The sequence below is a fragment of the Paramisgurnus dabryanus genome, chromosome 6 (assembly GCF_030506205.2).
Source record: "Paramisgurnus dabryanus chromosome 6, PD_genome_1.1, whole genome shotgun sequence".
In the NCBI taxonomy this organism is placed as follows: domain Eukaryota; kingdom Metazoa; phylum Chordata; class Actinopteri; order Cypriniformes; family Cobitidae; genus Paramisgurnus; species Paramisgurnus dabryanus.
In genome coordinates this window covers 20,531,515-20,603,603 of record NC_133342.1, presented here as the reverse complement: position 1 = coordinate 20,603,603, position 72,089 = coordinate 20,531,515, and the positions used below count along the sequence as shown (strand labels likewise).

The 72,089-nt window shown below is 37.3% G+C and overlaps 3 protein-coding genes across 7 annotated transcripts; all 3 read right to left on the bottom strand.

Moving 5' to 3' along the window:
- Positions 1-14,025: 14,025 nt before the first annotated feature.
- Positions 14,026-29,091, bottom strand: wls (Wnt ligand secretion mediator). 2 transcript variants are annotated; one of them, XM_065275996.2, is made up of 12 exons: positions 28,826-29,091; positions 26,264-26,533; positions 22,473-22,594; positions 22,205-22,366; positions 20,403-20,539; positions 18,721-18,889; positions 17,859-17,956; positions 17,683-17,746; positions 17,409-17,492; positions 16,889-16,972; positions 16,557-16,710; positions 14,026-14,961 (listed from the first exon to the last, which is right to left on the bottom strand). In XM_065275996.2, the coding sequence occupies exons 1-12, from the start codon at positions 28,929-28,931 to the stop codon at positions 14,849-14,851; spliced, it is 1,563 nt and encodes a 520-aa protein (XP_065132068.1). In that variant the 5' UTR covers positions 28,932-29,091; the 3' UTR covers positions 14,026-14,848. The 2 variants fall into 2 exon arrangements, with proteins under 2 accessions (XP_065132068.1, XP_065132067.1); XM_065275995.2 differs by having other exon boundaries at positions 17,349-17,492; positions 28,826-29,090.
- Positions 29,092-31,181: 2,090 nt separating this feature from the next.
- Positions 31,182-47,782, bottom strand: scinlb (scinderin like b). Of its 2 annotated transcripts, none has more exons than XM_065275992.1 (17): positions 47,690-47,782; positions 42,250-42,435; positions 39,322-39,476; positions 38,578-38,739; positions 38,348-38,497; positions 36,339-36,428; positions 35,897-36,029; positions 35,429-35,517; positions 34,990-35,205; positions 34,101-34,234; positions 33,510-33,600; positions 33,086-33,256; positions 32,830-33,004; positions 32,630-32,745; positions 32,392-32,469; positions 32,232-32,292; positions 31,182-31,822 (listed from the first exon to the last, which is right to left on the bottom strand). In XM_065275992.1, exons 2-17 carry the CDS (start codon positions 42,428-42,430, stop codon positions 31,662-31,664), a joined length of 2,163 nt encoding a protein of 720 aa, XP_065132064.1. In that variant the 5' UTR covers positions 42,431-42,435; positions 47,690-47,782; the 3' UTR covers positions 31,182-31,661. The 2 variants fall into 2 exon arrangements, with proteins under 2 accessions (XP_065132064.1, XP_065132063.1); XM_065275991.1 differs by lacking the exon at positions 47,690-47,782 and adding an exon at positions 43,874-44,028.
- Positions 47,783-47,823: 41 nt separating this feature from the next.
- Positions 47,824-70,923, bottom strand: ccdc18 (coiled-coil domain containing 18). Of its 3 annotated transcripts, none has more exons than XM_065275987.1 (28): positions 70,677-70,923; positions 70,416-70,537; positions 70,118-70,265; positions 69,814-69,963; positions 69,549-69,658; positions 68,494-68,622; positions 67,615-67,711; positions 67,376-67,497; positions 66,917-67,205; positions 66,365-66,452; positions 64,939-65,156; positions 64,164-64,274; positions 63,934-64,065; positions 63,718-63,852; positions 62,006-62,083; positions 61,736-61,852; positions 61,452-61,619; positions 58,197-58,339; positions 57,639-57,802; positions 57,191-57,404; positions 54,242-54,341; positions 54,048-54,164; positions 53,897-53,965; positions 51,208-51,348; positions 50,508-50,645; positions 50,187-50,399; positions 48,787-49,270; positions 47,824-47,959 (listed from the first exon to the last, which is right to left on the bottom strand). In XM_065275987.1, the coding sequence occupies exons 2-28, from the start codon at positions 70,514-70,516 to the stop codon at positions 47,952-47,954; spliced, it is 3,984 nt and encodes a 1,327-aa protein (XP_065132059.1). In that variant the 5' UTR covers positions 70,517-70,537; positions 70,677-70,923; the 3' UTR covers positions 47,824-47,951. The 3 variants fall into 3 exon arrangements, with proteins under 3 accessions (XP_065132059.1, XP_065132060.1, XP_065132062.1); XM_065275988.1 differs by having other exon boundaries at positions 57,648-57,802; XM_065275990.1 differs by lacking the exons at positions 70,118-70,265; positions 70,677-70,923 and having other exon boundaries at positions 70,416-70,534.
- Between the last annotated feature and the right edge of the window lie 1,166 nt (positions 70,924-72,089).

Genomic DNA, 72,089 nt, shown 5'->3' with positions numbered 1-72,089 from the left:
AGAACTAGAGAGCCAGCTTAAGTTCCACATTTATAAAGCAATGTTAAGAACGTCTGAACTTCCCAATTCTCATACTTTGCAGGCTTTAGGATTTCACAGAAATTCTGTGTAGCTGCCTTCCATGAGCACAGTTAGAAGAATTCCACAAACGAACGTCTCCGGATTCTTTTGTGTGTCACATGAACTGTTGTGTCACCAGAGGATCAAAGATCCCTTCCATGAATTCATCAGCACATGACAACACCCTTATGATAAATCCCACTGCTAGGGGTCAACACTGGCCCCATAACACGGAATAAAGCCTAGAGGATAGTACTTTATCATATTTAGGCTTAAAGCCACCTGCATTTGGAAAAACACTATGTGAAGGGATTTCATACATTTATTAAGACTCGCTGTGCTTTATTTGTAAATGGTGAGAAAAGACTAAAATCTTTTCAATATGTACTTGCTAGCATTTGCTAATGTGGTTGTCATTTATGCATTTGGCAGACAGTTCTATCGAACGTGACTTACAGTGCATTCAAGCTGTAAATTTAGAAGTATGTGTTTCTTGGGAATTGAACCCACAACCTTTTCTGCTGCGAACGCAATGCTTTACCAGTGGATCTACATGAACACAACCAATTTTATTTCAAGTGGCACAAAGGTCAAAGTTTTTATTTGATGTAGAGTCAAGCAAGTTTAAAATAGCCTTAGGAAAGACTACTAATTATTGGCTCTATGGATCTGTGCCCAATAAAAGCAGCATGCATGGCAAGGTAAGGCAGTGATCCTGTGACTTGCTCATGGAAATACACTGCTTAATATTACACGCCATACAAAACATATGATTAAAAGAAACACCACCGTTTTTCAATATTGTACTATGTTCTTACCTCAACTTAGATGTATTAATACATACCCATCTTTTTTTCAATGCATACAATTAATTTTTATACAGCGCATCATGATTGTGTTAGCATTTAGCCTAGCCCCATTCATTTCTTAGGATCCCTTCCAAACAGGGATGAATTTAGAAGCCACCAAACACTTCCATGTTATCCCTATTTAAAGACTGTTGACATGAGTAAGTATGGTGGCACAAAACAAAACGTGGTGATTTTTTTTAAGCGGATAAAAATGAGAACTATATTGTAAGGTGGAAAAGCAGTTTGCAGCACTTCGACCTCTGCGTGCAGTAACATCATCACTCCTGACTACTCCCCCTCTCGCTCAAACTTCCGTCAATATTACTGCGCCCGTGTGAATGTACCATAAGTCTTCCACCATACAATCCTTTTTTATCAGATTAAAAAAACGCTCATGTAACTACTCATGTCAACCAGGGCTTGACATTAACTTTTTAATGTCCTTCGGACAAGTACATTTATGTTTCACTTGTCCATGCACAAAAGTCACTTGTCCGGGTAAAGATTTATAATATAATTTATTTTTTGTGTTTTGCTAATCAGTGGCGGAGCCAGGGATTTTTCATAGGGGTGGCCAGGCAGGGGCCAGCAGTTACTCTGGGGTGGCACACAAAATCTCTATCATCCAACCTTAAAATACCTTAAGTATTATAGGTGTGTTAATCACAATGATGTATAACATACAATTGCCACAATAATTTAATTTTAATTAAAATGAATTGAGATTTACATACAATTTATAGTCATTATTCAACCTCGTGTTTTTTTTAACCATTTAATCAAATAAAACTTTTCAAATTTACTCTGAAACCAGAATTTATATCTCCAATTGCTGAAAAAACTATAGAGACCAGAAACTCACGTGAATTTTGTAGGCCACTGAAATGTATTTTAAGATTAATTTGACTGCTTCTTGCTACTCTTTCTGAAGAAGGATGCTATATCTGCTGCCCACATTTCAATGATTGTCTGACATTAAAACACTAAAGCAAAACATTAAAACATTACCATGTTTTAAAAAACTTATTAGGGTAAATGCATCTAGATTATCTGTTTTATATAAAATCAATCTTAATCCCAGCATTTACGCTGTAATGTTTGTGTGGGAGTTTTGAATATACAGTGATGAACTATGTCAGATTCAAATCGGCTGTTGCGTGGCGCACACACACATAGGCGCGCTGGAAGAGAGTTTTCCATTGTAAAAAAGATTCTTTAACAAGATTTTAAGCCCATTATGTGTTTTTACCGAACTTTAGAAGAGAAAAAATATGGACTTAAATCGGCTTTTTTGACACACAGTGATGAAAACGCGGTTGAAGTGCCTGTCATTTACTCACGCCGGAGCCTGAAGAAGTGTGTGTGTGTGTTGCGCTCTCTGTTCAATATTCCACTTGGTGTTTGCGCTGCGCATTCTGTCGTTAACGGCACATAACGTAAAGTAACATGCAATTTTATTTTGTTTGAAATTGAACTTGTCCGGTCGGACAACTAATTTTCTTTTACACTTGTCCTGCAAAAATCCACTTGTCTCGTACAAATCATACCTGTTTGGATCCTAAGGAATATATAAAATAAATGAATAAATGAAAATGCATTGAAAAAAGATAGGGATGTATTAATTCGTCTAAGTTGAGGTAAGAACATAATAAAATATTGAAAAACTGTGGTGTTTCCTTTTAAGAGCTTTGTGTGATATCAGAAAATAAAATAGACTTGGTGTATAGAGGCAAAGAGCTGTCACTCATTAGAATTATGGATGTAAACGTTTTACGGATATGGCAGATGATACAAATGTAGTGGTTTGTTGTTTAGTTCTCAAAGAACTTGATCTGCCTGCCAAAAGAGATCATTTGGTAAGTGTCAGATATCTGTGATGGGTCATTTTCCCATTCACATGATTCGGGCATGAAACTATCTGATCTGACGTTGGAGACGCTACTGCAACAAGGTAATTGCAATTTTATGCTTGAAAAGAAAGAAAACTGACCTATGGCATACTTTTAGTCACAGGTAAGAAGAAAAAAATCAAGACCAAAAGTCGATGCATGTGACTGGGAGGAGCTACACTTAAAAAAATTCAAGGACCTTCAAAGGGTGAATGAAAAGAGAAAGCAATGATTCTTAAGTGAAACTATATGGGGTGAAATGCAGTACCCAATATTGACAAGTAGGGGTGGGACAAAAAATCGATTCTTAGATGAATCGCGATTCAGATGTGGGCCGATTCTGAATCGATTCACAAATGTCAAGAATCGATTCTTAAATGTTAATTTTCAAAATAATAACATGACGTTATCAGAACCAAAAGGCGGAACTCAACTGGGGGAGTGGTGCTGCACACAGACAACTTAAAGGGATAGTTCACCCAAAAATGAAAATTGTGTCATCATTTACTTACTTACTCTCATGTTGTTACAAACTCATATAAATTTCTATGTAACCAAACCGTTCGTGGACCCCATTCACTTCCATTGTAGGAAAAAAAAGAATACAATAGAAGTAAATGGGGTCCACGAATGCTTTGGTTACAAACATTTCTTAAAATATCTTCCTTTGTGTTTTTCAGAACAACAAAATTTATAAAGGTTTGTAACCACATGAGGGCGACTAAATGATGACAGAATTTTCATTTTTTGGTGAACTATCCCTTTAAGAGAGCGCGCACTGCACGAGCACATAGCGGAGCTTACAAGAGCAGAGGAGAAAGAAATAAAATCTAGAACAGCCCTGTTTGACTTATTCTAAACTGCAAGAAAACAAAATAAACTTAGGGATAGTCTTTCTCTGCCTTTTCTCTGTTCAGTGAGCAACAGGTAGAAACAGCACATTTAATTGAATGCCTCTTCTGACTGTAGTAATAGCATTTCCCTAAGCCATCCGCTGACTGTTTAGATATAACATGAATATACTTCTGTAAAAATAATATGCACATAGTTTGTTATTCAGTCGCTGGGTGCGCTGCATTATATAAATACAGTAATACTGCCAATCACTGTGTATAATGATGATGCTAGACGCTTAACGTTAGTCAGTTCGTGGAAGTTAATGACAGTAAACATGTAGAATTAATATGTCACGTTTAATTACAATTTTTACTGGTTTTAATGTCTTACAATAGAAACAGGACATACATTTATATAAGAATGACATTATTTATCCCTTAGTTGCATAAAGTACAGTATATGACAGTTCAGAGACTAGTAGCAAAATTGCAAACATTAACCTGGCTTTGAGAGCAAATGTGACGTAATGACTTCACAGATATGCAAATTAGTATGTCAAGAATCGATTCTGAATCGAATCGGGACCCTAAGAATCGATTCATGAGGGTCCAAGGCGATTCCCACCCCAACTGACAAGACAATATTAAACAGCATATGCTCCCTGGGAAATCACACATGACTTTTTCTTATGTCATTTTCTATTTAGTTTTCAAGATAACTTTTCTTGCAACTATGCGATAGAGGGCAAAAGGTCCTAAAAAAAAACATTTGTGGATAGTGAGACAAGACTAAAATGTTAAAAGGGTACTTTGCTAATGTGTTCATTGTGGATTTTAACATGTCTTAGTCTATACAAAAAAATATGCAGCTTAGACAGGAAGAGACAAAGCAGGAAGAGAAAGTGAGATGATCATCTGGACACAGAGAGCACTTGTATAGCTCTGTGCCGCCTGCACATATATATATATATAAGGAATAGTTTTTTTCCTAAGTAAAAATGCTGTTTTTAATTATTATAATGCCATTCCAATCACCATAAGTCAACATTCTTTTTACAAGAATCATCATCCAGATCCATTCAATCAGAGATCGTATATCAAGCTCCAAAAAGGAAACGATAAACTAACATAAAACAGTTACAAAAGTGTCTCAAAACACCAGACAGCAGTATTCGTAGACTGATCATAACAAGACTAAGTTATAACACACAAATTATATGGATATGATTATTTGGATCCTTACCAATTATAAGAAATAAAGAGCTTCATAGAGATTCTTCATTTTCTCCCTTTTTCCAGATAAAATAACAGCATTCAGGTTTGGAATGACATCAGACTGAATACAGTGAGAATCACAAAATTATCATCTTGGGGAAACAACTCCTTTACTGAAAAACTGTACCTTTGCATCATTTTGACGTAGACTATATATACTTGTGGGTAGGTTTTCTGATACCATCCAAACACATTTCCACCTTAAATTATACAAATCTGTCTGAATACTAAGCTTTTTAAGATATTGAACTTCAAAGTTTTGGCATTCTGTTCGACTTTAAAGATAGACCCTTTTTGTTTTCCAAAAGAAAGTCCCAAAATGTACACAATTTAAAAAATATCACATTTTGTAAATAAGTTGTCACTGACAACTTTGTCAGATAACTCAATTTTGACAAAATTGTCAGATAGAACCTTAAAAGTGACGATGTGTCAAAAATGATCAGTCTAATTTTTAAATCAATGCTCCACCAAGGGAGGGGAAGAGGAGGCTACTAGAAAGGGTATAACAGACTGCAAACAGTATGGCATCAGAGTAACTTAGTGATGGATGGACAGCAGAAGGCACTGCCCACAAAACAAAACCCCAGGAAGCTCCTTGGGGAACCTCGATTAGGGCAAAAATAAGAGTTTAATACATTATAAAGATGCTTGGGCTCTGACTTTCATAACCCGTATTGAGTCTGGATTATCCGCGTACAAGTTAATAGACACTTAAAATCAAGTTATGTATTTACCAGCTGCTGGTGTATCGTCACCTGAAAACCATGTTTATGCCATTTTATAATATAAGGCTAATATAATAAAATTAAAATACGTGAATTTCATAAGTGCAATTTGCAAAGGGTGCATACCAAGTATTGTTTGTAGATTTGGAAGTTTAGCAGATTTATCTCGCTCAATCTTTCGAACGACCTGTGATCTGCTTCACAACTCGACATAAACTCCTCCTTAAACGGTTACGAGGCGACAACTTTATATTTTCTACACAAATCTGCATCAAAGACACAAAAATAAACGGTACACCCACCCCACTGACGTCACGTATGTCTTCGGGGCGCATGCGCAGAGTGACGCATGGTATGTCTTTAATATTCATGTTTTTTAACGACGTGTGACATGCATAAAACAATTATACGGAATTACAGAGCAAACTCAGCATTATCGGTTGTAATTTAAAATTACTTTTTTTAAAACGTGTGTGTACAAAGCAAACTCTATTTTGTATACTGGAACAGTGAACATTAATGACACCTTGTATATATTTTAATCTTCCCTCTGTCATATGGTTCTTTTATGGGTTTTATATTTTTGGGCATATTTGTTGCTTTCAAAAAAAAGTTAGACATTTATGGTAAAGTAATTTCTAGTTAAATCAACTATGTACAGTATGTTTTCAGTCTCCGCATCCTCTATTTTGGAAGACACATCAAAATCTCAATGATAACACAATGTTGCTTCGTTTTATAAACAGGACACATAAAACAATACATATACAGGGTATAATTATACACCGCGTTCCAAATTATTATGCACATGCCATTTTGGTTTATTTTTCCAATACTTTTTTCCAGTAAGTTTTCAAATTGTATTTCACCCTCAACAGTTATATGACAGTGTGGATGCTGTTACATTTAAATTAAATAAAAATGTCAAAAGACATTTTAATACTTTGAAAAATATGCTGTTCCATAATATAGAGCAAGTTGTGGTCCTCATACAGTATGGGTATAAAAAAAATGTGCATTATCGTAAAAAAAGAAAATTATTTTGTATAACAATTTATATTTGGTGGACCAAAACAGAAATCATTGAACTATTATAATTATTCATGAGTGATTCACAATACAGAAAGATTTGACTATAAGGCTTTTTAAAATATATTTTTAGGAAAATATTTAAAAAAGGCATCATTAAAAAACACAGGTAAGAAGCAAACATGTTTTTAAACCGGCTGGTGTCTCTGGAATCCCAAGATCCTCTCGATACAGGATCCTTCAGTGCATAAAGCTGTGTTTTTTCCCCTCCCCAAACCACAACTTGCAAAAATTAGACATTTGATGTGAGCTAAGAATACACAAAGACTATTTAAACACAGTTTTATTTAATGTCATGCAAAAATACACTGAATAATGTAGATGAATGTCATTCTGGATTATTGGTTAATAGCAACTATGTTGAGACAAGACTGTAGCATTAGGGAGAGGTGGCAGAGTAATGATTTTGACTGGAATATTGGGAAAATGGTAGGTCCCTTTATAGTCCCTGAGGGGGTCAAATGGGCATCAAGAACATATGTAGAGTTCCTAAAATATTGTTTTCACTTTGAGATAGAAGGAATTTTGTCTTCTGAAATAAATTTACTTTCATGGAGAATAATACACCATCCACACCCGTCGCTATGGGCGGGCCATAGGGGGCCGGGCCCGCCCTCAAAGACGCTTGTGCCCCCCCCAGTATTTAAAAAAATACTGTAATTTTAAATGATCATAGTTGCTAATTTTGTGTTGCATTAATGTTGTATTCTTTATGATTAAAACATTAAAAATATAAAAAACAATGGTGTGATTTTGTTTGATTGATGGGAATCTAGCTACACTGCAACAGCCTATCACGAGGCTACGTACGACACGTATGTGACGTAGCCTACGTCAGTGTAGCCGCTCAACAGTTAGCGCACTTTTTTCAAACTAGATGAGTTTTCGCTTAGCTATACTGCTTTAAGATGGATATTATCCGCAAATGGTTAAAAAGCCCACCAACAGTCTCTAAAATTGAAACGACATCGACGCCTGATGTTGGAGAAGGAGACCCTGGACGACAGCCTGAGCCTGATGCCAGCTCCGTGGAGCCTGACCCCGGGACTAAAAGACTACTACATTCAGAAGATATGGACTTGTTCACTGCGGTGATTCAGCTTGCTTTTGAAAAGGACCTCACTCACAAGTTTAATTCCGAGTGGACACTTTATTAATGAGGAGGTTCTGCTCGGAGAAACGCCGCCTGCCGCTATACTGACAGGAGGGAAGGGAGAGACGACGACAGCGCTGCCTCTACTCAAGTACCGTAGGTTAAAAGTCTGCGTGCGTGCGTGCGTGTGTGTGAATGTGTGTGTGCGCACGTGTCTCATGGCAATGCATATCCCTCTGTTGACTGCTTTAAAATGCAATGTTTGAGAGATGCCTCTAGATTTATGGATATTCATAAAATTGCTTCTATATGTACTGTGGTGTATTATATTGCTGGTATTATATTGCTGATGGTTATGTTTAACGTGATGATTACGTGCTGCGCGAATAGAGTATATATTATTATAAGTATACGTACTGTAGGCTAATAATAAGTGTGCCCTCCCATGCATTTCATATGCCCCCCTTAAGACTGAGGTCTGGCGACGGGTCTGACACCATCCCATAATGCAGAAAGCATCACTATTTTAATTATTATGGGCATAAAATAAGAAAGAAATCAAGGTGTGACCCCATCATCATCTGACCAAAGTCCTATTTAAGAGCCTGTTTAGCATCATAATATGAAAGATCTGTGAGGTAAACTGCACTATAATTCGAAACATCAACTTAGGGATGCAATACTAGCATCAAGTACTATCAAGTGAAATAAAGACAAAACCTATACTTGTATACTTACAAGTCTAATGAATAGGAGAATCAAAGTCATGTCAAATATATGCTCATATATTATTATGTAACTTGTGTAAATCTTTTTTTCATGGTTTTGGATAATTATGATCCATTATATCATTATAAATTTGGATAAAGTGCATTCTGCATAATAATTTGGAAAATAACATTTTGCATATTTTTTCAAAGTATTAAAGTATGTTTTCATCAAGTTCTATAGCCAATTTCTATTGCCTAGTTGCATTTCATCCATCCTTTATTAATAACTATATCTATTCTGTCTGAAATTCTCCTCCATCATTTGAAAAAAGGCAGTGGAGCAACAGCCTTCAAACTCCTTTTCAGAATAAAATCCTTAGGACACCCCTTCTGCGATCTAGTCCTGGACCTGGCCTGTAGACCCGTTCGCAATTTGGTGTTGGGGGAATTTCTCACTTGAACTGAGCTAGTGGGTCCCTAGACATGAAAAATCACTGAGGTGTTCATCCGCCATAGTGCCACGAATTACATAATAGTCAAGTCAAATATGTCCGCCATCGGATGATGATGAAAATCTAACTTCTTTGTTTCTGATTGTTAATACACATGTAATACCACTAATATGACTAATAATGGTATGTAGAATAAATTTCTTCCAATGAAATGATCATATCGGGTGATTCTGACCTTGAAAGGGCATGGTCAAGGTCGTTTTCCTATTCTGAAGAATCTCAAAAGACATGTGAACTACATGTCTGCCCTTATACTGTGTATTTGTACAACACTAGACAGAGTTCACAGAAAATAAGAAGACATGGTATCTTGAACAAAGCAACGTGCTAAAGTTCAGACATCCTGAGCTATACCGGCGCTTCTCTATAGGCCATTGGGTTGTGCAGGATCGCCCTGGCTGGTTCTGTGCTGTGAGAGGGACATGTCATGAAGGTCAAGCAGACCATTCAGCGAGTGTCAAAGGGTCCTGTACGTCACTATATAGTAGGAGCCACACACAATACAAATGCTGTAGCAGAGTTCGAGCTCTTGTTCCATGAGATTGGGATGATCACTGATATCCTCAACTATCTCACCAACAACCACACTTTGAAACAGACAAAATGCCATCTCCAGTATGCACTGAGCACTACTCACTGCCTTACATTCAACCAAAATGTTTCAAAGCTGCTGGACTTTGTACAAGAGCGGCAGAATCCATATTCTGTGACAGTCAATGTGCCTGTTCCACTGCAAAATCTGCTTACCAAGCAGGCTGTTGACCAAGGTGTCCCTCTTCGAGAATCTGGCAGATACTTTCTCATACGTGCTTTCAGCATCTCCCCTGTTTAATGGTTGCCTTCCAGCTCATTTTAAGTTAAAACTTGTCAGTGAGATTGAGCTTCGATTTGATCCCACCCAATGGAGTTCTGAGTCTACTTATCCCACTCATGTTGTGGTAGACTTCATGTCGAAGATGCGGCAGATGCCTCTAGCTCAATTCTCTACTTTAGGTGCTGTCATCAATACCATCATCAGCTCAACATCATCCCTCTGCCAAGAGCCAGAGTTCATCCATCTTGTACTAGATTCCTACATCGAGATGTCCCTAAAAGAGGGGGAAAGTATGTGGGTACAGACTCAACCACATGCATCAACATCATTGGCATGAACAGACACACACCCATCCCTCAGCAACTTGACAAGTTTTGGGCTTCTGAGGAGAATAAGCGGAATCTCCAACTGTTAGCTCGGGATATGGTGTGCAATCGAGCCAGTGCCAATGCTACTGTCATTGTCAGCTCTATTGTCATTGATCATGGGGTGTTACCAGCAAAGGCAGCTGGTGGCGAAGAGATCCCAGACCTTAGGAACTGGATTGAGGAGGCTGATGCCAGGTTGTTGGTGCATGTTGAGTGGGCTGTTCGTGTGAAGCAGTGAAAGAGAGTTGTCATAGTCTCCAGTGACACAGACACATTTGCATTGCTTCTCCACTACAGCACTATAGGCAGCAGTATGGCACTGGTGAGAGGCGCCATCAAGCAGTCTCGTGTCTTGGAGCGTCACTGTCAAAGACAGTGATTAAACCAGATATCCTGACTGAAGATGACTGTATGAGCAAGGTGGGGACTAAACATGCTGCTATGATATCTGACCCAGTCCAATACTTAGCCAACATTGGAGAGGCAGACACCTTAACAGAGCAAGATGCAGCATTGGCTGAGAAGTACTTTGTGTGTGTCTGGGCCAGGGTCATGTCAACAACAACAGCTAAGAGATTTGATGACTTCAGAGTAGAAATCTGCACCAGTGGAAGTACTGGAGTTGATGCTCTCCCTCCCACAAGTAGTGGGATCAGATGCCACATCCGAATGGCTTTTCTGGTTCATACAAAATGCCACTTGCTTGCAACAGCCATGGAACCCAAAGCAAGACTAGAGCCTACGGAACATGGATGGAAGGAGCACTTTGGCAAACTCCTGCCATTAAAATGTCTGAAGCCCTTTTCACAAATTCTGCTCACAGTATGTAAGTGTGCAAGCAAGTGTGACTATCACCGATGTGGCTTTCATGCTGCTGGAGATTCATGCACCGTATCCTGCCATGGAAAGTCATCCTGTAAAAACCCATCCCACTAACATGCATGCACACACACAGTACACTTTGAGAGAAATCAGACTATATGGTGCACTTTTAGTTAATTTGGTATCATGTAATTTGTATCACTTTTATAGCTACATGATTTTATTTGCACCCAATTGTTTTATTTTATATCAGGGTTTATATCAGGGATGTAATCACGTCAATTAAGAGGAAACGCTTCCCTGCCAAATGACAAGTTTTTCTGTCTTTCCGCAATACAGCTATTATCCACAACTTATAAAACCCGGAAGTATCGCCCTAGGCCAAGCAGCTGCATGTCCGTGTATGTTTTAAGGATTGCTCTGAATCTGATCTCTATCAAAAGTCATTCACACAAATCGAATTATCTCAGCTTTTTGCTCAAAATTTGGTTTTTTTGAAGAAACCTACCCATATTTGAGAGGTGATAAAAAGAGAACAAATGAAGGTAGGATGGAACAGTTTCAGGAAGGCATTCAACTTTTGTAAAAATCATGAAAAATGCTGGCGCTGGCTGGCAACTTAAAAAAAAATGCTGACGGGGAGAGAGTTAATGTTAAAAACAGTATTAGCAATGATAGTTAAATGTCAGATTAAGTAGAATTAGACTTATTGCATCTGGTTTTTATTCCTAATAATGGCCAAGTTATGGTCAAGGTCTACAGAATAAAAAAAATGACCATGACCTTTTAAGGTAAAAAAATCACCCAGTATGGCCACAACATTATCAGAAATGTATTCCAGATACCATAATAAGTCTAAATGGAGATATTATATGTGTATATACATTTAGAAACAAAGAAGTTGGATTTTCATCACCATTCATCGGCGGCCATATTTGACTTGACTATTACGTAATTCGTGGCACTATGGCGGATGAGCACCTTGGTGATTTTTCATGTCTAGAAACCCACTAACTCAGTTTAAATGAGAAATTCCCCCAACACCAAATTGCGAACGGGTCTACAGGCCAGGTACTGGATTAATCCCCAACATTGCCAGGTGGACAGTCTTTGAAAATTTCTACAGAGTGAAAGCATTGAGTCGGGCATCCAAAACTGTCTGTAAAACATAATCCAGTTCTCATGACCTAATTTAGACAAAATACAGATCAAACAATATTTAATTATTTTATAGAACAGCATTAACATGTCATGTTAACATAGTCATATAAGGAAAACATTTTAAATGAGATTACATTACACAAAGATGCTAGACAAAGATATGCTTAGTACAATTTTAATTTCAGGGTACTTTTCTAGCTGAAAGTTGAAAGGTTTTGAAGGCAATACAGTCTACCAGATAATAAAGATGTGGACAGACAAAGAGTTTTCTTAAATAATTTTTAGGGTATTATTAAGGATTTAAAGAACTTACTGTCAAACATTTTTTTTGCCCGTCACATGAACGTAAATTTTCTTTGATAAATATAGGGAAACTCAATTCCTCAACATGATTTGTGAATGTAAAAAACTAGAGACACACTAAATTAGTTTTATAAGCAAAAAAGTTCGAAAGTACAATTTTGAACAGAAATCATTTTTAATAACAACTAAAAGCAAACATAAAGCATAAATATTTATTTTATCTAATCGATTTACCGCAATCGAATTAATGGCTTTCGAGAAACCGCTAATCCAACTTTGCTGCAGACGAGAAAAACTTCTTCTTCGCTGTATTATTAAGGTTGGCATTAAACTTTTAGGCGCATTACCGCCACCTACTGATTAAAGTGAAATATTTTGTACATGCGCATTAAAGACATACGATAGCAGAACATACCTGACGTCAGTACGTGATGTCACGGCGCTACAGTCTGCAGCGAAGGGTGTCTCAGAGAAGACGCGCAGATCTCACCTTTACTAGCTACAGGCCGGTCGTGTATCTCAACCTTTTTGACTTCAAGACCCTCCTATTGCCCATAACAATATTTGAAGCTAACCCCACTCTCAATTTCTGCCCAAACACTAAGAAAACACTTATTTGAATAAAGTTTGTCTTATTTTTAATATTTTTTAAGTTCTCTTGAGGACCCTTGGGCGTTTGTTGAGGGTCCCTAGTTATAGACAGACAGCTAATATTATCATCTTATTGTCTAGTATACTGCAGATTATCTGGTTGCCAGGAATTTGCCATTGTGATTATTGTCTCTTTACAGTACCACGGTTTTACAGTCCAAGTAAAGAGAATGTATTAATGATTTCCCTGAAACTATATGGTTCAATAAAATTAATGGTCCACCCATAGAAATGTTTAGTTTACGTATTAAATGATTGGCTTAATATATTCAGTACACTACTGTATGTATTAAATACTTCCATAACTAATACATATAAAAAATGATAATTTTTTAAAAATTACATCATTGGAGTACTGGCCTGCACCTGGTCAAAGAAAACTGCAAGAGATTGTTGAGGCTGAGATAAACTGAAAGGCTGCCTGTGTTGCATAGATGGACTGAAGGAAGAGAACTGCAGCATACTAAGCATTAAATTGTGTTGGCAGGATTTGCTTTTTCTTTAAGGATAATCTCGTGTTTTAGTAAATGTAAATTTACCGTCGGTGTATGAATGTGTGAGTGAATGGGTGAATGTGAGGCAACATGTACAGCGCTTTGGATGGCCATAGGTCTGTTAAAAGCGCTATATAAATGCAGTCCATTTACCATTTAAATTAAGCAAACAAACATTCATAAGGCAGGATGCATAAATTTGCTACAAATACATTCAATCTTATCTGAAGTTTGCATAAGTAAACCTTGATAAAGAACATAATGAATAAACAATTTTTATAAATATTTACTTGTAATGTAAGGTTCCACTTTCTTACAATCAACAAGTGTGTCATTTAAGGAATAAAAACTCTGTACTGCAACAAAACCTTGATTATGCAAACAGACCTAAACAGTATTTTTTATTATTTTAAAATAGCATAAAAGCATGACAAAAAACCCTAGATTCCACATGTGATACAATTGTACAAATTCGAAATACTTTTTTACAACACAGTGATACACAGCTAATGCTTTCATACAGATGAAAATAAGCACTTTATAAAAAATATAGCTCTACATTGTAACATAATGAATGTAGTGTTTGCCATTCAGGCTATGAGAACCTGAATCTAGCGATCTATTTGTATCTCAAATCCAAAACAATGTTCAGGGAGACCTTTGAACTCAGTCATTTGTGTTATGGGTTCCCTGGGTGTGTTTACATTTGGTCGGGAGTGTTTAAAGAAGTCTGATGAGGAACAGAATCATCTATACCTATACAGAACTGTATGTTGACAGAGACAACGCCTTTTGCACTGCTGTTTGCAATACAAATTACCTTCAAAAAAGGCGAAATCAAAGAGAAACAACTATTTATATATTAAATACAAGATAATAACTTGTTGCTGCATTGTTAAAAAAAAAACAGATCTTGTTTCCATCTTCTCCATGATTTTAGAAATACTTTGCATTGGTCCTTGGAAATAACAGTGTCTTTATCTGCAGTCCAAAATGAACTGCTTAATTTTCCCACCACCAACAGGATGTACAGCTCTGCTCATGCAGCGGCTCTTTGTCTGAACATCAATGCAATAGGTCACGTAACAACTCATGTCACCTGTCAGAAAGGGGCTATGAATTTTTGTTTGAAATTAGAGGGACCGCACAGTGCACCCAAAAGGTATAAGAGAGGTATAAGAAGTCTTGATTTCTACTCTTGAGCTTCCTTTCCAGTCATTTTGTAGATCTCTGTAGGTCCATCCACGTGTGTGATGGTGGTGGTGAGCTGATTTTCCTCACCACTGTTTCCACCCTGATCATTTACTGTAAATGGAAAAGAAAGATTATATCAGGAGTTAATCAACACTAACAGTTTATTATGACATTGTAGGAACAGCAAGACACAGAGACGAAAAGTTCAAGAATGTTAATGCAAAACAAACATGTTATTACAGATATGAAAATGGTGGATAAAAAAATCTAGCATACCAAACAAGAAACCAAAAGATTTTCTGTGCGCCAAAACAAAGTGTAACGTATTAACATGGTTTTAAAGCAAACTCCAGACGCCTTATAATTTGTACTCGTGTTAAACTAACCACTTTTTGTAATATTTCTTGAAGTATGCAATATTTCCTCATTGAACTGTAAACCAGTATCCCAAGATCAGCTACAGAGCTAGTTGGCGAAGCAAATAAAGTTCAACAAGAACATTTCTATTCCTGCTTATAATGCCTTAGACTATGGCATTGAAGATGACACAAACCAATAAACAGCATGATAAAAAGAATACATGTTTCAAACCAAACATACTTTCATCTCATACATTAAATACTTGTATTAAAATAACAGAATAAAGTAGACTGGCAGCCCATCTGTGATCAATAAGCAGTGTAATATTAAATGTTTTTACGACGCCTGGAAAATGTCACCGATTAGGAGATTTGGAGACTCATCCAATCACGCAAGTTAATGGCCACATGGCGCATAGAGCCTTCAGACACTAAAACAGTTTAAAACCCATAAAACAAAGTAGAAAATAGTCCAAGTTACAAAAAGAAGCAATGTTTGAGGATCCAGCTCTGGAATGGTCTAATAAAACTGAATGCCATTTGGGCAAGAAAACAGTACAGAAAGTTTCAAACATGACGTCAAGACTGAGATAGATGGTTTTCATTACACTAGTTTTGGTAGGAAGCCTGGTCTACATTAGAAACACCCACAGTCGCCAAAGAGGCCTATTTCCCCACAGGAAAAACATAAGCCCCTCCCTTTCCTGGCATCAAGAGATCACTGTCTGAAATGAGCTTGTCTTAACACAAACTGAACTTTAATGTGTTGCTAAGTGAATGTCTTTGCTGTACTATAGATCATTTTTATTTGCAGCGGACACAAATCAGCACTCCAGGGTCAGATGAAAAGCACTGTTTAAAAATGCATTACAGTGCAAGTATTAACAATAAAAAGTCATTTTAATTAAGATTTAATTTTGTATGCAGCATAATAAAAGAGTTTGTGAAAGTATTACACACACATTTCACATTAAAGAGCCCATGAACCATGCATCTGTTTTTAAAACGGAATGGTGTGCCTCACTACGCAGATTCTGGTTTACCAAATAATTTTCAAGGCAGTATAGGCAGGCTTCATTTTTGTCTCACACGGCAAAAAATATGTAGACCATGGGTTACACCATTTGAGATACATAATGGAAAAAGTACCAGATGAAAAAACTATTATTACCATTTCTATTAAATGACTTAACTGCAACAACAACGAGAATGTTTGGCTTATGCTATAATCATGACGGCTACAGTAACAAAAGCAATATGATCACTCTACAAACAAACAATTATTCAAGTGCACAAGAAATCAGTATAAAAGTATATATGTGTGTGAAGTCTCAGCAGGAGTCTTACCGCTTGACTGTTCATCCCCATAACGTTTGTGAGATGGTGCGTACAGAAACATGAGGGCAAACACATAGAGATTCCACATGCCATAAATGCCAGTAAAGAATGCACTGTTGACTTGAACCGTGTACGCACCCCAGCGCCAGTGGCCCTCGTTCACCTATCACAAAACAAATTAGCTCATTGAGGTTTAACACAAACAACACCATCATGAATAAATCACTGCTAGTTTGGCTCTTGAGACTTTCCTTTGGAGATAAAAAGCATATAGTTGTTACAGAAAAAAGGCTGATGAATAATACTGAATTTTATGTAGAAACAAGTGGACAGATGTATACCTGACTTATGATGAAGAAAATGACAGTCATGGCAGCACATGCCAGTGTGACCAACATCAGGAACTTGAAGCGAAAGATCAGGCCCTAAATTAAAGATGAGAAATGTTTATAATACAAATTTTTTTTCAAAATATGTGTTTGTTGCGTCATGTGAATGCGCATCACGTGTTTTGTCAAAATGAGTGCCTGCTGCACGCGCTTCAAAACAGTTTATTGTAAAAGACACGCAAGATAGTCCCTTAACAGTAAACTCTGATGATGCATGAGATTATGCGAGTATCTGGCAAACGCGAGCGTCTTTTTTATCATAAACCCTTTAGACGCGTCATGATGGGCTACATACATGTTGTGAGGAACTTCGCATCGAGCGCCCTCGAAAAAAGAAGTCACCGGACACCACTGATATCAAGATGTTATTGGTATCTAGATTTGTTTTTTTAAATAAAGGTTTACACCTGACCTCATAGTGCAGCCGACGAGCCTTCGTCATAGCAGGCAGAGATGACCTTTTCCCACTAACATTTCTGAAAACTTGAAACACCATAAAGCACAAGAACAGAAAGTAGAGACATGCACAGATTCCCGCCACAATGATGAAGGCCATCTGCATCAACCTCAGTCAAGGTAGATAGTTCGGTAATTTCCATTGTGTTGAAAGTACAGTACAGCACAGTTATGTTGCCTAAAATCAGCTCATTTCTCTAGAGTAGCAAATAATTTAAATAACTATTTACAGTGCTTGAGAGCAAAAAAAAAAAAAAAAAAAACGGTAGCCCATTATTTTTTAAGGATACAGCCTGCTTAGTCCCAACATCTGATGCCCAGATACTGTAGAAAGGGTTTTTCAGCTGTACACCTCTGTAAAAAAAAATATTTTGTCAATCAGGAAAAACCCAGCAGCATCAATGCCAATCACATCCCAAAGACAAAAGCCAATGACAAAACTGTGGGCATCTCAACATCAACTCACCTCTCACACATGTCAAAGATGAAGAGACAGAGGGAGCCAAACATAATGGGTACAACCTGTTTCCAGTACACAGAGATGCGGTTTCTCTCAGTCTGGTCCTTGAAGAAGAAAACAACACAACAAAAAGGTAGTATGAAGTTACATTTTGAGTAAGCCAAGTTGCTCAGTTTACCATAAGTTTGTAAAGGCAACTTAACTTAAAGCTGCAGTGTCATTTCATAGCCACTAGTGGCACCAAACAGTATTGCAAAAACTGCCATCCCCATGAAAATGCTTATTTGGATCAATTTAATGCACAATATGTAATACAATTGGCACAGCTAGGTGATGTTGTGAAGAACCATGCTGCGTGGAATTATGGGAATTGTAGTCTTCATTTCCACTGCGAATGTAAATCAGGACTCACAATTCATGTTCATGGATGACATAATCCAAAAACAGTTTTATACCCATTACATTGTAACATAAGCCAAGAGAGTGGCTTTACAGAAATAAAAGTGGAGCATGCTGGAGGCAACATCTACTACTATGCATGTTTTAATAAGACGCACTGTTAAGCCATTAGATATTTTTAACTGTTTGCGGCCCGGTGCATGTCATCAATCGAATTGCTCTCGTGGCAATTTGATGTCATCCACCGATTGGCTGTGGAAATTGTTGAAAACAGAGGATATGCGAACATGACATCATTGACAGGCCATGCAATGAAGACATTGCAGTATTTTGATATTAGCTTTACATCAGAATGTTTAAGGATGGGCTGTGGACACCTCATCTTAGATGTACACAATGCAAAAACATCCACAGAACCAGTGCAGGGACATTTGTACAGTATATATATATAAGTAACAGTGACTTGTACCATGAGATGTTCTCCACAGAAGATGATCCAGAAGGAAAGCAGCATGGCGTAGAAGATGCCCTGACGGATGTCACCAAACAACAGCATCCAGGTCCAGTCAAAACCAACTGAAAACCATTCCACTGGAATATTGATGAAGGTCATAGATATTCCCAGAGCAAAAATAATCCTGAAAGAATCACAAAACATAAGTTATATATTTAAGTATATAAATATATGAGCTCTTGGTCCGTTTAATAACAACCTATGTGAGAACATAATAAACATTAATAAAGGTCAAATAGATTTAGCACTACCCAGCAGGCAATTTTGCATTAAAATCCAACTAATAATCATCCAAACACAGCCCATATGTAGCATCTAACAGACGTCTTATCATAGCCAAATAATAAATAAAGCTGAAAACACCCTGTAATCATTGTTAACTTTGCTTTATGATGGAATATCATCCGAGTTACTTTGGTTAGAAGTGGGTTAATCATAGCTGAACTTTATACAATTAACCCTATATGATGAAATGGTGGCCATTGCTTGCTGGGTGTTGTCTTTGTTCTCTAGTGTTGTATGAAATGCATGCCAGGACAAGCTAATTGGTGAGACTGAGCTGAGGAGGCAAATCTGACTTCAAAAGCCTGAATCACATTCCATCCTGCCAGATCGTCTCTGCATGTTAAACATGAGGGCAGATAGAAACCATATTGTGTTGGAATGCTTGGAATGCCATGCGAGTTCAACTCAAGCAAGCGTACGATGGAGCATTTGTATCAGTGCTACCAGATTTCAACTAAGCCAAGTGCCAAACTGCCATTTTAAAGAACCTGAAGAATAAGAGAAAAAATATGATCTCTCAAATGCACCAGAAGCTACCGTGCTAGCATCCACAACTAAAATAAGCTATTCCCTGGAGACCTGTGAAGCTCTTATGTTGGCAGGGTTATGGTCTCTGTCAGCTCCACTGGCACTAAACTTTATTCAGGCATCATTCCAAAAAAGGACAGCCAACAGGGAGCCTGGATTCTTTCTGAGATATAAAAAAGCGGTCTTATTTCCATCAATGTAGAAATCAGCTCAGCAAAGCTTTTAAAACATGAAAAAATAATCATCCAGTGAATGACTTGAGAGCTTCTGGTCTTCTGGGACCACTAGTGCCCAAACAGAATGTGGGACAGATGGATGCGTTTCATTTGTAAAAAGGAAAGGGGATACAAGATCAAGGACCACCAAACATCTTAGACAATCAGTTTTATCTTACATGACATTGTTTGGTACATGATACATTATTTAAATGTCTAACAAACTGTATTAAATTAACGGCATAATCATGTTACTCATGTGTGTATGTGACTATAACTTACAATTGAGGAGCTCAGATGCAAAGCCACTAAATGCCACCTCCATCAAAAATGAGATAAAATATGTGACAAAAACATTTGTTTATGTTTATCAAATACTATAAATCCACTTAATCCCACCCTCAGGCTATTTAGAAATACAGCATTGTTGGCAGAATCCATTAAGAGTCTGATAAAAAAATGCAGATTTACAAGACAACATAGCTTTTCAATTCCTCTTTTCAGCAAAACAATAAAACCAGACAAACATTCCACTCCTTTTTTTTAACTTCGGACTTAGCAGCTCGGTTTTAGTTTGTCCAAGAAAGATACAGAGGAGCAAAGCCTTACTTTTCCAGCAGGACTGGTGGTCTGGTCATTTGGGTGATTCTCCTCCAGTACCAGATCATGATAATGAGGATGCTGGGAGTGAGAAATGTCTTCATAGCGAACCACACCTTCGTGAAGCCACCGTTCTGATGAATGCCCTGGAAAGAAGCATGAAAATAAAGTCAAAACAAACACATTAAGTAGGGATGCCCCAAATGTTTGGCAACCAAAGCTATTAGGCCGAAAGTAGCAATAAAAGCCTTTTCAGGGTTTGGACGAATAAGTGGAAAGACCAAATACATTTTGACAAACAATAATGGTTCTAATGACATGATCAAATAGCAACCAAACATGTTGGCAGTGTGAAAGCATTTTAAAGTGCCTGAGAAAGTGAATAGTTTTGTTCAGTGGCGGTTCTAGACAAATTTCACTAGGGGGGCCAAGGAGGGGCCAGTGTTTTACCAGAGGGGCACATAAAGAAATGGCAAGAAATTATATTTAAAGGTTATAGGGGTGGTTACAGGAATTAGTTTAAGATAGGACTAGGCCTTAGTTTAATTAGGAAATATAACTAGTTTTAACATACATTATACATTACTTGTGTGCATTTTGAAGCAAAACAAAGCTGTATTTTAAGATATGGCTTTGCAAGTTGTTTTCAGTTTAGACAGCTCTTACATTTATTTTAGTCTAGGACTAGTCCCTTTCCGGGAAACTACCCCGTAAACTTTATTTTACTTTACAAGCATATACTTTTTTATTTAATACAAGAGTGAGTGCAGGTGCAAAAGGGGAGCCAGGCTCTTTTCTAAAGCCCCCAACCGAAAAGCATGCAAGCCTACTCAATAAACTTTATGAAATGCAAACTTTTATAAAGACAAACGTTTGTTTTAGTTTACATATAAACACAGATTGCTAGACAGTTAGGGACCACAATCTGATCAACATTTAAAATAATATTTATTTTAAATTGTAAAAATGTTTATATGTAACATTTAATTATATTCCTCCAATTTTATGCACGTATATGTAAGAGCATAATTACAGCGCTTTTTACAATGTGTAAACTTTAAAAAGTTAGCGAGATGTTGGTTTTGCCGGTTGTTGATGAGTAACAGCTGTAAATGATCACAACACGCTTCACGCAGCCACGTCACAGGAGAACAAGTGAACAGTGTCCCAATGTGAAGTGAGCTAGAGTCCTTACCAGTGCCCAAACCTGCATACACATTCTCAACATCGGGAGATTGGGAACGAATTGAGACACTCGCCGAGCAGCACCCACAGGCGACTACAGTGGTTGGGTGCGCCGCTCTAATTTGCCCATGTAGAACGTTGCGTCGCATTAGTTCCGCTTTTGGCACTCGCGTGTAAAATCAAAATAAATTTATACTTTTTTATTTGGTCAACACGGGGTGGCCACAGGGGTAGCCAGGGACATGTCTACAGAGGCACGGGCCACCCTTGGCCTCCGTATAGAACCGCCACTGGTTTTGTTGGCTGAACATTCAGTGCATTAAGGGCACAATAGCTAAACTTCAAACTAAACATCAACGAGAATCAAAAGATGACGCGGTCCAGATGTCTTCAGTTCACTTGGTGTTTGTAAAACCACCACCTTGTCCAGAAACGTGTGCTGATCATAACATTTACATGACATATACATTCATGCATTTGACTTTTATTCAAAGCGACTTACAATGCACTTAATCTATACATTTTGTATATCACTATTGTATAACATCAGGACGAGCCAGGACAGGGCCAAACTCTTTTAACACAAACTGAAATCCAATTTAACACAGTACAGTTAAAGGACTCACCACAAGTCGGATGTCTTTGATTTCTCCAATCCCGATGTTGACATTTTTGCGTTCGTTTACGGGGAGTCTGATGTTGATAAGATAGTATTTATGGGCAACGCTGCCAACCTCCATGAAAGGCAAAAGTTCACAATCATAGTAGCGCCCATCATTCTCTGGAGTCTGAGAATTAAAACCGTTTGGGGTAAATCCAGGTGCTACCAATTTGTACTACTTCACCTGCATGTACATTTTTTGAAAAACTATGCCACATATTATTAGTGTTTACCTTGGTTGCGTTTAAAATGCAGTCCAGTTTGCGATGTTCGATGGAATGGGCCATCTCAGTCCATTTACTCACTTGATCATCCCTATAGGCCAGTCGAACATCCATCGTAACCAAACCTTCAACTGCACCCAAACACACACATATACTTGCTTCAGATTGGTTTATTTGAAAAATACAAAACAATTTAAGCAGAACAGTTGCTCAATTATATTGCATGCACATCAAAATGATCACATTTATATACAGACTACGGCAAGAACAAAAACAAACAGCAATAGTGCAGTAAGGGACAGATTGCACAAAAATGTCAATTCTCTACATTACGTTAAATTTTTTCAAAAGCGACTTCCAGTGCATTAAAAGGTATACATTTTATCAGTATGTGTGTTCACTGGCAACTCATGATGACTTCTGCGCTGGTAAAGCAAAAGCACAACCATAAGATTTTCCATGTTTCACTGAAGGAACAAAAACATGCAGTGGCGGTGAGTAAATGACTTTAGGACCTTTAAGACAATCGTGTTGGGTAACAAAATGAGTGCCTGATGACTGAATTACAACGGTGGACTTCTATAGAAAAGGTCAAACAGACGTGTGAAATGATAGCTCATACCAGCCTCATGAATAACTCTTTTGTCATCATAGTGTGGCTAAAAGTAGCACAAGGTAAGCCATGAGTCATTTAGTATATGGACACCCCCTTCAAATCCATCATAACCTCACATACACAGCAGCCAAAGCACTCTGTAAACCAGCAGGTAGTTTTGTTTAACTCATGGAAAAAGATTAATCTTGCGAGAGATTGCCGCATTGTTAAACACTCATGTATCTATGGAGTTTCGGGAAAGCAGTGATAGCTGAAAAAGGGGCCCATGATTTAGATCGCTTCGCACAGCCCTGTGTGTTCCACTTCACCTCCCTAAAAGATCCTTGTTGTGTTATGAAACAAGCTGGAGAGCACTAAAGAGAATTCCTGCACATAGAAGTCTGAGCTTTACAGGGGGAGGAGCACGGAGAAAAGAGAGAGAGAGAGCGGCAGACATTATTAGCCCTGTCCTCTTCTCCTCTGGTGTGTCTGCGATGGCCCCCGCTTACACCCGGCTGTGCCAAAAAGCTTTGAATGTCAGCTTAGCACAGACAAACATTCCGGCAGGGCGCTGCACAGATCACCCGGGCGACTAAGCCATTTCAACAGCTGTGTTATTGCTGGAAACTGGCCAAACTGTGCCGTTTTAACCAAAGAGACATTGAAAGCGAGAACCAATTGAATATTTTGGGTATTTAGAGGTATTAGTCTCGTGGAGAGATTTACACCGGAAGAAATTCAGCCTAAGTAATTTTCGTGATTTCCTGTTTTTTTACATACAATTAGACATAATGTAAAGAACATTCTGTGAAAATATAACCTTGATAACTTTAAGATTGACTGAGTAAGGCCATGACTGAAAATTAAATGAAATCAATTACTGAAATCAAACTTTGATGTCTCCTGATCTCATAGACGGTACCACATATGTAAAGCTTTACACCATAAAAGTAAAAAACTTAGAGTGGTCAAAAGATTAAATACAATTAATCAGATTCAAAATAAAAGTTTGATTTTGCATATATGTGTGTGCACTGTGTGTAATTATTTTGTATATATATATATATATATATATATATATATATATATATATTTATATTATTTTATATTTATATATATATTTATGTATAAACTTTTATACATATTTCTTAAATGTATACATGTGTGTCTATTTATATATACATAATAATTACACACAATGCACACACAAATGTCATGCAAACACAAACTTTTATTTTGTATGCGATTAATTGCGATTAACTTTTGACAGCCCTAAAAAATGCATATCTAAAATCTGCTCCAGACTCCAGTTAATCTATGTAATTGTTGACATATAGCATTAAATTAGGCACACTAATTCATATTTGTTGTTTATAAACCAGAAAGTAGGCTTTGATAAAAATGTGTTTATAAAGTTTATTTGCATTTGAAGATGCAGTAAAAATCTTCTCTCTATGCAACATTACCTGACTTTGAACAAAACGACTTTCAAATGCTGAACAGTATGCCTATAAAGAGGAAATAAACTTGTGATGGGTAAATGTTGAGTGTTAAATAAATCCCAGCTGACCTTATTAGAAGAGAGTAAGAATTTGCTCGGGAAACAGACTGTGCAGAGATAAACAGCTGGCAGAAGATCACAGGCTTGTGGCAAACATCTAACATCTGGCTGAGGAGGCTCATTTAGGTAAACATATTCCAAAACCTGCCACAATACTTTAAACAGTACAAAAAGTGTCTTCGAGTACAAAAATATGTCCGTGGTAAAGACTATTAAAGTGCATTTAAAGTGTGTCATCTTAAGTGCACCTCTTTTTTTTATAGTTTCTGCACAAACACGTGCTTTGGGGTGGGGAAAATTACAGCAGAACCACGGCAGCGTCTACACTAGCATTTAATGCGTTAAGAACTCCTCCCACATTTCTCAAGACATGAATAGCCAGCAATGGCCCTCCTGTTGATGGAAGGAGCCGGCGTTCCGATCACTTTCCCATACTGCTCTAGCTCGACAATGGCTCTTCATTAGCGGCCAGTGTTATCCGCTTAATCCTTCTTTGAAAGAGCAAACTTGGAGACGTTCCAGAGCACCACCCTCCCACAGCCAGATGATATTGAATTGCAACAATACTATGCAGGTCCATACGAAAGCCTTCAAGTTGAAACACATGCAGTTACTTAGTAAGATGGAATACAAATAGATGAACCAAATTTTTAAGTGCTGAAACCTACAAGCACTCCACAAAAAAAAAATGATTCCTTAAAGTACAATGTTAATTTTACCCGAGTACCAAATTTGCAACTTAATACAAACGTACACGTTTTCAACCAAAATCTAAAAACTTTTTATGCGCTTCCGGCTATAGCAATGACATTTTGAGTCCTGAAAATGCACATTTTAAAAACTTTTGGTTTTAAAGTTCACATTTTTAAATAAGAAACGTTATCATTTCTACGTTAAATACAAAACCGCAAATCTGTAAAACAAACTGATGTCACACGAATGTGTGTTCAGTCTATAGGAATAACGATTAATCACGATTAATCTATAGCAGAATAAAAGTTTTTGTTGACATCATATATGTCTGTGAACTGTGTTTAATAATTATGTACCTATAAATATGCACACATGCAAAAACTTTAATTCTGCTATAGATTAATCGCAATTAACCGTTATGCATCCCTATGTTATACAAAAGGACATTTGCCTAGCCTACTAGCCTGGCGTGCGCTATACAGTTTTTCTTTGTTTGTTTGTTTGTTTTTGTGATCCATGTGAACATGAATCATTTTTTCATGAGTATGTAAAACTTTTCAAAAACGTAAAGGAATAACATCAGTTTTTTACTACATTGCTGTCATGTAAACGTGGCCACTCAAACCAAATGGCAAGTTTCACTTCTAATTATTATCCTCCAATTGTCTGAGTCAAAGCCTTGAGAAGCTCCCCCCTACCTGCATGTTGACTAAATCCGTATTAAGGTGCCACAGGGCTTCAGTCACAACAAAGAGAAAACAGACCATCCATCATTGTTAGTCCTCTCACAGCATGTGAGAAATCCAATCTACTTTTGGGTGAATAGAATGGGAAATTCCACTGGGTGTTCATGCATCCCCTTCATTGCTCTCAGGAGGATAATAGCAATGTTACATCACTTAAGCTTATAATATATACTACACAAGTCACACTATAATCAAAAACACTCACCAATTGGGTTTTGCGTGTAGAAAGCAATGTCAAACTGGAGGATCACAAGCATAAACTGGAACCAGGGACTCATCTCTCGGTTGTGTAAGGGAATGTGGACTGCAAACACAATATCATTGGCTTCGATTCTCTTGGCCGTGGCCTCCTCAAAGTCTCTGATCTTAGCGCACTGGTCAGGGCCCCAAGGCATGAACCAGCTGGGGCCCTTGGTCTTCGCATTGTCCACGCACTTTGTAGCCAGGTAGTGGATGGCTGAGGTGGGACTCGGAGCTGCAAAGACAAATTTCAGAAATAATTTCAAGCAGGATATAACAAACAGAACACAATCTATCTGAAATGAGTTTTCACCAAAATAAGATATCCACATTTTGTGATCAAGCCATGAGTCACAATGTTCACATTTTTAAATCAAATGCCAAATTGAAAAACATCACGTACAACATCAGCAGAACAATTTCTCTTTAAACTGTTTACAAATCATGTTTTACAACATGTGATCATAAGACAGTTAAGGCTATATGAACTACTTGCATTCTAAATCCTTCTACTCGTGTTTTATAATGAAATGGTTTAAGTTTATAAAGTGAACCAAAACAATGCTATCTGTGAGAAAATATCATTGAGAAGGCAAAACATGAGCAATGAGACACAAAGGCTAATTAAGTGAATACAAGACTCGTAAAGTAAAAGTGACATAGCCTTACAATGAGGGGGTCATTAGCATGAGACAGTAAGGACATGTTTCCTATGTTATCCAGGAATCTGATGGTGGCAGTTTAACAAAACCCTTCCTGGCCCAGTGAGGACATCTGATGTTTGTAAATGACCAGGAAGTTAGAGATAATGCGAACCAGACTATGGCTTGAGGACATTGGTTTTTTTAAAGACCAATCTCAAGTGTTTTCAAGCAATACAACCAATTAGATACAAAGAGTCAAAGTAACATGTGTAGTACTCAATTGGGAAATAGGATCTAATTCAAAGGCAACAGCATGAAAGAAATATTACTCGTAAATAAACAGATGAAATTATAAATATCCAGTAAATGTCTAAAAAAAAGCAAGCAAAGAAAATGAGCTATACTAAATCAAGTTCAATTATTAATTGACCCACAATCCTGGGAACAAACACTCTTCAAAACTCCAGTGCAAAATAATTGTGGCCTTTCAGCCCGGTGACCTCATGTCCCGTTCAAGATGTCCAATAACAGAGGAACAGCGCGTGTCTGCTCAATTACCCTGACAGCCACCAGTCAGCGGGCAAACACAAAGGAATCCCGCTTCATTAAATCAATCTCAGACGAGCAGAGACTAAACTAACTCGTTTATACGCAGTCATTTCAACTTTTAAACAAAAAATATATATTTTTGCCTAACATGTTTACTGGAAACAAATGAAACTTGGGTGTCAAATGGAAAATGTTACATGGAAAAAGATATTCAAACCACAAGATGGAGGGAAATTTTCTGACAGCTACATCTTAAAACAGCAAACACAACTAAATTAAGGAGGTGTGTCGTCAGAATGAGGAATGTTTGGGGGCAAGAATGGGGAGGAGAGCCTTTGGGCAGACAGATAAAAGAAGGCACAGAGGAGAGAGGGGGTGGGTTTGTTGTCTGTAAGATCAAAGTAAAGTTTGAGATGTACCTCATTTAACCCCTTATTGACCGATGTAAAGTGGACTGGCACTAGATTATCCAAAAATCCACCTGATCAGTTCATTGAACTAAAATTAGCCAATAAAGTTTGCAAGAGACTATACACACGGTTGATACTATAACACAATATGAATTTCATTGTACACAATAAAAAACTTGAATACCAATTGAAACACTAAAAAAGTTGTTACATAAAATATAAACGGAGGACTTAAAAAGTTAAATTATATCAGCAAGGGAAAAACTTCTCTCTTAAAGGTGCCTAAAGGGGTTTTAGCAGAAGAAAAAAATTTGTTCAAGAATCTTTAAGTCAGGTTCTTAAAATAACCATGTCTTTCTTTTTGTGTAACAGAAAGGCTCTTTAATGAGCTATCTGTATACAGCCCGACAAAGAACCTTTATTTTTTACAAACCTGGCGCGAATACAATCGCAGCACTAGAATGTGACTGTCGGTATTTACTTGGTGTAAACGATACCGAGCCTCAAAACTCTTCATGGTCAAATTCAGGCTTAAGTGGGTTTAGGAAAGCCTAGATTGTTCTCCGCCTCGTTTCCTCGAGGCATGATCTTGGACCCGTGACAAACCAGATGCGCCAAGACCCAAAAGTAGAGAGTAAAAATCCACACGATCGACTCCCAAACTTACACATACAAGCGAAACGTGAAAGCACAAAGCCTGCAGTCGACGCGGGTGAAAATAAGCGCCCATCTTTGACACTACTCACTCCTGTAACAAAGCAATTCCTCAACTTTTCACTCCAACACGGCTTCTCTTTGGGTCTTGTTAAGTAAGATTCTTATTGTTAGAAACTAGTCCTCCTGGTTAGTTCCAATAACATGCACTAAGCAATATTTAAGACATTACTTATGTGTGTACCTAGGCGGATTTGTAAAACTACTCACCAATCAATCCTCCGACCATAAAGGAGAACGCCTGGAATAAAAGCAAAATGACTACCACGATCACCAACTTTTTGGTGCTCATGTTCTCTATAATAGCGCCTGCCATTTTCAAAGCAAAGTCTCTTTTGGTGGTGCGATAAGATAAAGTGGAAAGAAGAGAAAATCACGGCATCCAGGTGAACCAGTGCGCTGTCCGAGATTGAGAGCGCGAGACGGGCTGCGTCTCAAACACTAGTGAGCAGCCTGCGTTGAGGTCCTGATAGGGAACTATAGGGGATGATCACATGACCCACCCTGCATCCGAGAAGACGGCATGTGACGTCACGGAGGACTGAGGGTGCAAAACTTCTAGCAAAGATTCATTGTTTATCTTTTCGCTATGTTTAGATTTTGAATATTTTGTTTATATTTTCTAAGTAGCCTATGTCATTTGACAACAATGAAAAAACAAATATAGCCTTATAAAGTACAGTTTAGCTAAACTAGAACAAAACTCAAGGTTTTTTAGTGATTGCTCATTTCAGAGCTATACTTATAACCTTTGTGTATTCTTTCAATAAAAAACATAATATTAAACCTATTATGCAAAATCCAGTTTAACAAGGTGTTTGGACATAATGTGTGTTGCCAGTGTGTGAACACAACCACCCTACGATGAAAAAATCCTCCCCTCCATGTTTTTTAATCCCAATTAAATCAAAGCAGTCTCAATAGACATGCCGTTTTTATTCTCTTATTAATGTGAGGTCACATTGATAAAGTCCCGCCCACTTACAGTACTGCATTACCATGGTTTTCAACCTCAGTGAGTTGTACTCTGTCCACTAGATACTATAGTATTGTCTCAGACTGTATTAATCAGATCTATTTTAACTGAAAGCGCTCACTGTCTGTTTGTAAGGAAGGAAGGAGCTGTAGCTCATTTGCATTTAAAGGTACAGACATTATAACAGTGTGTTTTTGCTCCCACCCAAATAAGGGCATTTTGGACATGCTATAATAAATGATCTGTGGTGTATTTTGAGCTGAAACTTCACAAACACATTCTGGGCACAGCTGAGACATATTAAATTTTTTTAAAAGGCCTTAATATTTGCCCTTATGTTTTCTTGAACTTGTCTAAATGGTTGCTAAATGAGCTATTGTTGTATTTCAATATCTGCAAATAACATAAAAACACTGCAAATTCCAATGTTTTACAGAAAAATCTGTATTTGTTATAATAAACAGATAAAATCAAATAAATAATATAGGTAACATGACAGTCAGCTACAATATTATTAAATTGGACCCGGGACAAGAAAATGAGAATAACAAACTTTTGGTCTTCTCATGCCCTTAAGAAGATCCAGATGTTAAATGCAGAGCGCACATTTTAAAAATGGGTTACTTGACAAACACTTTCACTTTCATATAAGGTCCCTGGCACAGAAAACAAAGCATCTTGTGAATAAAGGATGTTCTCCTTGGAAAAAAAAATCTGTGATAAAACATCAACCTGTGACTCGTAGGCTCTTGGGTGTTTGGCTAAACTCATGCAAATGCATACATTTTTCAGATTGTGCTGGAGGCAACTAGGAGTCAAAAATGACCATAGATCTGCTTCATTTCAGCTTTCTGCTGCTGGGATGTTGTTCATTTTTAATGTGTTTCTATTTCAGTTTTTCATTTATGAGACCTCAGCATATACAAATTTGGTATATGAACACTAGTCTCTGCTTCTTGATTTAACTCAAAATATAATAATATCCTGAAATAAATGACTGTGAAACTAAATAAAGGTCACAAGGGGGCGTGTTTGTTTAAATACTCAGTCTGCAGTGCTGTGTACCACCTCAAGGAAACAAATTGCCAAATACACACCAGTGTTCATTTAACAAGATTAGAGAGCAAGTAAAACATGTTAATTTCATAAGTATATAATGTGATATCACCACTTTAATAGGATAAAGTTGAAATTCAGGATCTGGGATGGGCCTTTGTAACACACCATATTGTGATTGAAGTGTATATTTAAGGCCCCAGAACCCAGTGCCCACCAAGGATACAGAGGCTTTTACTTTCCTTGGGTGAGGAAATTTGCCACAGGTCACACTTAGCCTACATATATAAATGTTTCTGTATAAATTTTAAAACACATTAAAGTAAGGTCAGGAGCCATTTATGGGTCTCAGCGTGGAATAAGGTGGGTCAGGAAAAGTCACATACAGTATAGCTGTTATGGTGAAAGGCCAGTTAATGACTAATAGCAAAGACACTAGTTTTGATAACTATATTTTGGCATTGCAGTTAAAGTAATAATTTAATCACAAAATGAAAAGGCCCGAGATAATCATTATAAATCAACAACACACAATTTGTTATTCATATTATCAAAATCCTGATTTATTAATCTTAATGTAAAACAAAAACAGTTGACAATAATTCCTTTTTCGCCATATGGCTGCAAAAATGGTTACCTTAAAATCCCAGACGTTTTTATTAAAAGAAGTCATAATGAAAGTGTAACAATTAAAAGTATAAAAACTTTTAACAAAGGAACTCTGGCAGCGCTCTACATAGGGAATCCTGCTATTGTTATTGTAAGTGCTAATTATTTTAAGTAAATAATAAACAATTTTTTTATGTAACTTTAACTTAAGAAATTAAGTTAAACAATTTCAACTTGTTTTTATAACAAGTCAAAACTTAAAATAGTAGGTTGAATTAACTTGCATAACCAAGTTGTTTTAACGTCATGCTGCATTTTTTAGATATTTCAGTAAATTGTTTGGATATAGATAAAATGGGAAAGTTAAAATTCATGCCAAGGAATGTGAAAGAAACAATTCCCGATTTAAAAGCGAGCTCGAATTTTGTCCAGAGGGTCAGAGTCCCACATGTTTGCGTCCCAAGCCTGGAACCAGCCTGTGAAGGTTGGAGGTTCAGCTCCTTGCTTTATGGTTGTGATGGCCAACCCGCTACGTCCAGAAGGATCAGAGGCCACATATTCTTTAGCTATAGAAAATAATCAGTCAGTTTACACTGGAACTTATTAAAAGATCATTTGAATGGCAATAAAGCTTATGTTTTAGCATGAAAAATTATAACTGTATATTGAAGTCCCCCTGTAGTCAAAAATGTAATCCAATAAAATTCATGTTTGATTATATTTAAAAAAAATATTTCTTCATATTTCTTCATGCTTTAAGACAGCTTAAATATAACTTAATACCCGTGATTTACTTAGTATTCGTGGACCCATGAATATGCAAATTAGTCCCTGCCTCCACACACTAGTTGGTACTACTTGATACACTTGGTCAACACATGTGATTGTGACAACGGGCGATTTTAGATGCAGTCTTTCATAGGTTTTAGACGCAGTCTTTAAGTCAGGGGGACTTAAAGCAAACTGTCCACTCACCGATTTTTGGTGACTCAGTTTTCTCCACCTCATTGGCATCCTTACCAATCCAAAGAAAGATCTGAAAAAAGTTAGCATTCATTAGCATCATAAGCTATTCAGTAGGCTTAGATACAGCCAAAAGATATTTACATGGGCTACAACTACATATTCAACTCACCTGATCCCAGGCATCAAGCAACATGACATCATCGGTAGCCAAGTCTGACTGAGTGAATTCTCCAGGGACCTCATCAACCTGAAATCATAGACATTACATCTACATTTAGGCATGTCGCAGATGCTTTCATCCAAATTCATTTAAAATAAATTTTATAAGTTACACATTCTACCATTTAAACTACAAAACTAGACCATCATTCTGTTTATTTATGTCTGTATGTACGAGTCTGATTTACCGTTATCCGGCCTGTTTTATTGGAGCAGCCGAACAGGCGTGGTGGTTTGACCATGATCTGCAGATTTCGCGATGTCTGGTAATCCTTCTTGCCTCCGAGAGCTGACCAGAATCCAGCTAAAGGGAAAAGTCACGTAAGAGAGGTGTTATTATAATGTTTAGGATAATGTCATGGATGACATAAATATGAAGGACTCTCACCTGGTTCTTTACCCTCTGCAACATTAGTGGCGCTTCCTCCCAGAACACTCACCAAATTTTTGGCAGCGAGCATTTCTTCATCACTGGCACCTACACCTTTCCACACAAACACAGAATCTGGTGTTTTCAGCACAAATACATCGTTGGTGTTTAGTTTGGATGCAGACGGCTCAACCTACAGAGGAAATGCATTGGTTAGGATAAGTTAAGACATGACTATGTCCATTGTCCACAGTAGAACAGATATGGGACTGACCTCTACGGCTCGAGTAGCTTTGGAAGAGCTCTGACGGATGTGGAACAGGCGAGTACTGGCCGCCGTCATTTGCCCACCCTTGCGGGATGTTCCTCCACTGTGGATTATCATGGGTTTACCCTTAAACAGACTCATCAGGTGGGGTGGCTCCTGACCTTGTGTCACACGCACCTGAGCAGAACATATTAAATCTATGATTAACAATGGCAACAGAGATTTCAACTGAAAAAGTGCTGAGAGTATTCACATGCATATAAATAAACTCCATCATTCAATTTATACATACTGTATACATTTACATGTCTTAATAAATAGACAGAAGCATGCACGAGTACACCTTTTCACCTTTTCATTATTTTTATTTAGGCCCACAGCACTACTGTGTCAGTGAAAATATGAGTTAATTTTAATGAGTTAAATTCACCTGAACCGGAGCTCCGCCCATGGAGTCGTCCAGTTGGACAGTAAGGAAAGCAGAGGCTGCCAGCTCGTCTTGTGTGCACTTAAGCCCCTGCCTGTAACACAATTTTACATGCATTCACTATGACAACATCACTGTTTATATGTCATGCATGTAAGTCTTCAATAAGGCAAACAGCATTGAACTGTTTAATAACACTTCATTATATAGAGCAGTAGTTCCCAATCTGGGGTCCGGGCCCCCTTTAGAGGCCAGTCAGAGTTACAGACTGTGGGTTCCAATATGCTTTGAGCTCAAATAGAGATGCATAAAATGTTTCACTAATAATTTGGTTTTTTTATATTTTAAAAAGCTCATTACAAATCATAGCCAAGATAAGGTAGTTAAAATACTCTTGTGTAAATAATTATTTCAATTTTGCGCGCTTCATCTTAATGTGATTGTCAACGTAACAGCAAATCATAGATGTACAGGATTGGGGGGCTCAGATTGTTTGTTGTACTTGGAAAAAAGGTTGGGAAGCACTGATCTAGAGCTCATTGATTGAGCTTAAAAACTATATCATATAATAAATCAAACATGTTATGGACTGACCAGGTGTAGATGATATGCTGCTCTCTGCTTCCTTGTTTGTAAGTGTAGAGGATCAGATAGCAATCTCCTCCATAGAACTGACCATAGGTTGAGGGGTCCACGGCCACACGGGCTCCTCCCTCCACACGCCAAATCTGATGAAAACATGAGTATTAAATACCCGATAAGTGAATTATTTTAGAAGCAACCATAAAACAATCTTTGGATTTTAACCTATGATTTTGTTCATTGGATTTAAAATTCTTGTAGATTAACAGGGTCCTATTAAGCTAAAAAAAAAAGAGGTGCCACATTAATGTACAATTTAAGAAAAATTATGTTTTTTTTTATTTATGTACATGTGACCCTGTCTGTAAAATCAAGGTTAAAGTCTCAAAATCTAATTATAAGTTTGGGAGCATCAAAGTTTGATTTCACTCATTGATTTCAATCTTTGATATGACCTTAGGCAGAGAATTAAATTTTCACAAAATGTTCTTTACATTATGTATGATGATTTTATGTAGAAACCAGTAAATTACGAATAAATGACTTTAGCTGGGTTTTCACAGGCAGGGTCACAAATGTATTCTAGCACAGTGGTTCTCAAACTCTTTTGGCCCCCAAAGAAAATGTATGACATAAAACATGCTAAAACATGGTTAAATAAATATACAATGTAGTGCTGTTGGTTAGTAGCCGTATTTTTCTGAGGTTTGATTACACAGAATTTATAATAAGTTAATGTATTTTAGAAAATGTCATTGAACTGGGGCCCTCCTTGCACAATCTCGGGGCCCCCAGTTTGAGAATCAATGTTCTAGCAGACTCAAAACAAAAAAAGGCACAATTGGCCCACTTTAAGTACTTAATAAATTCTTTGTATGTCTGTATGAGAGAGTCAATTAACCTGGACTTTTCCAGAACCATCATCAACCATGTTGTGCTGGGCTGCCATAGCCTTGCTATTGTGGAGGGTGGAGGCATCGAAGGGAATTTGCTCCACGTGGGCTATGCGGCCTATGGTGTAGGCCTTGGAGGGACCAGTGGTTTGATCCTTGTCCTTCCAGTTAGAGAAAAACTGCTTGAACAGAGTAGTCTCGCCCCCTGCAGGCATCACCTGGATCTACAGTGTAAAAATATACAATGAGTTCTGTGCATATAAATGTAGTAAACATATGCTCATGACAGATAGATAGAACGATAGATAGACCGATAGACCGATAGATAGACCGATAGACCGATAGATAGATAGATAGATAGATAGATAGATAGATAGATAGATAGATAGATAGATAGATAGATAGATAGATAGATAGATAGATAGATAGATAGATAGATAGATCTACCTGTGTTTTATTGGAGTAGTTCTTCTCTTTGATGAACTGCTGTGCTGACTTCATAGCTGCTTTGCGCTCATCCGCGCTTGCATTCGGTCCTTTTGGGGAAGGAAAGATTAGGTTCTAGTCATAGGCCCTTTCATATTTATGTAAACTTTGTGGTGCATTCAAATAAAGAACCTACAGATTTGATTTGCATTTCAGCATTGTGTAAAAAAAACACATATGAAGAGATGTGTAAAAGCTCTATCACGAGATATAGAGGTGAAAGGTGTTTAATGTAATCTATACTCCCAATTATTGACTTAATAATGTCCATTTGGCTATAGACTACCTACTAACCTACAAGAAAAGATAGTAGAAAAACATGCACCTTATAACATGGGCAATATAACCAGAAACATGTATTAAAGTTAATAGGGTCAACCTGGATTTCTTGTTGACTTTAAAGTAATGACTGGACCTATTGAGACACACCTTTCCACACAAACACATTCCTATCGCCTCCATTATCCAGGATGTAGCACTCATTGGGGGAGAGCATCTCCTGTTTGAACGGGCTGCTCTGGGCCACAACGGATGTTTTCATGGATCCAGAGGCATCTGAGATCTACAATAAAAACTCTCATGTAAAATACTGGAGGACAGCAAACTTGAAATGAGGAGACATTTGACTGAATCATTCATTGTGGTTCATTCAAATTTCCAGCATTATGAGCAAAACGCTGAGGAGAGTTTAACTTTACGAGCAAAAATGCAAATAATGCAATGACTACCGGTGGCAGTGCAGACTGTAATCTACCATCTGATATTACTAGCTGAATACTGCAGTCAAATGGAAACGAATACAAGCCAAAACAGCACAGCACCTTCATTTGTTAAATCCTATCCTATCCGATAAGACAGTAGTTTTTCATACCATGTACAGTGCTCCCTTCTTCTTGTTGGAGGTTTCTACTTGCTCATCATCTGGAGTTGCAGGGGCAATGCTGGTTTTTGGCCCAAGAGCCTGCAGGAAGATATATAGGATTAAAGACCGCTTTAATGCCTGGTTTGATCAAGCTATGAGAACCAAACGCTAAGCCCTGTGCTAAATGATCTGACTGAATAATTGGCATTCAAAACTTTGCACACTAAATGCATGATGGATTTTCACAACAGAAAAAAAAACATTGCCCAAAGCCAGAGCAGGATCAAGCAAGTAATTTCATGCACAACAACTTTTGTTAGCATATTCTGAATATATGGGAAAACAATATCCATAGATTTGGAAAAGTCTGTGGAGTTCTAGGATATATTAATATAAAATGAAAGATGAGACAAATAAAATATTAAAATAATTACAATTCTGGACTATTTCTATTTATGTTCTAGGTCACTGAATAAGCAAATTTGTGACACTGACTCCATTGAACACAAAATCTTGTTGCCTTTGAAGCAAGCACAATTTTGGAGCATATTTAAAACAAACTTTTTTGGGAAAATCTGGATCATCAAGTTGGGAAAACCTGGATCATCAAATTTTGCACAAATGTGTTTTAGGTGTACCAGAAAGAAACTAGAAAATATCACACAATCATCAACCATAATAAATTAAACATAATGATATAAAAATGTATAGACCACTTTCGTGTTTGCAAACAGAGATGACGTTTTTTTGTGGGGGCGTAGCCTGGTTGCAGTAAGTGATAGCTCCACAGTAGCTGTGAGAAGTCTTTTAGCGTTAAACTGTGATTTTTATGGATCCGGTGTTCTGTCGAAGTCTGATTCCCCTATGTTTCCCTTTAGTGCACTGTTTCTTATAGCGTTTTCACCACGTTACGTTTATTTTTAAGATAAATAAAAACTTTAAATGGCTTGGCTACTGATATGCATGTATGTAATTTATATGTATTGGTCTATTTTGCTAAATCAATTATTTTTACAGTCTGAATCGCTAAAGTACATATAAAAGCAATACTATCATGTATTATATATAATAATGTTCATTAAATATTTCATATTTTTCCTGTTTTCTATTATTTCTTCCTTTTATTTATAGCTTACGTGTTTGTTCAAAAACTATTATAAAAGTTTTATGATTACACATACATTAAAAAGGCCTGTTTATATATTAATATCACTTTACATCATGTGTGTGTGTATGTGTGTGTGCTATATTTATATATTTATTAAGTATGTAAACATAATAAATATAGATATGATGAAATAAAAATAAATAATAGAAAACGAAAAAAAAAATATTTTAAACAATTGTGATATTATTGCTTTTTCAGTATAAAAAAACATTTATTTATACATTTATCGCTCCAGTCTGTCCGTTTAAGGGCAGACTGGAACCACATTGCGCGCGCAGCTTGCAGCTTGCAGTGACGTAACTGTGACATCTACACCAAAATGGTCTATACCGACCACCGGCCGAACCAGTTTAATCCGCTTACCCGCTTCCTATCCCTACCGTGTTTATATATATTATAAATATATTAATCTCTCTCAAGGGTTTCTGTCCTTCTAGGAGTTTTTCCGACTGGGTTTTCTCCAAGGGGGGTTTTTCGTCCCCGGGAGATTCAGCCAACTTTGGCTTAACTTAGCACTTTACTGTATACGTTACATTATTACTACGGTCGCTTGTACGGTTTATCCTTAGCCGCTATATTCTACTTCTTATATTATCTATATATTTTCTCTGTTTTCCCCTACATCTACTCATGTAAAGCTGCTTTGAAACAATTAACAATTGTGAAAAGCGCTATATAAATAAAATTGAATTGAATTGAATAGATTTATAGATAGATAATGCACTGTTAATCACTTTGAATTATGCATCTACCAAATGCATAAAAATGTAAAATTTTTATTAAATAAAATTAAATAAATGTTATCAAATAAAAATGTAAAATATTCAGAAAAAAGTAAATCTTTATTCACCTGAACGAAAGCTTCTGGCTCTGCATCCTCCTCCACCATGTTCATCTTGGCCCTGCCGTTCCTCTCATTGTCCCGGATATCAATGGCCAACTGGGAAGCCTTCAAACGCTCGAAACGATTGCACTCGCTGCCACACCACTGATAAATATCCTGATCAAAAATAAAAAAATGTCTTAAAAAACATGTTACAAACTCATTGTGGTCTGACCGTCTGATTCAAATATTAGTACCTTCCCCAGGTCCAAGATGAAGCAGTCTCCTTTGTTAAAGTTGGCCCAGGACAAATCCACCTCAGTGGCTCTGATGGCCCTTCTGCCCTTGACATGGAGCAGACGCTTCACATCGACGCCATTGGTCGACACATGATTAAAGCCAGATGCAACCCCACCTTGCTACAGGATGTACAAATCACATTTACTAATTCTGCCAGGAGTAAACCAGGAAACAAGTCTAGGTTTGTTTCCTGGTCCAGAAATAGTATAGTAAGCGTATACCAAATACTATCTACAAAGGGAAATCAATAAAATATGGCATGCTTTAGGATAGTGTTCTTCACATCCAACCCTGGAGAGCCGGTGCCCTGCAGAGTTTAGTTCCAACCTTAATCAAAAATTGGCTATACTGTGTGTCTGTGAACTTTAAATACCCTAATGCTTATAAAATTACATAACAGTTTTGTTTTGGTTATAACCAACTGGAATTTTCTAGAGCTTCCAACAGAAAGAACTAAAAAACTAAATGTGATCCAAACAGCAAAGCCAAGCAAACTTTCCAATGTAATCAGATTGCTTAGTACAATGGAAAAAATGACTGAACAGTAATGGGTGTCCTACAGCCATAAATGACTCAGCTCATGGTTTTTAATAAAACAAAAACAAAATACCCAGCCAAACACTTCTGCATCCTCACTGGTAGTTAATGATAAACACTGCTTCTGGGAGGGCCACCAGAATTAAAGGCGAGCTCTTTCATACCTGATACTTGATGCCAGACTTGAAGTAGCCCAGGAAGGCGATCGACTCGTTGTTTTGGACCTCGCGAAACTGAACGGGACCACCTCCGAGAAAATCATCCAGCTGCGTGGCAAAGATGGCCGCAGCTCCACTTTCATCCTGAGAACACTCATTTCCTGAGAGAGACATAAATATGTTATCAAACAGTGCCAGACACATTTTCATTAATCGATGTAATTTTGCTCTTCATGTAATGCCTTGGCAATGTTTAGATAGTTTTATTGGAAAACAACATAAACAGGAAACAGGAGAAAACACGATTATGGTCCATTTTAGAGGCTTTACTAAAATAAAAAAGCTTACTTCCCAAGCTACCCTAGCAACTATGGCATAACAAGAACCAAATGGGAATGCAGGAAAAGCCATATAAAGCACATTATGAGTTTTTCCACTCTGTGTCCTCAAATGAACTTCATTTTCTCACACAATTCTTCTTCTGAAAACTACTATGTTTAGAAGCATGTTTTGCTGGCACAAAGACTATGTTCAGCATTTGGGCGGGACAAACAAAACAGGCTCATAAATATGTCTTTGGATTATCATAGAAATGTACATTGAAACTAACCTGTTATCAAAACAAGTGAAGGCGCACAGTACATTAAATGACTACCCTTGGTTGGTATGCCATCTGGCTGGACTGCACAGAGGATTTCTCCTCAGGGGAAGGAGGGATGCACTAAAGTAATTCGCATAAAAGCATGCACTTTCTGAACAGACATAATGCTTTCACTGTCTGCATCGTTGGACTAATGGGAGAAATGCCTTAGTCAGCATGCTGCATAGACATGGACTAGGTTTTTAGCATACAGTCAAATACCTTAGGAAATACAGCAACAAAGAGAGGTTTAAGCATATCACCTCATATCGCTTTAAACACTGACAGATTGTAAATGTTGTTTAGTTTGCACGATTTTATAGCAAAATGTACCAGTGGAGGCTCTTGACTGTGAAGTGAAGTGTTCGGGGTGTCATGTGTTTTGCGTGCGTTTTCAAAATACGTGTTTGTTGCGTCATGTGAACCGTGTGCATCACGTGTTTGGTCAAAATAAGTGCCTGCTGCACACGCATCAAAACCGTTTATGATAAAAGAGATGCTCACGTTCACAAATTACACACAAGACACTCCCTTAACAGTAAACTCTGAATATGCATAAGATTTAGCGAGTATCTGGCAAACGCGAGCGTCTCTTTTATCATAAACCCTTTAGACGCATCTGCAGCAGACACTTATTTTGACAAAACACGTGTTGGACACAGAATCTCTTGAGGCACAGAACACATATTTTGAAAAAAGGAACCACACATATGACAGGCTACATAAATGTTGTGACGAACTTTGCATCGAGCGCCCTCAAAAAAAGAAGTCACCGACCGCCACTGATATGTACATATATGAATTTGTGCTATTTTATTTATACATTTCTGTATGATTTGCATTAGCCTCAGTGATGTTGGGTTTAGGGATGTTGTTTCATTAAAGGAATATTCCATTTTCTTAAAAAAAAAATCCAGATAATTTACTCACCACCATGTCATCCAAAATGTTGATGTCTTTCTTTGTTCAGTCGAGAAGAAATTGTGTGTTTTTTGAGGAAAACATTGCAGGATTTTTCTCATTTTAATGGACTTTAATAGAGCCCAACATTTAATACTTAACACTTAACAGTTTTTTTCAACCGAGTTTCAAAGGACTATAAACGATCCCAAACGAGGCATAAGGGTCTTATCTAGCAAAACGATTGTCATTTTTGACAAGAAAAATAAAAAATATGCTCTTTTAAACCACAACTTTTCGTCTAGGTCCGGTCCAGCGCGACCTAACGTAAATGCGTAGTGACGTATGGAGGTCACGTGTTACATATATAAAACGCACATTTGCGGACCATTGTAAACAATAAACTGACACAAAGACATTAATTAGTATCAGTTTACATACAACAACGTTCAACACACTTGTAAACACTGGGGCGGCGTTTCGCGTTCGTCCTCTGTGACCTCTTGACGTCATGATGTATTGCGTGGTGTCACGCTGGCGCATCACGACCGGATCTAGACGAGAAGTTGTGGTTTAAAAGTGCATATTTTTTATTTTCTTGTCAAAAATGACAATCGTTTCGCTAGATAAGACCCTTACGCCTCGTTTGAGATCGTTTATAGTCCTTTGAAACTCGGTTGAAAAAGCTGTTAAGTGTTGAGTTAAGTATTAAATGTTGGGCTCTATTGAAGTCCATTAAAATGAGAAACATCCTGCAATGTTTTCCTCAAAAAACATAATTTCTTCTCGACTGAACAAAGAAAGACATCAACATTTTGGATGACATGGTGGTGAGTAAATTACTATTCCTTTAATGCTTTTTCCAAATAATTATACATTCTTGTACGAATTCATTAGCCACCATGTAAATATGTGCACATTTCAGGTTGAATAAAACAACTTTGGTTGGAGATGATAAATAAGTTGGCACACTGGAGTTTATTTACTCCATTAGCAATTGTTTAATTCTTGAAAAGCAAAGAATACAGTGAAACCTGAATGGGTGTTAACCAGTATTAAACGAATCTAATAACTGTACACAGCAGTAACCAAGACACATTCTACCGTAGGGGAGTTAACCTGAAAAGTAACATTGCTTCATAGGTGGAGTAAGTTATTACGTTTAGATAAAACATTTCAAAACCAAACTTCTTGTTCTATAAAATGATGGTATAGAAACAGAAAGGATGATAAACAGGCCACATCCTTCCTCATCTAAATTAAGCAAACGACAAAAAAAAGGGTAATAAGTAACGACATTTTTGGTCAAAATAATAAGCCACAGTTGGCTATATGAATATGCCGTCATGTCATGCACAAATACATTCACACTAACCACAAACTGCGTCACTTACCGATCCACATATGTATAAAATACGATGGTGCGGCCGTGGTGTACAGCAGAATGTAAGCATCGCCCGTAAAGAAGTTGCCATATAGATTCTTAGGGACCGGCTTGAGGTCCATGCTCTCGATGCGCCATATCTGCAGACCAGGAGCTTTCCCTGCAGTCTCAAACTCCTTATGGGACACCATAGTGCCTAGAGATAATGCACAAGATCAAAAGCTTTTTATAGCATTACATCATAATGAGAAAATGAGAAATGTGTTATCTTCTTCAAACAAGTTTTTCAGATTAAGGAGAACAGAAACAGACATAAAAATAAAGAAGTATTGGTTCCTCTAATTGTACAAATAACTGAAGAAATTCTTGTTTGCCTGTGAATTTTCTGACTTCTGTGAATCTGCGACAAAAGTCCATTAAACGCAGGATGGTGACTATTACTGGTGTTCAACTATCTGCACCATTATTCACTGCATATGCAAATGCATGAAGCCTCATTTAGCTCACGGACATGACTGTGTAATGGGGAGATAAGATTGTGTCAGAGATAGTCTATGAAAAGAGGATCAAAGCCATCTCACAGCTGACATGAAAAACACACGACTGAGCTGATAAACTTGGCCTTGAGAGGCACATCTCTGACTAATGGCAAATCTATGTAAAATGTAACTGGATACTTTGGATAATCTGTGACTGCATTTGGTTCATAATGACTCAGATATGAAACTACAGTATACCTTAAGGCTTAGAGTAATAAATTGTAGACGATACAGGATGTTTTCGGCATTATGCACAGTCACGGAAGGTATTTGAAGGTCTAATAAGATTATGTGCTAATGCTGGTCATCTACGGCGCTGCAATTTCTTTTCATTTGTTTTTGGTGTGCAGTGGAAGCAGGAAATATATATGAATACAGGCTTTGAAGTCTTTTTCTATTACAAACCACAATACATGCAAATATATGTGTTTACATATTTCCTGCAGCAGATGTAAGCAACACTATGAGTAATAATAACAGATCTGTTTATACATAGATGTGTCATTGATGGATCTCTTGATTGACAGGCAACTATCAGCAGGTTAATCTTATTTATTACTTGAATTTAATAAACAATTAAGTATAATTTACATTTATGTCCTTAATAACTGTGTTCGTGTGATTGAAACGTGTTAAAGCAGAAAGCAACATTAAATTCAAGCTAGTATAGGACTAAACAGCCCATGCATCCAGAATAAACAATAAATCAATAATTATAACTATACCATAAACAGGATTATTTGCACGTGGATATTTGATCATAACCACAAATCGTGCAAATAAATACTTTTATTCGTTTTTCCTGTATGTAAAGTCTTCTTGCGCAGATTGTTCAGCAACAGAGAGAGTTGGACTTTGTTTTAAGGAAAAAGTGACGCGCGTGAAACTGCTTTCACATCTGGATAGCAAATATTTTGGAATGTCCTTGTTACTCCGATTACACTTGGTTACTTTAAGTATATGCATAACGTTTAGACAAAAAACATATTAATACAGACCTTTAAAAGAAGCATTACATACAAAGAGTAACGTATATGTATTACAATGCATCGAAAAGAAATGAGGCGAGAAAACACAATAATGAAAACAACTTACGAGATTTCGGTAGATGCAGAAAGCTGTCGTAAAAAGTCGAGTGTTAGGCAAAGAGTAGCATTTCTTTTCCTGAACCCACGGTTGTATTAGTGGAGGGAGTGTTTTGTGCATGGGGGGCGTGTGTGAATGAACTGGCGAGCTTTCAACACCACGCACTGTGTCCCCAATCTGTACGCTCCCTACCCAGGCATCGTTCGTCGCAAAACGCATACAGTATGGAGTCTAGACAAGCATGCTATACAGGTCGGAAGCTTACTTGATATTTAAACACAGCCAAATCTACATCTAAACATATGTGCAGTAAAATAATTACAACAAAGCAGTGCGCAGTAACATTATATAGGCTTATGCATGCACCATTTTAAGTTTTTTTTATTCTTAAAACATTCATGCAAGCACGCATAATTCCTTTTAATCTATCTAAAATACAATTCCAATACACCTTAAAAATCAACAAACTCCATATTTGCCTTACACACTACAAATAAAACACCCTACATCAACATTTCACAGTGTTCACATGCACTACAAAGTAAGACAGGAGCGTTACTAGTATAGCCAATGTTTGCATAATGCAGCAATAGGGGGAAAGACAAATACTCTTTGCTAACTTTTTTTAAGTCCTCTAGAGAATGCACTTTGTGAATTAAGAAAATGTCACCAGCCAGGCACTTACAAAATGGCAGACCAGTGTATAATATGAAACAAGAATCAGATGCTTTAGTGGTTGCTGACCACTAGAAGAGTAGAGACTTCATCTCTCCCCCACTGCCATATGCTTGCCATTAACCCAAGAGGCACCAAAAGCCATCTGAAACAGGATCAGACACAAAGAGAACAGCTGGAAATTTAATTAAGGATAGATGTAATTGCATTTTGTACTGCTTTAATGAAATAACACAACAGTATTCATTGTTTGAGATCATCTGATTAAAAAAAATGTGCATATCTTACACTCTAAAAACGGCTGAGTTATTTTTAACCCATAATGGGTCAGTATTGGACAAAACACATGCTGGGTTAAAAATGTTAAAGAATAACCCTATGTTGGGTTATTGGTTTGCAACCATGGGATATAATAACCCAGCATTGGGTCAATATTTTTATCCAGCAGTGTGTTCCCGTTCAATATTTACTCAACATGACTTAAAAATACCCAGGTATTTTAGACTCTGTAACACCTCTTAGACATATAAGTAAAAAACAGACTTGTTTTTCCATGAGTCATGCACTAATGTTATGTTTTGTGAATAAAACTGTTGGATTTGAAAGAAGAGCTAAGGTTGACCATTGGGTCTAGTCGTCACCATTGACACACAAATAAGACGTTTTGTTATCTCGATTACATGTTCAATAATAATGACTATGAACTGTTTGCATGGAGGTGTGATGCCCATGCCAGCTTTGTTAAAGCCACACTGTAAAGTTAGATTATCAACAACTTCTTACACAAACAGAGCCAACGTGCTTTCCTACCAGCAGAGGATTTTGGGGATTTAGGAGTATGATCGCATTGTTATAACACTTTAAAACCATAACTTAAATATAAACAAATTTCACAAACATAAGCGTGAATTCATGTGGAGTTCAACACATCACATATTGTAAGCTATACAGGAAGAATTTGAACGTGGAAATGTTAACCAAACATAGGAGGGGATAAAATCATGGCATGTGGCGTAAACTGTAAGTTTATGGGCTGTGGCAATGCTGATAGTCAAACAAAGAGAGGGAACCACTTGAGGCCTTTATGTTTCGTGGAAACTGTTGCCATGGCTGCCATTAGGGATCTCTTCATTGTAAAGGTCAAGTTAACAAGAGGAAGGGGCTGCAGTGAAAAGATTTAAAAATATCAAAGAGGGAAACATCTATGTGGGGTCACTTAAGACAAAGAAAGCTGCAGATGTGCCTGTAGTTGCAAATTAATGTGATAACATTTCAAGCCGGCATATGTTTTGTTAGTAAAGTCAATCCGGCTGATGTCCTATTCAATACTGCGTATGTGTAACAAAGCGCAGTAACGTTAAAAGACTTTTTAACAATACGTATAGATTTATCCTTTTAAGGCTCACACAATATACATATTGTCACAGCTTGAGTCGTGTGCCAGAAAACCATATAACATCCTGCTCTGAACAACTTGAAACCCATTTCTTCTTTCACAGACCACAAGACTCTCAAACAATCAATAGCTACATGATCTCTGTTTTATGCAAAGAAAACCCTCCATGTACTGATGTACTGCATAGCCATATTTTTGGTAATACTTTACAATAAGGTTGTATTTGTTAACATGCATTAGCTAACATTAACTAACAATAATGAATAGCCTACTTCAGGAACATTTATTAATCTTAATTCATTTTATTTACAGCATTTACTAAAATAATATTAAAATGAAAAGTTAATGCGCCATGAACTAACACAAATAACTGTATTGGCATTAAGTAACATTAACAAAACTATATTGATAATTTTTAATTTTAGTACATGTTAGCTAAGATGCTTACTAATGTTAAAGGAAAACATCACCGTTTTTCAACACTTGCGATGTTTTTACCTCAACTTAGATGAATTAATACATACCTATCTTTTTTCAGTGCGTGCACTTTTAATATTTGTACAGCTCTTGTTAAATGTGTTAGCATTTAGCCTAGCCCCATTCATTCCTATGGCTCCAAACAAAAGTTTTATTTTGTGCCACCATACTTACTCGTGTAACTACTCATGTAACAGTCTTTAAATAGGGAAAACATGGAAGTGTTTGGTGGCTTCTAAATTTATCTCTGTTTGGAGCCATAGGAACAAATGAGGCTAAATGCTAACACATTCACGAGACACTGTAAAAAGATTAAAAGTGCACGCATTCAAAAAAGATAGGCATGTATTAATTCATCTAAGTTGAGGTGAGAACATAGTAAAATATAAAAAACTGTGGTCTTTTCCTTTAAAAAAATACAACCTCATTTTTAATATTTTAATGCTACTATTTAACTTTCAAAACCTAAAATACTTTAGCTTAGTGTAAATAATTTGTGTGCATTGAAAAGATTCACAATGTTGAGAAATGTCAATGGTTACATTCAGTTTTTTTTTAAAGACCTTGATTGATTTAAAATAACTAATGGATGTGAGAGCTCTACATAGCGTGAGCTCATTGTAAAAGATCACGACCACATCCTCTTCGCTTCAAACCAAAGTCTTTTTCAGGCATGCAAACTCTAACTCCTCCAGCAAAACAGATGCATACTAATGTTGTCTCATATAATTATCATTATACTTAAATGTACTTAACATTTCCAACATGTGAATAACAGTAAAACCACACCAGGACTCAGACTGCTTGCTGGACACAAAAGATCTGTACGTCCACAGTCAGCAAATACAGCACCCATCCCCCAAACCCACACACACTTCGTAGTGTTTCTGGTACACAAGCATAAATGCACGCAGCCTACATGCAAAACATTCATGCACAGAAATAAAAACACACACTATTACTATTGTCATACTACCAGCACTCGACATGACTCTGCATTCATACAGCACAACTCATTTGAATTGGAAGAACACCAAACTTTCACTAAATATGCTATTGTACGATAAATTCATGCTCTATTACCAAATTTAGGCTGATGAGACATAACAGAAAATCAAATAAAACAGGCATTTTGAAAAATCCAAAAGCATAATTTAATGTAAATCAATCATTCATACTATAAAAAAAGTAAAAAACAGAATATATTACAATTATAAATTAACATTCTATAACATTACAATTAATGATAATAAAATACAACAGTGTACAAAAGATACCTTACAAAGCTGTTTCAAGTACTTGTACAAGAGATAAGAAGAGTTAAGTTAGTGTTTAAGGCGTGATCCTGATACTGAACAAGTTCAGACAGTTCTAGCTAATCCAAACTTGAATAGGGGTTTGTGTTGTGTACCTAAACAGTGAGACAAACAGGTCAAAACATATAAAACTGCATGCTAAACTTGTGTAGTTTTTCAGTGACGTGAAAATGAAATCTTGATCTGTTAGGAAACATCCTCAGCACAGCTGCAACTTCATTCATTACGTTCCTGTAAGGACAAGAAAATATATTTTTTTTACATTTTCTGAAAAACATGAGTGACAAGTCATTTAATTCTGTGGGATTTTGTTTGTTTCTGCTTACAGAGGTACTGTAATAGCACGCCCCTGTTCAACAAGCCACACAAAAAAGTTAAATAATTGGTTTAGCTTCAAATCCTTAAAGGGACACTCCACTTTTTTTGAAAATTGCTCATTTTCCAGCTCCACTAGAGTTAAACATTTGATGTTTACCGTTTTGGAATCCAATTCAGCCGATCTCCAGGTCTGGCGGTAGCACTTTTAGCATAGCTTAGCATAATCCATTGAATCTGATTAGACCATTAGCATCGCTCAAAAAAAAAAAAACGAGAACCAAGTCCCTTGCTATTGAAAATTACCAATGGGACTATTTTCAGGCGCTGTGTAATATCACTACGCCTGCTGCAGCCATGTTACGCAGCAAAGTCCTTGATTATTACGGCAGAATGAGAGTATAGTTCCTAGCCATATCGGCCTAGAAAATCGGGACTTTTAATTTTCTGTTGGTCTTAGTACACGATGTAACTACAGAAGAGTCAAGTTTTTTTTTTGTTATTTTTGAGCGGGATGCTAATGGTCTAATCAGATTCAATGGATTATGCTAAGCTATGCTAAAAGTGGTACTGCCAGATCCGGAGATTAACTGAATGGATTCCAAAATAGTAAAAATTCAATGTTTAACTCTAGGGAAGCGTCCATTTAACACAGAGTATGAGCAATTAAAATAAACTAAATTAAAATAAACATTCATTCTAATGTGGAAATTAAACCAAAAACATTTACTGCAGTTACTTGCCTGTTTTGTTGATGCTGGTGTCACAGAGGGACTGCTGCTCTTGAAGGGCCAGCGTCTGGTTAACAAACCTCAGCATACCTGAGAGACTCTCCAGGTCTGGTTCTTCCAGTTCCTCTTCACGGTCCAGCATGTACGTGAGCGGATTAAAGGACATGTCTGTGGTAGATGTGGTCTCGTGTGTGCTCAGACCCTGCCAAGCCTGGTCTGGGGATGGGGGTGGCAGCAGCGCTGCCTGCACACTGGCTTTCAAACTGTCCGAAAGCTCTAGAGAGGTGTCCGAGAAGGCGTTGTGCCAAGAGGAGAGGCTGGAACGTGCAGAAGAGCTTTTTTGGGAGGTGGGCAAAGAGGGGTGAAGAATAGAGTCTTTGAGAGGAGGTGAGTGAAGGGGAGGAGTGCTGGGTTTGTGACGAAGTGTGATGTTATGAAGTTCTGTGGCCCTTTCGAGGCTGGAAAGCTTGGCCTGGAGACGGGTGAGCTCTGACTCCTACAGAACAGACATGACCCAAAAATTACAGTTTTTTTCGATTGCTAAACGCCAGTGGGCACAACTGGAGTCACATGTGCAAAACTCTAACTACAGTCTGCACAGCAGCAGTTCATGTGGACCAAACTCTAGTTCGTTTTTCATTGCTTGAACACAGTTTTCAAAACTTTACACACTTATTCCATGACTTTAATCACAACCTGCACAACACTGTGGATTTACAGCACTTTGTTCAAATGCTAACACACTGCTGTCAAAACTGTGAATCACACATTCAAAACACAATTGATTTCAGCATTGTGCCTTTCAAACACTGCTGATTGCAATTTCATATAAATATAAATTCCAATTTCATATATATATTTCATTTATATATAATATTACCTTTCATGTACTTTAAGTTTCTACCTTTTTTCTCATTACTGTAATTCCGTAAATTACTACAGACAACTGAAGCAAACTGCTAATTTTCATTTACCCTAAAAAATTATGATGTTCTAAAAAAAATATTGTGATAAATCAATAAATAAATCATTCTTTAAAGAAAACATTACTTGGTGTGACATCACTGAAATTGTTAAAACTGTGAAGATAAAAAGTTAGTATTTTGTGTATTGGTGTTTGATGTTAGTGTTTTTCCTCTCAGTGTGTTGTGAGTGACAGTGTGTGTTATCTCAGTGAGGGTTGTGTTTAGTGTTTGGCTGCACGGAGCTGTTTTGAGCCATATGTTAAGAGTGGTGCTCAGGTGACTTTTGGTAGTGCAGACTGTAGTTAGAGTTTTGCACATGTAGCTCCAGTTGTGCCCACTGTCGTTTAGCAATCGAAAAAAACTGTAACACATTTTTTAAGTATCACAATAACTGGGTTATGTTTCTTTTGGTTAGTATTAGATTGCACCATCCATTGAGTGCGGTACCTTGATAAGCAGGGTTTCATTTGCACTTTGCAGGAGCTGCTCTTTGCTGTGAAGCTCTTCGTGTAGGCGAGCAGACGTAGCTCTGGCTTCTTCGAGCTGATCCCGGGCCTGCTGCAGTCGCTGCGCCAGCTGCTCCTGAGAGTTCCGCAGGCTGCTGGAGATCTGATCCGAGACCTTGAGCAGCTGCCCACGCGTCTGCTGCAGTGCTGAAAGCTATGAAGCAGAGCGAGGGATAGACATTGAGTTTCTGTGGCTGGAGACAGGAGTTTGTCCTATGGGAGTGAAGAGACTTCCTGTTTCATTGGACGAGTGAATCAGTACCTCTTTGTGGTGTTCATCTCTCTGTTGCCCAAGTTCGTGCTGAAGGGCTGTAACAGTAGCCTGAAGTCTGACCTCAGCCTGTGCCGAACGCTTCTCTAGCCCAGCCATCTCTTCTCGCAGCTGATCAACTTCATTCTCCTAAAGAAACACAACAACCAAATGAAGGTCCATTAATAACTGAAAGAACAATGCTGTAAAGACTTCAGGTGTCAGACCGCAAGTGTTTCTTGGTTATTTTAAAATCCTTACAGAAACTCCCTCTTCTAAAAAAGTAGCTTGCCAAAAGCTTTAATATTTTCCATGTCCAGATAAACAGATTCAAAACTGGTGAATCTCTCGTTTAAAAAACTCATTTGACTTCAAAATCTGATAAAATATGATTTGGTTACTCGCTTTTAGCAGCCATGTGTGCTTTATAAATATGAATCAAAGGACACTTTACTGCAGAAGACTAGCTGATTTAATTATACACTTCTAAGATTAAATGAGTGACTCATTTTGTGGTAAACTCTAAAAAAAAAAAAACTGGTCTGTCATCAACGAAAGTAATGCACTTTTCAGAGCTGATGTGACGTTTGGATCTGGCCTGTGGATCTGATAGTTCTGATGTGCTGGATCATTCACAGTTGTGCTTTTATAAGTTGTAAGGTAATTAAAAAAGGTTTGTCCAACAGTTTTTAAGGGCAGATGTATTTCTTACCTTTTGACATGCTTGCTGGGTGACATCATCTAGTTGTCTGTTCAGAGCATCACAGCGTGTGCGTGCTTCTTGAAGCTCCTGCACCGTCTTCTGGAGCTGCTCTCGATACACACGCAGCTGATGCCCATGCTCAAAAGCACCCTGACACACAATATTATTTATCTCAACTATATATATATATATATATATATATATATATATATATATATATATATATATATATATATATATATATATATATATATATATATATATATATACACACACCAATGGCGGCTGGTGACTTATTTTTTTGAGGGTGCTCGATGCAAATTCTTCACAACATGTATGTAGCCCGTCATGTGTGTGGTCCCTCTTTTAAAATATGTGTTCTGCTTGTCGAGAGATCCTGTGTGCATCACGTGTTTTGTCAAAATAAATGCCTGCTGCAGATGCATCTAAAGGGTTTATGATAAAAAAAGATGCATAATCTCATGCATAATCAGAGTTTACTGTTAAGGGAGTGTCTTGCGTGTATTTTGTGAACGTGAGCGTCTCTTTATCATAAACGGTTTTGACGCATGTAGACCAGGCACTTATTTTGACAAAACACATGATGCACATGGTTCACATGACACAACAAACACATATTTTGAAAACGCAAGCAACACACGACATTCCGAACATTTATTTTGAATTAGCGTGGCTCCAATGAGCAGCCACGAGCCGCCACTGATATACACACAACACCATTTGAAAGTTTTACAACACTTGATTGAGATGTTTCTCATAATTTTAAAAATCTTAAAGGTGTAAAGGTGTATGCTTAAATGTTAGAAATTAGTTTTGTAGACAAAATATAATTCTGCCAACATATGAATTTTTTTCATTAAAAAAATGCAAATTATTGACATGGATGACTTGGACAAAATAATGAAGAAAATGCAGATAATGCAATCTTACAGATGGAAATTCTTTCAATACTGATTAAAAAATATCTCAAGGTGAGACCTCAAGAAGCTGCTTGATAAAATGCCAAGAGCACCGTATTTTCCAGACTATAAATCTATAAAAATATATAAGTCGCACTGGACTATACATTATGCTTACTTAGAAAATGATTTCCAAAATCCAAGCTGAAGAACAGACATTTAATCTTGAAAGGCAAGTTATTCAACTAAACAATAGCACAGCACAGCAGGGTGAATAGGTGTCCATACATGTTAAAGTAACATAAACAGTAATTTACACGATACACAAAAGCATACAGAACATACCTGAGAGGCTGAATAGGCTAAACTAACACGACAAACCAAATCAAGTTCAAAAAGGTCACAAAGTCATTCTGCATCACTGAATCCATTGAATTACATAAATACAGGAGCAGCGTAGAGCTGACTCTCGCGGCGATAATAGTTTCTCTTGGTTCATATGAAATAATTTCGACTAGGGATGCATATCGATTAATCGCGATTAATCTTTAGCAGAATAAAAGTTTTTGTTTACATTATATATGTGTGTGAACTGTGTATAATAATTATGTATATATAAATATGCACACATGCATGTATAATTTTAAGAAACATATATATTTACATATTAAGTATTTATATTTATATATAATATAAATTATACATTAATATACAAATGTATATATGCATGTAAACATTTCTTAAATATATACATGCATGTGTGTGCATTTATCTATACAAATTTTTTATACACAGTTCACACACATATATGATGTAAACAAAAACTTTTATTCTGCTATAGATTAATCGCGATTAATCGTTATGCATCCCTAATTTCGACGTACAAGTCGCACTTGACTTCAAGTTCCAGGACCCGCCAAACTATGACAAAAAGTGTGACTTATAGTCTGGAAAATACAGTACATTTCTGCAAACTCCAAGAAAATGGTGACTTATACTTATGATGAAATAACATAAAAAAAGTTATTTTGGTCTGAACATTTATGCCATAGTAGTTGTGTTATTCTAAAGTTTTGCTAAGTTTACTATTTTAAGTTTAAATAAATAAATAAATAAATAACCCTATTTTTGCCATACAGTCATTATTTGTTAGATACTAAATCAATTTTTGATGTCACATCTATGCAGTGAATGCTCGTGTAGTAAATGCTGCTCCATCTGAAAGCAGGTGATAGCGGTTTAGTACTAATCACCGAACCGGCTTTACTGATGAGACACGCATTAGAATCGCAGACAATTTTTTTCGCCAGCTCTACTATGCAGTGGATTTCTTTCAAAACACATGTAAGCTTCAGAACGGGCATCAGTGATAAAATAAGAGGAAATCAAAACCTCCAACACTGTCCTTTCTATGTGAAATTTATTGTTACACAACTTGGTACTGTCTTTAGTTCCCGAATTGAACAATTGATAAAGAGTTGCTATTATTTGTAATGATAAGCTTTCAATTTTACTTCAATCATATGACTATATGCACAAAAACAAGAATGGGCCAACACAGTGGCCCACTTATTTTCACGTTGGGTTTAAATAATTATAATACTATAATTAGTGATTATTTTAATCATCATATTTACATAACAGTAATGAGAATGTGATTTCATTCTTCTGTGGTGTCTGACAGGTTTTGTGAGATTCATCCTAACACTCTTTCACATAGTAAAACAAATCTACCCTCCCTTTATTTGCACATTAATTAAGTATGTGTCATACGGTACCTTCTCCAGCTCCTCCTTAACCTGCAGCTGGGATTTCAGCATCTCCAACCTCTCCGTCAAGAACTGCACCTGAACCGAACACAATGTCTCCTCATCACTTCATTTCTCCAATAAAACCCCTTTTTGTTAGCATGTATGCTCAATGACTTACCTTTTGGTCTTTCTCTCTCATATCTTTCTGGCTTTTCTCCAGAGCTTCCTGTAGATACTCAACCTTCCTCTCCATCTCCAGTTTGTGTTCCTTAATGACCACATCGAGTTGCCCCAGCTCAAGAAAGAAAATAGTGTTTTATAGACGATGTACAGTAAGGTATTGATAAAAATCTCTGTTTGTGTGTGTGGTACCAGCTGTGCTCTCTGCTGTAGCTCCCCCTGTCTCTCTTTCAGAGCGGAGTCCAAATCCAACACCTCATGGTTCCTCTCCTCCAGCTCTCTCTGTCTCTCTCTATAAAATCACACACGACAGATATTAAGATCATTTACTTGATAAATATACATGAACATAATAGTGTTAATTGTACAGCATGACAAACAAAATGTTTTGCTGGATACTTAGATGAGCACTCATCATCACTAAACAGGCTCTGGTATAACCTACGGTTTGTGCCCAGTTGAGAGGACACCAACCCATAAATATTTTGCTCTGGGCCCTGTGAGTTTTAATGATGGCCTTAACTATAAGCAAGCCATTTTGGGTTGATTTCTCAGGAAAGTGTTTCTCTGTTGTGCTTTCAACACTTAGATTTGTTTGCATACCATTTAGCACAACACCGCAATATTATCTCGACCAATGTTTTGAGTGTGGGGCAAGACACCGGTCATTGTTACAGCACAGAAATTGCACACTTCCTATACGGATGATCGGTTATGTAACATTGCCAAACACACGGATATACAACATCTCCTGTGCATTTTTTTTAGGTTTTGTTTATCATCAAAACTAGCATTTAATGTTTAAGTATTGTAAAGGTACTTGTTCGGCTTTGTAGTCATTTGTGGGGTGCAAAACACTGCCTGTAACACATTGTGCAAGGGAGTTAACTGATAAAGTCACAATCGCCGCAAACCATTGCTGATGTCACAAGCTGCAATGTGACTAAGAACACACAATGCTCTCATACAAACGCTTTCAGTCTTGTGTTTAGCATATCTAAAAACACATTATAAGAGGAGAAACTTATTAATTTTGGGGGCAGAATACATTTGATCTCTTGTTTCTTATATGAGGAGTTCAGATGCAAAACCATCTAAGTGCCTCTAACATGTTTTCTTGTAAATGAGCATTTTTTAATCAGACTCTTATGTTTAGGTTCAGTAATTTCACTTTAATGCTAGTTAAAAAAAAATTGTCAGTAAGTGAAATGTTAAAAAATAATTTGTCTGTCTTTCACTGGAAAACCCTGCATACTGTACAAGCTTTTTTGGCAAAATAATCCACTTTATGGGACAACACATAGTAAAGTAGCAAATTAACTAAAGATGCAACTAGAAACATTACAAATGAATAATGGCAGAATTCAAAAGGTAAAACTGTATTTCTGAATGGCCAAAGGCCGGGATTAAGCAGATTTGAAGTGAAAGTATTTGTACATACATGCCCAGGGCATTCGGTAATCTCATTTTTGATAAAGGTGGCGTTTAGGGTTTTTTGCATCAGAGTTCTTCATACCTTGTTTTGTAAGAAAGAGATTATATGTCAAAGTCACTGGTGATTTTCCTTTACTCATTGTGCATGAGTTTTTAAACAAATGAAGATTGGGTAACTGTGGAGTCTTTTCACAATATCAATATTTATGTGGTGAAATTAACATGACTGTTTCTTTTTTTGGATAAACATTTAACTACGGCTTGGCTCAGCCAGATTGTGGTCTTTGCCAGACACATTTTGGGCTTCTCCCTCATGTTGATATGTTAATGATTGGGTATGCATGTAAACAACCATAACATAGTTACAGACAATGCTTTTATGTGTTATAAGATTTCATATATAAATACTAGATTACACACAAGTATAATCTCATGAATTGGATGCATTAAACCTCAAAAATACAGTAAAAACAGTACATTTGTAAAAAAAATTATGGTACATAATCCAGAATGGTAAAAGCATATTAGTAATTTTCACCCAAAATAAACATATAAAATAACAGATCACCAAAGTATGGCTTGTATTTTTATATCCAAAGAGGATACGTTTGAGAAAAGGAAAAACAAAAGTAACAGCGCACGTCTCTGCAGAGAGAGAGAGAGAGATGCACAATTTATAAATTAGTAACCAAAACAGGATGTAACAATGAACATTAAACAAAACCTTATGTACATGTGGCCACACGTTTGGTTTGACCACTGATGACATCTTTACCTACCCACCTAAAACAAACACAAAACCTTGTGCTCAGAGACGTTTAGAGATCCTATAACAACCATTTTATGGGCTGTTTACACTTGGTATTAAGATGTGTTTTCATCGATCGGATCACAAGTGGACGAGAGAGACACATTACGTTTACACGTGGTGTTTAAATCCGTCTCTTTTGTCCACTTTCGACCACTTCTGTCCTGAATACTGTGAGGGGACGGTCCGTGAGACGGTGTGCGAGTCTCTCTGCTGTCATTCAAACGCGAGCGGGAGTAATTATGAGTTTATATGGACGCAAACTAATATTATGTCGGAGTCCACTGCTTGTTTAGCAAGTATACATGCTGCACAGTGTTTTGTACGTTTATCTGTTGGAGCTTTCTCTGAATTTTCAGCGCAATTGATGAAATAGGATCGCACAACTTTCACGCTTTCAAAACGAAACTACGGAGAACACCCGCAGTAGTTTTATCAATGAAAGGCTAAAAATAGCGCTGTTCACCGTATGTTCACGCCAGAAGTCAAAAAAACTTGTGTTTAATACCTCAGATTAGATAAATGGGCGGAGAGAAGGCGATCGCGTGTGGCTGTTCGAACACATTCAACCACATTGCGTTCCGCAGCTCCAAAGCGATCCGATCGAAAGTGGTTTCGACTACCTCTGGATGTGGTTGAAAGTGGTCGAAAGTGGACGCGTTCAAAGCGTTTTGAACACTGTTTACACCTGGCATTAACGTCGTCCACTTGTGATCCGATCGACGAAAACGCATGTTAATGCCAAGTGTAAACAGCCTCTTAGAGGCATATGAGCAACAAAACGCAGATTAGGTTTACTCATAAGTGCCACAGGACTTTGAAAAATGCTTTCTTTCCAAAGAAGGGCAGACTGCTGTCATTTCTTTCAGCAGTCGAGGCGAAGAGGAAGAGTGGCTCACCTGAGATCAGCGGACAGTTTATCAATTGCCGCTTGCCGCTGATCTGAGGTCAGCTGCGTCCTCTGCAGCACGTCTCTCAGCTCCTGCAGGTGATCCAGCGTGTCTGCCAGCTCTCCACGCACCTCCTGCAACTGTCCCTCTAGTAGCTGTGCCCGCTGTAGTGAGTTTCGCCTATCCATCTCGGTGCGGTGGAGCTTCTCTTCAAGGTCGATGACTGAGAGGACAATAAAACAACTGTTACTGCTGTCATAACACTGAGATCATGGCAGATAACCAGAAGAGAGAAAAATGTAATAGACTTGTTTAAGGGTGGTTGTTTATGGACACCTCCTTGTGGGATTCAAACCTGCAACATTTAAGTGTTTTTCAAACATAATGCTTATATATTGCTAATCGAGATGGACCCCAGTTTATTTCCTCTGTTTATAGGAAATACAGTACTGCATACCCATCTCACTTTTCTTATCCAGCTGGCCTTTGGTCTCCTTGAGCGTCTCCTCCATCTGATTGAGCTGAGAGGCTTTAGCGTTGCTGTCTCTTCTCAGACGTAACAGCTCCAGGTCCATGTCTGACAGCTCCACTCGACACTTACTCATCTCTGAGCTCAGCTGCCTGAAAACACACAGTGCCAATATCAGCCTGCAAATGTTGACTCAAAATGATAACCAGTGACAAGGGATTGGCATTAGAAAGCCATATGATAAGTTATATAAGATATCTTACTAGTGCTGGCTTTTGCTGAACAGAAAGTAATTGAAGTGCTGTTTACCCTTTCTTAATACGAACATGACTATGCACTGTTAGCAGTATATATAGTAAATGAGTGGGGCAGGAGTGGCTATGAAAACAAATAACAGCACTGAAGCCACAGAACAGTCATGAGATCTTCTCAATAGACACCCTCAGGACAGGACACATGTCCTACATCTGTTGTACTCATTTCTGAGATGTTCACAATGTCCATTTTGAAAGAATCTGGTAAGTAAAAAAAGGACTAAATGCTCACGTTATAGATCCAGAGAGCTCAGCAGCTTGTCTTTCCTTCTTCTGGACCTCTTGGGTGGCCTCCTTCACCTCTTCCTCCCTTCTCCTCAGGGCCTGAGACAAGGCAGTACGCTCCTTTTCCAATTCTTGTTCCAACTGGGACACCTGTGGTGATCAGTAGTAGTTATCACACTGTAAAAAAACCTTGTTGCACTTACATTTTTAAGTTTAAACAACTTTAATTAACAAGTTTTTTTTTTACTTTTTTGACTAGTAAGCAGTGGCAGCCGGTGACTTCTTTTTCGAGGGCGCTCGATGCGAAGTTTGTCACAACATGTATGTAGCACGTCATGTGTGTGGTTGGTAATTTCAAAATATGTGTTCTGCGAGTTGAGCGATCCCATGTGCATCACGTGTCAGGTCAAAATAAGTGCCTGCTGCAGATGCGTCTAAAGGATGTATGATAAAATAGACACTCGCGTTTGCCAGATACTCGCTTAATTTCATGCAAAATCAAAGTTTAATGTTAAGGGAGTGTCTTGCGTTTATTTTGTGAACGTGAGCGTCTCTTTTATCATAAACGGTTTTGACGCATATGCAGCAGGCACTTATTTTGACAAAACACGTGATGCACATGGTTCACATGACGCCACAAACACATTGTGTTTATTAATTTAAGTTGTTTAAGTGCAACAAGGAATTTTTATAGTGCACCATGAGAGGGGAGAGGACTGTTCAATGCTATATAGCCATTAAAATATGACAATTTTCTGACCTAGTGTAATGGGTCATACCCGGCCTATAACTTAAAGCTAATTGTCCTGGATTTTTAAAAACAGAAAGAAATGTGTTTGTAATGGGGAAGTCTCTATAACATCCATGATTTATGACACTATAGCCTTTTTGTACAGAAATATTTGCAAAGTATTTTAGGTTTACAGCTGAGAAACTTCTTTAGGGCTTGTATGTTTTGAGCTGGAGCAGAAGAACCCTTAGGTATAGCTATATAAGTATATATCTTCACACACATGAATGACACTGTTGTTCATTTATCAGCTGTTGTTGTTGTTGGGCGTCATTTAACAGTCACATTGATCTGGTTGATGACAAAGAAAAATGCAAACTGATCAGACCGGAAAGCACTTTATGTTTGATGTGATGACTAATCAAATATTCAAATTAAAAATATATATGATGTCTATGCTGTTCTCTTCTACCCAATCCCTAATCTCTTAATCCCCAAATACTACTTTTAGACATAGCTTTGCATGCTTTGTTGGCTTTTAACCCTGGATTAATTGCTGTTAATAAAAGGGTTCTTGGGTTCTACAGGGTTAAAGGAGCTGTATGTAACATTGACTTCTAGCGGTTGAACTTGGTACCACAGTTTAAATTCAAAATATTGGAAACAGCATTTTTCTGCCCCCTCTCGGGTTGCCAGACACATACAGGAGCACAACTGACGATGGAAAGCATACGTTTATCTGCTCATTTTTACACTTTTAAAATGTTTTGTACAAATACGCTTGTGTGGATTTTTGTAACTCAATCTGTGGCTCACGTTGGAGGTTGCGTCCACCGGAGGTCACATTTATGGGCCAATGCGGTCTCATTTAAGCAACCATACCGAGCTGTCGTAATACACCATTGCATATATAGTCAGTGGCAAAACAAAAACAGAAGGCCAATTTCAAAAAGAAAAAAGCTGGCTACAGCACTGTTTCCCAGATAAACATATACGTGAACTCAGCATGTTTCCTAAATATATACTTTTTTTATTTAGTACAGTAAAAAAACTACATAAAGCTCAATTAAGGCTAAATGCTCCCTTAAAGGATTAGTCAATTTTCTTAAACAAAAATCCAGATAATTTACTCACCACCATGTCATCCAAAATGTTGATGTCTTTCTTTGTTCAGTCAAGAAGAAATTATGTTTTTTGAGGAAACATTCCAGGATTCTTCTCATTTTAATGGACTTTAATGGACCCCAACACTTAACACTTAACTCAACACATAACAGTTTTTTTCGACAGAGTTTCAAAGGACTCAAAACGATCCCAAACGAGGCATAAGCGTCTTATCTAATGAAACCATTGTCATTTTTGACAAGAAAAATAAAAAGTATGCACTTTTAAACAACAACTTCTCGTCTATCTCCGGTCCTGTGATGCGCCAGCGCGACCTTACGTAATTGCGTAGTGACGTAGAAAGGTCACGTGTTACATATATGAAATGCACATTTAATCATTTGACATACAACACAACCTCTTTCTCCATACTTGTAAACATTGGGGCGTAGTTTCGCATGCATCATCCGTGACCTCTTGACGTGATGACGTATTGCATGAGGTTGCGCTGGCGCATCACAGGACCGGAGATAGACGAGAAGTTGTGGTTTAAAAGTGCATATTTTTTATTTTTCTTGTCAAAAATGGCAATCGTTTCGCTAGATAAGACCCTTATGCCTCGTAAGTGTTAAGTTAAGTGTTGGGATACATTAAAGTCCATTAAAATGAGAAAAATCCTGGAATGTTTTCCTCAAAAAACATAATTTCTTCTCGACTGAACAAAGAAAGACATCAACAATTTGGATGACATGATGGTGAGTAAATTATCTTGATTTTTTTTAAGAAAATGGACTAATCCTTTAATTGTAAGTTGTTTTGGATAAAAGTGTCTTCTAAATGAATAAGGGCCCAATCACACCAAACGCATTTATGACAGTTGCAGGCACTTTGTTTGAATTATTTTCTATGGGCAGTGAGCGTTATGCGCGCTGAACGCCTTGTGTTTTTTGCCACCTGCTGCACAACGCGTTTTTGAAGGAGCGCTTAGAGCGGAAAAGCGACCAACGTCATTTGCGTCTTTCCATTGTCCAATCGAATGAGGAGAAAGACGGCTTTTCGTTGTGATGAGGGAAGTTTACAGTTGCTTGAAACAACCGGACTGCACTCACTCTCTCCTGCGTGTTTGTGCACCTCTACCCTCGATCAAGGTCAGAACAAGCGTCCTCTTTTTAAAGTTTCTGCTAATATGACAGTTAACAGCAAAAGAGCGCTCACGATTCAATGTTTGATTGACAGGACAGCTAGCTTGTTGTAGCCTAGCAATATAAAAAGCCACGTCACACTACTCTTTTTTTTAAGTAACCAAATAAGGCATTGCGTCTCCAAACGTTTTAAACGCGTTTGGTGTGATTGGCTCCTTAAATGTGAATATCAGAAGCGAGATGTTGAAAGCAAACTTGTGGCCTCATTTCATTTGCAGTATAGTACCTGGCTCTGCAGCTGACACTGACTTTCCTCGAGCTGTGCGATACGTGACGTACTTTCCTGCAGCATGGTGTTCTGGTTCTGGATGGAGTTTTGTAGTTGCAGGTTCTCCTCACTGGAGTTCTGATAATCCAGACATTTCCTCCTCAGCCCTTCCTGCAGCTCTGAGAGCTATATAAAACAATTACTTGGTAATACATTAACAAATGAGAGTTACATATTGCCATTCAAACAATGCTTAACAGGAAAACAGGAAGTGTTATCCAGGCACCGTGTTGTTGACTGACCTGAAAGTTTTTCCCCTCCATTTCTTGCTCATGATTTTTCTTTACCTCCTTCATCTGCAGGAGGTAACGACTCAGCTCCTCTTTACAGGAGGACAGTTCTGTCTGCAGGCTCCTCACCTAAAAGAGGTTCAGTAAGTGTGACTTGTTCCCGTAGTTCAACTGTTGAGGCAATGCCACTAGCAATGCCATGAGTTTGATTTCCATAAATGTATTGCAGGACATTAGATCAGGAGAGTTTAAAATAGTCCCAAAAAGGTTTACTGGTCTCACCTTTGATGCAGAGTTAGTGGCCTGCTCTTCAAAATCTCTAAGTGTGTCCTCACAGCATTTAGATTTGGCTGTGAAATCCTGTCCAAGACACAGAACAATACATTTTCTATTTAACAGTTAGCAATGAGATAAAAAAAATCAGTGGCATGAATGATGTCACATTTATATAGAGCTCAGATGAAAAAGCTGCTAAACGTCACCTCCACAAAAAATGAGATTATGATATTGACCAATGCTCTCGGTATATACTATACATTTGTCAAATACTTGCGCTTCAAATCCACTTAATCCCAGCCTCAGGTCATTCAGAAATACAGTTTTTAAGCAGAATGCATTAAACGGCACGTTAAAACCCTATGTCCTCTAAGGGCATGGAAGACGAATTGGATGAACACAGTATATTGAATAAATTTTTGAGCCTTTTACCTTTCTTCAGAAAGGACAGTAAAGAGTGACTGGAGACTTTTTTTTAGAAGTGGAGATTTTTTGTATGTACTTTTTTGTATGTAGAGGGTTTTGCAACAAAAGACGGTAAAATTTGTTAAATACCAATGAAATGTCTAAAGTGACATTTGTGAAAATAAGTCACTTCAATTACTGATTAATGACATTTTCATTGCCATTTAAGTGAAATTACTGAACCTAAACATAAGATTAAGAGCTTGATAAAAACTGCTAAACTGCTAACATGTCAGACGCACATAGAGGGTTTTGCATCTGAGCTAGGCTGCAGTGCACAATAAACCCGAAAAACTAATCAGGATTACAATTATGGGTGCAACAATTACATTCACCAAAAGCCTCAATTACAGCTGTCCATTTGTGCTCATTTCTGCACTTTTCGGCAGTATGTTTTTGCACCAAACAGATTTTTTAAAATTGATAAGTTGACGTGTCCTTTAGCCATTTGTTTTGGAATTTTTACTAACAACATACCTCTAATAATTATTTGTTATTTACATTATATTATTTAGTTTGGGATGTTTAGAATTTACCATGCAGCTACGTCACAGAAAATTTCAAAACTTCAATGTAAAACCTACTAATTGACAATAATCATCACATTTACAAATAAGATGAAAAATCGACAATTATGATTTTTGTAATTTAATCTGAGCTCTTTATAGATATATTATATATAGCAATGAACAGTACTGTGCAAAAGTCTTAATCGCATTTTAGAAGTGGCAACATGCCAGAATTAGATTAGTTGTTTTTGCAATGTTATAGTGATCATATAAAATTGTTTCTAAGTCTCTTTAATGCAATACATCCAGAAAATACAGGAAATGCGAATGTAGTATTAAAAACTGTATAAAAATGTAAACTGATGTGTCAAGTTTTTAGGGTAAACTCCCCTTCCACTTGAGCAATAGCAGGAAACTGTAGGATCTCTAAAACCTAAATAAAATTAAATCCTAATTTGTAATTTTAAAGAAAATCCTAATTATTCTTTTTACACCATTCTCCTCAAAAATGCTCAAGATGTTTTTAGTGCCAAGAGAGGTCACACTAAACACTGACAATGCCTAAAGAGGACATTTAGTCCTGAATTTTTTTATTTTTTGTAAACATTTCTTGTATTTTCAGTTTGTATCTTAATAAAATAGATTGTAAAATAAATACGGATGGACATTAAAACTTCTAAAACAACAAGACTTCTGCACAGTACTGTGTATATAAACATATATTTATAAAAGATTAGATCTCACCTCAGTGAGTTGCTCTATAGTTGTCTGCAGAAGAGCAAATTTCTGCTGTGACTCCTGCTTCTCACGTAGAAGCTCAGACATATTTTCTCGAAGTTCCTCAATTTGAGTTTCTTTCTGAGCCAGAGACAACTTTAGCTGGAAATACATAGAGTCTTATTAGGGTTCTAAGATCTCTGAACAAGCATAATGTTATCCATAAACAATCTGCACACTTACCACCTCTATTTTGTCCTCCAGTTCCTTGCATTTGTGTGATTGGGAAATCTTGGATTTCTCTATAGCCTGCTGATATTCCTTCTGCTTCTTGCTCAAAACTGACTGGTAGTGCTGAATGCTGCTGGCCTTTTCCTTATTTACCATGAGTAAAGAAGAATTAACATTTAAAGGTTTGTTACTGTTTAAAATGATATTGTATGTGCATGTACATATATATATACATATGTCACCATGAGATCTTGTTCAAGTTGGCTGGTCTTTATTGCCACCTGGGAATAAGCTGCACTCTTCTCCTGTAGTTGTTTCTCCAGCACAGCAACACGCGAGCTCTTCTTTTTTAGCTAATAACACAATTTTGATTGACAAGTTGTAACATGTTTCCAACAACATGCCTGAATGTAAAAATACTACAGGGCATGAAGGAACTTAAAGGTCACGTTCTTTCTGATCCATTTTTTAAAACCCTAGTTAGTGTGTAATGCTATAATAGCATAAATAATACCTGTACATGATAAAGCTCAAAGTTCACTGCCGGGCAAGTTTACGACCAGTTTGAACTACAGCCCTCTATTTTCTGCTTTAATGACATCAGTAGAACAGTTTTTTGACTAAACTCCGCCCACAGGAATACGTCAGTCGCCAGCTAAGCTAACGGCAAGCAAAGCTGCTATCAAATCACAACACACTAAACAAACTACACAATCAAAACTCAATACGTATTTGTTGAAGGAGGGACTTCATAGAACAAGGAAGACATCAGCCTGTTTTTAGGACAGTGAAAATAGCAGAATAAAGATAAGTAAATTATGTGAAAAATATTGCGTTTTTTTTACACGTGAAACATGAACACATGTTATATTGCAAACTGTAAACACAATCAAAGCTTCAAAAACACAGAAAGAACGAGACCTTTAAATGTACATTTTTGCAGAGATTGAACAAGAGTTCACAAAGAGACACTTTGTATTTTCTAACTGCAGTTTGTGGATTTAATGGCACTCTCACCTCTTTCTCTAAGGATGTGGATTGAGTGGCCTTGTCCAGTAGCTGGTTATGAAGCTGCTGGTAGTGAGAGGATCTCTCTGTGATAGAGCCCTGCAGGGAGGAAATCTCCTCCTGGGCCCGGGTCAGTCTCTCCTGAAGACTCTGAGCAGCGCTGGCCTGCCGTGTCTTCTCCCGTTCAGTCATCTGGAACACCGCTAAAAGCTTCTGATACCGCTCACCTAAATGAACATGTGAGAGATTAGAGATGAGAGATTGGGTCTCGACGTCGGACTAACGCAGGGGCTCGACACATGTCAAACACACCTCTGTAATCTCGGGTGTATTTGTGCTGCGCATATCAGGATGTTTTACAGTGACAGCTGAAGTTTCGCATTCTGGCGCACATGCGCCACCCCACAATCAAAGTGAACCGTACCTGATACAACCTCTGCATACGAACACTAGCCAAACAAACCGTACTTGGGTTCGGTACGGTTCACATAATGTGAGTACACCCTAATAAAGGACACCTGGCAGTCTCAATAATGAGTTTTACTGTCTAGATGGGGTACTAATAAGATAATGAGGTATAGACCAATTTAGAGTAGACGTCACAGTTACGTCACTGCAAGTTGCGCGCGCAATGCGGTTGCAGAAAAACAGTGGAAATGAATTAGACACGAGTGAAAAGAGCAAGATAACTCACTGGAAAATGTCCGGTTGTGCTGTTAAGTGTCAGAATAAGAATGCCAAAAGGATGGCTTTCATTTTAATAGAATACCATCGTCAAAGACATCATTTGAAGATAAACGTAGGTGTTTATGATTAAAATAAGCCCTACAGACAAAATGGAGCAAGGAAATCATCTGGAAATCTTTTAATAATTAGAATAGAAAATAAGTAGAGAAGATGTCAGGTGTTCTGTCGAAGTCTGTTCCCTCCATGTGTTTCTTATAGCGTTTTTATCACGTTACAATTATAATTTATTAAGGAAGAAATAATAGAAAACAGGAAAATTATGAAATATTTAATAAACGCTATTATATATAATACATGATAGTATTGCTTTTACATGTACTTTAGCGATTCAGACTGTAAAAATATTTGATTTAGCAAAAAAGAACAATACATATACATTACATACATGCATATCAGCAGCCAAGCCATTTAAACTTTTTATCTATCTTATCTAAATAAACGTAACGTGATTAAAACGCTATAAGAAACATTGCATGAAAGGGAAACATAAAGGAATCAGACTTCGACAGAACACCGGATCCATAAAAATCACGTTTTAATGCTAAAACACTTCACAAGCCTACTGCGGAGCAGTCACTTTCTGCAACCAGTTTGGCTCCGCCCACAAAAAACGTCATCTCTGTTTGCAAACACGAAATTGGTCTATTGGATGGGGCATTAATAAGATAAGATAAGAGTAAACACTGACCAGACTTTCTTGTTAAAGATTCAGTGGTGCTGGTGTAAGACAGTGAGGGCAGCAAACAAGGGTTCACACACAGTGCACTATCCCGGTTCTGAAACACAAGTCATTCCGAAGTCATTAAATATATACTGACTTAAACAGTGTATGATCACTTTTATAGCCTAAGGTGCATCAAGCATTTCTTTTGGCTAGCTGTTACTTACCTTGCTTAACAACTGATATAAGAGAAATACTTTCTTCCTAGCCACCAGAAATACTCTGGAGAACTCAGGTTGACTGGTGTGCAACATAAATTGAAGTTTGTGCAAGTTTGTCAAATGATTTTAAACATGGAAGTCACTATAAGAGACTGACCTATCTTGTGCAAAATAAATCCACTGATAAGTTTCAAGGCTCTATATATATATATATATATATATTTGCAGACATTAACATTTGCCAAAAACATTATTTATTTATTTACCCAAAACTTTGGGTAAAAAATGACTTGGTGCACCTTAAGGAGATTTGTGTCCATTAAAGGATGTGTACGAAAGTGTGTTTGTATTTCAGCACCTCTCTCAGATGTAATAAGTCCAGTATGCTCTCCAGGCTGGTTAGCTCAGTTCTGTCCAGCTCTTTCTCTCTGTGAGCCTGAGCCACCCTTTGCTCTTGACAGGCTGTGAGGAGACGCAGGTCCTCGTTTTCTCTCCTCAGACTCGCCGCCTCTTGTAGCTGCGTCTCCTTGTCAGCCAGCTCCTTATGCAGCTGTTTCAACTGATCTGAGAGCTGCTGTACCTGAGACTGCAGATGCACACGCTCAGCAGAGAGAGACTCTGTTCGGCCGTGAACCTCCTTTAGTTCACTGATCACAGAGAGCAGAAACGTCAGTTGCACATAACATCAGGAAGTTAAACTCTCACTGATAGGACTCATTACTAGTAGTTATGCATGTTTTAAAATTGAGAGCATTGTTGAAGAATGACCATTATAACTCAAACTTAAAGTTCAAAAATATTTGGGATGCTGCCCTACCTGATTTTGTGACGTAGACCCTCCTTCTCTCTCTCCAAATCTGCATACTTTCTCTCCAGCTCCTCTCTCTCTTTGTCACACTGCACCAGACTGACCTTCAGCTGATTCTCACTCTCAATCACCTTCAACAAACACATTTCACAGACAACCAGAAATATGAATAACATTTAATACAGCAGCTCTTTTTGTCTTTTAAGGCATTTGAGAAATTTTTTCTTCATCAATAAGAGACATATTACCTCCCGTAACTTTTCAGAAACATTTTCCTTGTAGTCCTTAAATGTAACTGTAAGCTGCTCTGCGTTTCGAAGTGCTTGGTTTCTCTGCTGCTCCGCCCTTTCAAATAAAAAAATTTTTTTATTGTAAGTTGTAATCCAAAGTAGTTGTGAGGTTTCAGGTATCAGAGTTCATTCCTGCTTAAAGAAAAAAAGTAAATTTTTTTACTTTTTGGCTTATCTATGAGCTTCATCATTTAAAAAAAAATGCATGTCCCCTCATAATCCTAAATCAAAAACGCAAATCTCCTCCCTTCCTCGAAACAATCTTTCTTTACTTCCGGTCATATGGTATGGCAGATGGGCGGGATCCGTATAAAGATAGCAGCAACATGTCTATGGTGGCCATTCGTGCCAGTTCTGCCGGACACGTCCCAAACAAGATTTCAGGTGCGTTCTCCAGAAGTCGCGTTGCTCGACCGCATACGTCATTGAGGTTCTCACATTTCAGTTAAAATCAATTAGAAAATTAAGATTTATTTATTTTAAAACATACAATCATTGTAGTTTCATTCTTACCTTGAAATGTAACGGTTGCTTTTCTGAAATTGAACCCGAAATATTAAACCTTAGTGGCGTATGCGGTTGACCAAATCCGTTCGGGACGTGTCCGGCGGAACTGGCACGAATGGTCACCCTAAACATGACCCAACGTCAAACGATCCAATCAGTTCTTGATTAATGAATTCAAGTCCAGCCCTTACCGTGTCTCATTTCAGAAGCCATTTTACTCGGATAGTTACCACAGTAAAAATAATACAAACGCTACTTCATTTTAATGGCGACTTTAAAGTGATCATTCCTCCTTTTGTCAAGTATTGATTAGTATAATTCATGCCGTACCGTTTACCCAGACGTGTTCTTTCAGCTAGCTCAGCTTTAACTACTCTAAGCTCATCTCTAAGTTTTTCCACCAGTCTGTTACTCTGCATCACTATCTGGTCACTTTCTTCCAGCCTCTGTTCGGCAGCCCTAAAAAAACAAGAGCAGACTGATCAATATTCATGTCATAAAAATTCCTTCTTTCAGGAGGTATTAAAGGAGCACTACACTTGGTTGAAAAATAGTCTCATTTCCAAGCTTCCTTAGGGGCTGTTGGTATTAAGATGTGTTTTCGTTGATCTGATCACAAGTGGACAAGAGAGACACACATCACGTTTACACCTGGTATTTAAATCTGTCTCTTTTATCCACTTTCGACCGCTTCTGTCCTGAATACTTTAAGGGGGTGGTCTGTGAGACGGTGGGCGAGTATCTCTGCTGTCATTCAAAAGCAAGCGGGAGTAATGACGAGTTTATGGACGCAAACTAATATTATGTCAGAGTCCACTGCTTGGGTTGTAAGTAAACATGCTGCACAGTATTTTGTTCATGTATATGTTAGAGTGCAGTTGATGAAATAAGATCGCACAACTTTCACACGCTTGCAAAATGAAACTACGCGGAGATCTGCCGCTTTAGTTTTATCTATGAAAGGCTAAAAATAGCGCTGTACACTGTGTGTTCGCGCCAGAAGTCAGAAAAGACGTAAAACATTGTGTTCAGTACCTCAGATTAGATAAATGGGCGGAGAGAAGTCAGTCTGTGTGGCTGATCGAACACATTCAACCACATGTGCGTTTACACTACAAAAGTGTCAAGTCAAGAAGAGTTAAGTTTTAAATAGGAAAAATATTGAAACTCTTTGGCCATTTTTGAGCGCAATGCTAATGGTCTAATCAGATTCAATGGATTATGCTAAGCTATGCTTAAAGTGGTACTGCCAGACTCAGAGATCGGCTTAATGGATTTTAAAACGGTAAAAATCTAACTTTTTAACTCCAGGGGATCTGGAAACTGAGCATATTTTCAAAAAAAGTGAAGTGTCCCTTTAATGGTGTAAAGCGAGAAACACCCACTCCAAAGCTTTTGTTTGAGCGTCCAGGTCTGCCTCCAAACTGAGAATCTGCTCATTCATAAGGGACACACTGGAGGTCCTGGCTCCCACAGTAGATCCTAAAACACGGATCTATAGCAAATATTAGCTGAGACAGTGTTGCCAAAGTAATATTCAATATCTACTTAATAAAATTAATCAGAATTGAAAGAACTTTTTGATTGCTTAAACCAAAAATTCAATGTGCATTTATTTGTCAGCATGCTAACAAAATAAACAGCTATTACCTTGGACCTTGAGCTGGCTAACTCAAGCTGAGCAGCCTCAAGATCACTGTTGAGCTGCCTGTTCTCCATGACCAGAGATGCATTCTCTTGTCTGATGGAGCTGAGTTTCCTCCTGAGCACAGATGTCTCCGTCTCCATGTCTCCCTCTGGCTGTGGACAAACACAAAAACAGTATCTTAATCTTAAATGTGAAAAAAAACACGCATTGATGATTATAAGGGCTAATACAACCCTGAATCATCAAATAATGAACTTGACATCTGTCTGCTGCAAATGATTTTCTCTTAATCACACAGTTTATTACCATGCAGTCACAGGTGGATTTACAAACACATTCCCTCTGCTCTGTTGTTCTTCCTGGATTCTGAAGATCCTCTAGAGTAAGACGACCAGGGAACTCGTGTGCTACGCTCCTGTTATGATCCTCACAATTTCTGTAATTTCCTGACTGACTGAAACATGCATCAACAAGATCCATAAACATAACTTAGTACTAACAACCAACGTGACAGGGTTCATGCATTTGGTGAACTTTAAAGGCTTATCACATGTTTTCTGTTACAACCAATTTAAAACCAGTCCATTGAGAATGAATGCCTTACCTCAGTTGTTCCCCCAGTGATTGTAAATTCTGTTCTGTTAACATCAGCTGATTTCTCAAGGAGACTACATCCTCTACCAACCCCCTGTTGCCTTTGAACATTTGTAATAATTAAAACAAACCCTGTAAAATAAGGTGACGAATTGTTTATACCCTACTGCATAATGTAATAACATGAACCTTATTTTTTATGTTTTACATTATGAAATATAAATAAAACGAATAAAGCCTCGTTTATATATATAATAAGGCGTTATCATACCTGCTTAGACTGAATGATCTGAAAACATGAAGGCATCAACAGGTTGTCAAGGAGTCGCCGACTACTGTCTACTCCCATTTATCAACGTTCCTCTGCTTCTGGCCTCGCTGTTTAACACGATATCTCTTAAATTCTGCTAAATTACTGCTCACACAGTGGTATTTTCCGTAAATGAACAAGAGCATTTGATTCCAGCAGCTTTAACTTAGCATGCACTACTTTGAGATCTAAACAAGACGCGCTGCCATCGTCACGTCTGCTGATTGGCTGAGAGGAAAAACATCCGCAACGGTCGTGACGTAATGATGACGCCAGAGGGCCGCGAAAGATAGCGCGAATAAAAAAAGTAGTTTTGTTTTTGTCAAGGTGAAAAGGAAACCATTTTTCATTTATTTTTTCATTGTATACACACAAAGATGTTTTGGGTTGAATTGGAAAGATTTATTATGAAAAAACTGAACATTGTTTTACAGCTAACTGGACTGGACATATTAATATACTTCAATGATCAAACACTTGATAAAGAAAAGGAATATCTTATTCAGATGTTGATTTTACTGGGGAAATTTCACATTCATAAGGTAAAATGGTCTGACTCCAAACCAAACTTCGTGCACTTTAAAAATGAGCTTAAGAATTACTGTACTATGCTAAAGAACTGTAACAGTAAAAAATCTGACAGAGCTCACATGATTACAAGCAAATATGACATTGCTAGTTGAATGACATCATTTTTTTTCCTTCTCTCTCTCTTTGTTAATTTATTTATTTTAAATAACTCTGGCTTGTTGATTTAAAAATTGTATACTTTTGTTTGATTGAATATTTCTCATTGTACTATTGTTGACTGCAAATAAAAAAAAAAAAAATAAAAAAAAAAAAGGTCGCAAAAAAAAAAAAAAAAAAAAAAAAAAAAAAAAAAAAAAATAAAAAAATAAAAAAAGTAGTTTTTTCATTACTTTGTAATTGTTTTTTATTTTATTTAACTGAAACATGTTTTTATGTGTACATTATTATATATTTATTATTATTCATTAAAATGTGAAGGTTTGATATTATTCATTTTACACACATTGTACCATCTAACAGCATGTTTTGCTTGTTAGCGTAAGTTCTAGACGTTTTGTCAGCGTGACATGGCATATTCTTTATTTTATAGCAAATTAGCAGTGCATCTCACCTAACCAGGGGTTCCCAAACATTTCATTTCGCAAACCACTTAAAGGGGACATACAGGGGCGAAAATCTCATCTAAATGTTGGGGGGGACAATAAACATAAAATTTTTCAAGAACAATTTTTGAAGGGGACACCAATAATACAGGCAAAATTGTACTTGCAAGGAAATGGGTACAGATAGAAAACGTTTCTCTTTCTCTATGAACGGACGCAAATTTAATTTTAATACATATGA

What these genes read in the sequence shown, in the direction of transcription:
- scinlb (XM_065275992.1), bottom strand. Translation starts at nt 42,430, where the DNA reads ATGGTGTCCCATAAGGAGTTTGAGACTGCAGGGAAAGCTCCTGGTCTG. An exon ending in TCATCTTGGACCTGGGGAAG is followed by an intron (nt 38,498 to 38,577) that starts GTACTAATATTT and finishes ATTTTTGATCAG; the next exon opens with GATATTTATCAGTGGTGTGG. An exon ending in TGCTTGATGCCTGGGATCAG is followed by an intron (nt 32,293 to 32,391) that starts GTGAGTTGAATA and finishes AACTTTTTTCAG; the next exon opens with ATCTTTCTTTGGATTGGTAA.
- ccdc18 (XM_065275987.1), bottom strand. Translation starts at nt 70,516, where the DNA reads ATGTTCAAAGGCAACAGGGGGTTGGTAGAGGATGTAGTCTCCTTGAGA. An exon ending in TGGAGGGGAAAAACTTTCAG is followed by an intron (nt 61,620 to 61,735) that starts GTCAGTCAACAA and finishes TGTTTTATATAG; the next exon opens with CTCTCAGAGCTGCAGGAAGG. An exon ending in GAGATGAACACCACAAAGAG is followed by an intron (nt 50,400 to 50,507) that starts GTACTGATTCAC and finishes TCTGCTTCATAG; the next exon opens with CTTTCAGCACTGCAGCAGAC.
- wls (XM_065275995.2), bottom strand. Translation starts at nt 28,931, where the DNA reads ATGGCAGGCGCTATTATAGAGAACATGAGCACCAAAAAGTTGGTGATC. An exon ending in ATGTTGGGACTAAGCAGGCT is followed by an intron (nt 17,493 to 17,682) that starts GTATCCTTAAAA and finishes AGGTTGATGCAG; the next exon opens with ATGGCCTTCATCATTGTGGC. An exon ending in CTCGTCGGCTGCACTATGAG is followed by an intron (nt 16,973 to 17,348) that starts GTCAGGTGTAAA and finishes TCTTTAATTTAG; the next exon opens with GGCCTGATCTTTCGCTTCAA.